Source organism: Bos mutus, chromosome 10 (assembly GCF_027580195.1).
Source record: "Bos mutus isolate GX-2022 chromosome 10, NWIPB_WYAK_1.1, whole genome shotgun sequence".
Taxonomy (NCBI): Eukaryota; Metazoa; Chordata; class Mammalia; order Artiodactyla; family Bovidae; genus Bos; species Bos mutus.
This window is the reverse complement of record NC_091626.1, coordinates 73,206,649-73,278,737: the sequence shown is the minus strand read 5'-3', so window position 1 is coordinate 73,278,737 and position 72,089 is coordinate 73,206,649.

Here is a 72,089-nt window from a genome sequence, read left to right as displayed (position 1 = left end):
GATGTGTGATAGTTTTCGACCTTCAGAGGATACTGTCATAATTAATTTGTGTGTGTGTATGCTCAGGCGCTCAGTTGTGTCAGATTCTGTGACGCCATGGACTGTCCTTCCCCCAGGTTCTTCTGTCCAAGGGATTTCCCAGGCAAGAATACTACAGTGGGTTGCCATTTCCTTCTCCAGGGATCTTCCGGACCAAGGATTTAACCTATGTCTCTGGCGTTGGCAGGTGGATTCTTTACCACTGATCCACTTGGAAAGCCCATATAAAGAGCTCTATTTAACTGACTTAAGGAGAGTAAAGTATTTGCATAAATTAAGTATAGTCTGAGGAATATAGAAATTAAGCCAAATGTTATTCAAGGTCATGTGATCTAGGATAATTTGGGAGAAAACAAACAAGTTTGTTGGCCTGATTAAAACAGGTATTCTTTAGAGTTATCAATGTTAAAAATAATGCAGACATGAAACTTTCATTCTACCTGCTGCTGCTGCTAAGTTGCTTCAGTTGTGTCCGACTCTGTGCAACCCCATAGACAGCAGCCCACCAGGCCCCGCCATCCCTGGGATTCTCCAGGCAAGAACACTGGAGTGGGTTGCCATTTCCTCCTCCAATGCATGAAAGTGAAAAGTGAAAGTGAAGTCGCTCAGTCGTGTCCGACTTAGCGACCCCATGGACTGCAGCCCACCAGGCTTCTCCGTCCATGGGATTTTCCAGGCAAGAGTACTGGAGTGTCATTCTACCTAGGTTTACTAAAAGAGCTGATGTTATCTCTGACACAGATTTGCCAGAAAAAAAGATAGCTTAAGATGATGGTTAGATGTTTGATGTTTCATGACACTTCTAAGAGTAATATAAGCATAATTGTTAAGAACTGTTGGGGCCAGTGTGAGGAAACCAAGAGAGACTCCATCTTGAAGCCTGTCATGCATCTTAAAGACTGGATGTGAACTGGGCCTGAGCCCTGACCTAGAGTGAGGAAACCGTTGCTAGTGAAAACCAGGTCTCCTGGAGACTTCCCTCCCTACAGATGACAGACAGAGATTATAGTTGAGGTCAGGCTGTCCCTGTTAGATTAACCATGGAAACATCCCCCCTTGATGTATAATCATGATTCCCCCCTTTAACCTTAATTGTTTGTTCTCCTAGCACCTACTTGTTGTAAAACTCAATCATATACAACAAAGAGGTTACTAACACATAATCAGTCACGTAGTTGGGAGGTATAAAACTGGGCCTCTCAGAAACATCAGGGTCCTTGTTGGGAACTGATTCCCCTTGGACCCACTGGCATAATAAACTGTACTCCACTGTCTTGAGTGTCCTCTGACGTGTGTTTTGTGACTCCAGATTCCACAGCATTTCTGGTGCATCGGCCAGGAAGCCGTTGGAGAGACAGGCCCATTGAGCCTCTGCCTGCCACTCACTGGGATGAGAGCCTCTGGGAGGAGAAGGTGCCTCCCACTCCAGATCAGCTTTGTTTTAGTGACTTATCCTTCCAGATGGACTTCACAAGACTGTGGGCAACAGAAGGGAAGCGTGCAGGTAGGTCCCACTATAGTAGTGGAAAAAGGGGCCTGATAACCAACCCCTTGAGGCTAGATGAGTCTACGGCAGCTGCGTCCTCATAGGCTCAGTGGGAAATTGTTTATTGAAGTAAGTGATACTCTGTTAACTAAGCCTGTACTGACTGTCAACGTATCTTTTGTTTTCCAAGGGCCTGTCCCCTTTGCCTCGGGACTCAGGGACCTCGAGCTTTGCTTGGGGTTGGATTGGGAACTGTGGTTTTGGACGCATGTTTGCCTGCACCAACCAGTGATAAGACAGTCTTGGATTTCACAAGGATCAGATTTGTGCAGAGAAGAGTAGGTGGAGGCCTTAATTTATTGGATCTGGTTGGCCACCAAGAGAGCAAGAGGGGCACAAGAGGTATTATACAAGGGAAGTGAGAGCAGGATGGGTAGCGGAGAATCCAAGCCTACCATTCTTGGATGCATGACTAAAAACTTCAGAAAGGGCTTTGGAGGAGACTATGGCATAAAGTTCACCCTAGACAAGCTTAACACCTTTTGTGAGATAGACTGGCCAAGCTTTGGGGTAGGATGGCCCTCAGAGGGAACCCTAAAACTGGACAAAGTTCGGGTGTGTACTCCGTGGTAACCAGGCAGCCAGGCCACCCAGGTCAGTTTCTGCACGTTGACTCATGGCTACTAATTGCACAAAACCCACCCCCTTGGGCCCAGGTATGTTATGTTAAAAAAAGAGAAAGCAAGATTTTGCTGGTGTAGGCAGAACCCATGCAAGAAAAGCTGGAAAAAAATATATCATGATCCAGAGGAAGAGGAGGTCCCACTTCCTCCCCCCATACTGGGGAACACGATGGGGAGTCCCAGGGCAGGAGGAGGAAATAAGAAAAGAGGGAGATTTTCCTCCCTCACTTCCTCCGGTGAAGGAGGCTCCTTTCCCTCCTATTGTGCCACCGAGTGTGATGGGAGCGACTGCACCAGCATTATACTCCCCCTCCCCAGTTCAGAAGAAGGAAAAAAGTGAGAGCCCTTGTTCAGAGGCGGCTGAGGTCTACAAAGAAACCTCAAGAGAAAGTGGTTTTGCAGATGCCTCTTAAGGAAGTCCAAGCAGCACCACAGATGGGGTCAGACTGGTACATTCACCCTGGCTCCCCTTCTCTTTACTACCAGCTGTTCTCTGTAGACAAGGAAAGGGGGCTATTAATTGCAACTGACAAAAAGATGAAAAATAAAGAGGAAATTCTGCTGCTATTGGAAGCAGTGTGGGAACCCACTGCAGGGGCCACCAGTGGTCGGACACACCTCAGGCAAAAGGGAACTGGCTGACCGAGCGGCAAAGCAAGCAGCCACCCAGGACAACAGAGCAACAAAACTTACGGTAACGCCTGTGGTGTCTCGCCTACTAACCGCCCAAATGGTCCCAGTCTATGACAAGGAAAAAAAGCCACCTGGGCATGAACTGAGCATGATTTTAGCTTGCTATTTTGTCATACCATGTCTAATAGCCTTGTGTGCAGATGTAAGCCACTGATGCCTAACCTGTGCCAAGAATAACCTGTCTCCCAAGGAGACCGCTCCTTCTGAGATACAAATTAAAGGGGACTGCTCCATTTAAACATCTAGAAGTGGACTTCACTGAGGTAAATCCATGCTGAGGACACAAATATTTGCTGGTGATGGTATGTACTTTACAGGATGGGTAGAAGCTTACCCCACCAAGACTGAGAAAGCTAAGGAAGTGGCCCAATTCTTGCTGAGAGACATTATTCCTAGGTTTGGGTTCCCTCTGAGTATAGAATCAGATAATGGGCCCTCATATGTGGCTGAATTACTCCAACTGATCTGCAAATCAGTAAATATTAAATGGAAACTACATACAGCGTATAGGCCACAAAGCTCAAGAATGATTGAGAGAATGAACCGGATCATCAAGGTGACTTTGGCAAAAGGGGTGCAAGAAACGCACCCCCCTGGATGGATGTGCTGCCATTAGTGTTAATGAGGACCAGAATAACCCCCACACAGGTATTCCCCCTATGAGATAATGTTTGGGAGGCCTTCCCCACTTATTCAGGAAGTAAAGGGAAATTTATTACAAAGAGGAGGGATGGAGGTGTGTCACGGCAACTGGAACAGTTGGGGAAGGTGATCCATGACATCACCCCTTATGTTCAAAAAGAAAGAATTCCCTTTTCTTTACGTACTACTGTACACCCATAATCACCAGGAGATTTAGTATGCATAAAAGATTGAAAATGGCAGACATTATCCCCCACCTGGAAAGGGCCATACACTACTGTACTAACCACTCCCACTGCAGTTAAAGTTGCAGGTATTACTCCCTAGATTCACCACACCCAGCTCAAGATAGCAGCGGAGGAAAAGGGACCTTGGACTGTCCATCCTGACCTGAAGGAACCACTGAAGACCCGACTTGTCTTCCATCAGTGGCCACAGATTCAGGATGTAGCCGCTGCGAATAATTCTGCTGTTCCTGATCAGCAGGATGACCCTACCAGGACTGCAAACTCAGGATAATGTGTTCCTGTCCTGGGCCCACTCATATACAAACTTCCATAATACTTCTAACTGTTAGGCTTGTGGGGCCATGCCTTTGTCAGTGATGGATGGACTTCCTTCATGGGTGTCTCCCCGTGCAGAGCAGACTTTAGCTCCCTCTGCTCATTTTTGAGACAGCAATGAGAGGCGTTTGCTTCCTTGGTAACTACAACCTGTCGCTTCTTACTTGGTGTAACCTGGACTTTAATCAAATTGATCAAGGCCATGAGGTGACATTTGAGGTAAACGCAAGCCTTACAAAAGTGACCAAAGCCTATACTTTTTACTTAAGGAAAAAAAAAAGAATGAGAACTCAATGGCTAGTCAGAAGGGCAATCCATCAGGTAATTTGAACAATTTTACCAGATATGGGATGAGTATTTTTGGATGACTTCAGAAAAAAGCCAACTTATTGTCCCTGCCCCAATCTGTTGGGAACAAAGGGAACAAGAAGTTGGATTTGGTGACCATTCCTTGGATCCAAAACAATTAAAATATGTGGGATACTTGTCCTCTGAGCAACGTGAACAAATATTAGAGGACATTTATCACCCAGATTTACCAGCTCACTGGCCTGGTTCAGACTGGAAGTACAACCCTGGGATCCAATGGGTGGCCCCTAATGGCACCCAATGGCTGTGTGGATCAAATTTATGGCCTTGGCTTCCAGTTGGTGGGGTCAGCTACTGCACATTAGGATTTGCCTTTGCTCATGGAAGTATTAAACCATCTTTACAACAAGCCCCAGTAAATTCACCTTATTTACATGTTGGGCGCAGAGACATTCTTTGTTAACAAAGGTCTGTCTAGTCAAGGCTATGATTTTTCCAGTGGTCATGTATGGATGTGAGAGTTGGACTGTAAGGAAAGTTGAGTGCCCAAGAATCAATGCTTTTGAACTGTGGTGTTGGAGAAGACTCTTGAGAGTCCCTTGGACTGCAAGGAAATTCAACCAATCCATCCTAAAGGAGATCAGTCCTGGGTGTTCATTGGAAGGACTGATGTTGAAGCTGAAACTCCAATACTTTGGCCACCTTATGCGAAGAGTTGACTCATTGGAAAAGACCCTGATGCTGGAAAAGATTGAGGGCAGGAGGAGAAGGGGACGACAGAGGATGAGATGACTGGATGGCATCACCAACTCGATGGACATGAGTTTGAGTGAACTCTGGGAGTTGGTGATGGACAGGGAGGCCTGGTGTGCTGCAGCTCATGGGATTGCAAAGAGTCGGACACGACTGAGGGACTGAACTGAACTGAACATGTTGGGTGGGCAAGGTCTGTGATGATTAAAATAAAAGCTCTAACTAACTTCATGAAACAGGCCCTCCTGGACAATGCAAAGGCAATCCAAGCTTTAAATGAAGAACAATTATAAACGAGAAAGGCAATGTTTCAAAATCGGATGGCTTTAGACATGCTTACAGCTGCCAAGGAGGGACCTGTGCTATAAGTAAAATTGAATGTTGTGTACATTTCCATGATTTATGTGGCAATATATCAGCCACTCTAGACTACATGATAAACCATGTAGAAGTGATGTCTAATGATAATCCTTCTTTTTAGATGTTAGTATTTTCTTGGCTTGGTGATTGGTGGAAAAACTTTTTGTAATTATTTTGTTAATCATATTGTTAATTTTGGGGCCTTGTATTCTCCAGTGTATAACTCGATGTGTAACCTCCAGACTGACAGCCCTGCTGCAGTTACATAGTCCCCGTGTGCAGTACTTACCCATGACTGATGCCCATCATTAAAGATAAGATGAGTATCAAGAGGCAGAAATGTTGGGACCAGTGTGAGAAAAGCAGTAGAGACTCCATCCTGAAGCCCGTCATCCATCTTAAAGACTGGATGTGAACTGGGCCTGAGCCTTGACCTAGAGTGAGGAAACCATTGCTAGTGAAAACCAGGTCTCCTGGAGACTTCCCTCCCTACAGATGACAGACAGAGATTGTAGTTGAGGTCAGGCTGCCCCTGTTAGATTAACCATGGAGACATCCCCCCTTGATGTATAACCTTCATTTCCCCGCCTTTAACCTTAATTGTTTGTTCTCCTAGCACCTAATTGTTGTAAAACTTAATCATATACAACAAAGAGATTGCTAATATATAACCAGTCATGTAGTGGGGGGTATAAAACTGGGCCTCTCAGAAACATCAGGGTCCTTGTTGGGAACTGACTTCCCTTGGACTCGCTGGCATAATAAACTGTATTCTACTGTCTTGAGTGTCCTCTGAGGTGTTTCGTGACTCTGGATTCCACAACAGAATAACTATATTAAATAGGCGTATTGAAGGTAAAAGTTTATAAATGAACTTTTCAATGATAACTTTGCTTCATGATATGTCTACTTAAAAATAGTTTTTGAGAACTTTTTGGTAATTTGAAACCTCAAAGTTATACTGAAATAAGTTAAATGATGGATATTATGAATGAAATATATTGCCTGCTATATCGTAAACAAAGGATGTTGAAGCTATCAAGCCATCACATTATAGATATCCTAATGGTGAGCCCTGAGGGAATTCAGGGTAGAATCATAATGCCTGCCATCAAACCACCCGACTTTGCAGCCGCGCCAGTGCAAACTCAGGGTGAGAAAACACAGAAAATAGGTCATAGAGAGAACTGAGGTGTACATCAAAAGAATGATTTCAGTAAGCCCAGACTCTTGGATTTCCCCATACATAGAAAGTGGTAAATTCCTTAACTTGAGATATCTGATTTTCAATTAACAGTAATCTTTTGATGTTCCAACTATCTGGTCTTTGTTACAAAAACTCCTGTATATCCTGGCTCCTCCCTTAGAGTCCTTTGGACAGGAAGGAGATCAAATCAGTTAATCCTAAAGGAAATTAACCATCAATAGTCATCAGTAGGACTGATGCTGAAGCTGAAACTCCAATACTTTGGCCACTTGATGCAAAGAGCCAACTCACTGGAAAAGACCCTGATACTGGGAAAGACTGAGGGCAGGAGGAGAAGGGGACCACAGAGGAGAGATGGTTGGACTGCATCACTAACTCAACGGACATGAGTTTTAACAAATTCTGGGAGACAATGAAGGACAAGGAAGACTGGTGTGCTGTAGTTCATGGGGTCACAAAGAGTTGGGCATGACAGAGCAACTGAGCAACAACAATCCTTACCTCTTCAGAGCAGTCTCTCAGAGATAGCTGAAAGGCTTCAGATCAGATCAGATCAGATCAGTTGCTCAGTCGTGTCCAACTCTTTGCGACCCCATGAATTGCAGCACGCCAGGCCTCCCTGTCCATCACCAACTCCCGGAGTTCACTCAGACTCACATCCATCGAGTCAGTGATGCCACCCAGCCATCTCATCGTCTGTCGTCCCCTTCTCCGCCTGCCCCCAATCCCTCCAGCATCAGAGTCTTTTCCAATGAGTCAACTCTTTGCATGAGGTGGCCAAAGTACTGGAGTTTCAGCTTTAGCATCATTCCTTCCAAAGAAATCCCAGGGCTGATCTCCTTCAGAATGGACTGGTTGGATCTCCTTGCAGTCCAAGGGACTCTCAAGAGTCTTCTCCAACACCACAGTTCAAAAGCATCAATTCTTTGGCGCTCAGCCTTCTTCACAGTCCAACTCTCACATCCATACATGACCTCAGGAAAAACCATAGCCTTGACTAGACGAGCCTTTGTTGGCAAAGTAATGTCTCTGCTTTTGAATATGCTATCTAGGTTGGTCATAACTTTCCTTCCAAGGAATAAGCGTCTTTTAATTTCATGGCTGCAGTCACCATCTGTAGTGATTTTGGAGCCCAGAAAAGTAAAGTCTGACATTGTTTCCACTGTTTCCCCATCTATTTCCCATGAAGTGATGGGACCGGATGCCATGATCTTCGTTTTCTGAATGTTGAGCTTTAAGCCAACTTTTTCACTCTCCACTTTCACTTTCATCAAGAGGCTTTTGAGTTCCTCTTCACTTTCTGCCATAAGGGTAGTGTCATCTGCACATCTGAGGTTCTTGATATTTCTCCTGGCAATCTTGATTCCAGTTTGTGTTTCTTCCAGTCTAACCTTTCTCATGATGTACTCTGCATATAAGTTAAATAAATAGGGTGACAATATACAGCCTTGACGGTACTCCTTTTCCTATTTGGAACCAGTCTGTTGTTCCATGTCCAGTTCTAACTGTTGCTCCCTGACCTGCATACAAATTTCTCAAGAGGCAAATCAGGTGGTCTGGTATTCCCATCTCTTTCAGAATTTTCCACAGTTTATTGTGATCCACACAGTCAAAGGCTTTGGCATAGTCAATAAAGCAGAAATAGATGTTTCTCTGGAACTCTCTTGCTTTTTCCATGATCCAGCGGATGTTGGCAATTTGATCTCTGGTTCCTCTGACTTTTCTAAAACCAGCTTGAACATCTGGAAGTTCACAGTTCACATATTGCTGAAGCCTGGCTTGGAGAATTTTGAGCATTACTTTACTATCGTGTGAGATGAGTGCAATTGTGCGGTAGTTTGAGCATTCTTTGGCATTGCCTTTCTTTGGTATTGAAATGAAAACTGACCTTTTCCAGTCCTGTGGCCACTGCTGAGTTTTCCAAATTTGCTGGCATATTGAGCGCAGCACTTTCACAGCATCATCTTTCAGGATTTGGAATAGCTCAACTGGAATTCCATCACCTCCACCAGCTTTGTTCATAGTGATGTTTTCTAAGGCCCTCTTGACTTCACATTCCAGGATGTCTGGCTCTAGGTCAGTGATTACACCATCGTGATTATCTGGGTCATGAAGATCTTTTTTGTACAGTTCTTCTGTGTATTCTTGCCATCTCTTCTTAATATCTTCTGCTTCTGTTAGGTCCATACCATTTCTGTCCTTTATTGAACCCATCTTTGCATGAAATGTTCCTTTGGTAGCTCTGATTTTCTTGAAGAGATCCCTAGTCTTTCCCATTCTGTTGTTTTCCTCTATTTCTTTGCATTGATCACTGAAGAAGGCTTTCTTTTCTCTTCTTGCTATTTTTTGGAACTCTGCATTAAGATGTTTATATCTTTCCTTTTCTCCTTTGCTTTTCACTTCTCTTCTTTTCACAGCTATTTGTAAGGCCTCCCCAGACAGCCATTTTGCTTTTTTGCATTTCTTTTCTATGGGAATGGTCTTGATCCCTGTCTCCTGTACAATGGCATGAACCTCATTCCATAGTTCATCAGGCACTCTATCTATCAGATCTAGGCCTTTAAATCTATTTCTCACTTCCACTGTATAATCATAAGGGATTTGATTTAGGTCATACCTGAATGGTCAAGTGGTTTTCCCTACTTTCTTCAATTTCAGTCTGAATTTGGCAATAAGGATTTCATGGTCTGAGCCACAGTCAGCTCCTGGTCTTGTTTTTGCTGACTGTATAGAGCTTCTCCATCTTTGGCTGCAAAGAATATAATCAATCTGATTTTGGTGTTGACCGTCTGGTGATGTCCATGTGTAGAGTCTTCTCTTGTGTTGTTGGAAGAGGGTGTTTGTTATGACCAGTGCATTTTCTTGGCAAAACTCTATTAGTCTTTGCCCTGCTTCATTCCGTATTCCAAGGCCAAATGTGCCTGTTACTCCAGGTGTTTCTTGACTTCCTACTTTTGCATTCCAGTCCCCTACAATGAAAAGGACATCTTTTTTGGGTGTTAGTTCTAAAAGGTCTTGTAGGTCTTCATAGAACCGTTCAACTTCAGCTTCTTCAGCGTTACTGGTTGGGGCATAGACTTGGATTACTGTGATATTGAATGGTTTGCCTTGGAAACGAACAGAGATCATTCCGTCATTTTTGAGATTGCATCCAAGTACTGCATTTCGGACTCTTTTTGTTGACCATGATGGCCACTCCATTTCTTCTGAGGGATTCCTGCCCACGGTAGTAGATATAATGGTCATCTGAGTTAAATTCACCCATTCCAGTCCATTTCAGCTCGCTGATTCCTAGAATGTTGACATTCACTCTTGCCATCTCTTGTTTGACCACTTCCAATTTGCCATGATTCATGGACCAGGTTCCTATGCAATATTGCTCTTTATAGCATTGGACCTTGCTTCTATCACCAGTCACATCCACAGCTGGGTATTCTTTTTGCTTTGGCTCCATCCCTTCATTCTTTCTGGAGTTATTTCTCCACTAATATCCAGTAGCATATTGGGCACCTACTGACCTGGGGAGTTTCTCTTTCAGTATCCTATCATTTTGCCTTTTCATACTGTTCATGGGGTTCTCAAGGCAAGAATACTGAAGTGGTTTGCCATTCCCTTCTCCAGTGGACCACATTCTGTCAAATCTCTCCACCATGACCCGCCCGCTGAGAGGCTTACTTCCGAGGAAATCCTCAGTTTTGTTAACAAAATAAAACATAGCTCTCAGCTTTTACACTGTGAAATTTTTTTCAGTAGACAACATTCGCTGAATATCTACATCATTTCCAAATAACATAAAATATTGAAACATTAATTACTAAATATGGGTTTATTCACATTTGACTTCCTATTGCAAAAGAACTAAAGATATTTGGTTTACTGGCAAATGTTTTGTTTCACATTGAAAAATTTACTATGAAGAAGTATATACTTCTAGAAATTGCAAAATGTATTTACAAATTTGTCAGTTCGCAGAATGTTAAGTGTAACAGTGTACAACTTCTTACTTTTTAGTTTTACTAGGAATTAATTATTTTAAAATTCTAATTAATATATGTAACTAAAACTACTAGAAAAAAATATATTCCCTAGTGGCTCAGATGCAAAGAATCTACATGCAGTGTGGGATACCTGCAGCTTGATCCCTGGGTTGGGAAGATCCCCTGGAGAAGGGAGTGGCTACCCACTCCAGTATTCTTGCCTGGAGAATTCCACAGACAGAGGAGACAGGCAGGCTACAGTCCATGGGGTCACAAAGAGCCAGACACAACTGAGCAACTAACACTTTCACTCCCTAGAAATAATAAGGGAAAAATCTCTTTGTAAGGAAAGTAGCGTGTGGTTTTGGTACAAAAATAGATGAGGTGTGGAATGTGTTTTTGTTAAGGGAAAAAGAGTAATTTTGTCCTTAAAGTAAAACAACTGATTGTTTCAGAATGAGCAATAGGGGGGGAAACATAAGACAAAATCTGAATTAAAAAGTTACAAGAGGTTTGTGGAAAAGGAATCTTAGGAAATTAAATTTTATATATGGTTAATCTAGCTAAGATTAGAATGGCTTGATTTAAGCTTTCTTTAAAAATGCATTTTAATAACAAAAGTATATTGGTGCAAAATTAGATTTTGGTTTTCTCTCTGTTAAAAGGACAAACTTTTCTTTAGATTATTGGTCTGCTTTTAAAAAAAATATTGTAAACAGGATTCACCTTTACCTTTTAAGTAATCTTCCTGGAAAGCAAGGATTTTGTGTCTTACCTAAAAGATGGACTCTGCTCCACACTGTCTTTATTGGGCCTTTGATTACTTAAGAAAACCCAGTCTTTTCAGTACTAAAAGTAGCTATTTCATTCACAAATAGTCAGTCTTCTGTATTTACCTTTAAAATCTTCTATAGTCACTTTAAATAATTAAGTATTATTTCTTCCGTGATGCTGTTTAGTCAAACAATAAAAGCTTTGACATTTGACTAGTTCCAAAAAATGAAATTCTAAATGAAGTTTTTTTGATCTCAAACTAACTTTGGGATTTTCCAGATGGCCACCAGAATATTTCAAAAAGATTATTGTCTCTTCTTATAAAGATAGACATGTTGAGCTAATTGACATGTAAAATCACATTGGAAGTATTATCAATTAAGAAGTGAAGTTTAAACTTCTAAGGTTATATTTGTATGGGTATATGTTATTAATAAATGTTCCAGAAATTATATAAAATTCCTAAAAATATGATATGTCATAGTATGGTGCTATCAGGCATAATCCCACTTATTTTAAAATGTTATTTCACAGAAATAACCAATTTGCTTGTCAATTTCATTGTAATAAGCTCTCATGAGATCTTTAACCATGGGCATTTTTAAGTCTTTTGTTATCTACAGATGGTTCTAGTTTTATTTTGATGCTTTTGCAAAAGTGAGATTTAAGAAAAGGACTCTACCCAAAATGCTTGACCAACTGACATCACTGCCAAATTACCAGGTGTCACAACTTGGGTATGTATTTCACAACTTAGGAAGGCTTGACCTGACATCTGGTCTATGCAAACACTGTGCTAAGTCACTTCAGTCGTGTCTGACTCTGTGTGACCCTATGGACTATAGGCTGCCAGTTTTCTCTGTCCATGAGATTCTCCAGGCAAAAATACTGGAGTGGGCTGCCATTTCCTTCTCCAGGGGGTCATCTCAACCCAGGGATCAAACCCATGTCTTCTATGTCTCCTGCCTTTTCAGGCAGGTTCTTTACCACTAGCGCTTCCTGGGAAGTGAACACTGAAAATGAAAGTTGCTCAGTTGGGTTTGACTCTTTGCGACCTCATGGAGTGTAGCCAGCCAGGCTCCTCTGCCCATGGAACTGTTGAGGCCAGAACACTGGAGTGGGTAGCCATTCCCATCCCCAGGAGATCTTCCCAGTCCAGGGATCGGACCCAGGTCTCCTGCACTGCAGGCAAATCTTCACCATCTGAGCTACCAGGGAAGCCCCAGACACTGTAGACCTGGATATCAAATTGACTGGGAACAAAAGTAGCAAACATCAAGGCAGACTGCTTCTTCCCAAGACACTGGCTCAGGAGGATCAGGAACATTCCTTTCACTCCTCCTCTTCGCTCTGACCTACTTTTCCTAACTCGTATAGCAGGAGAGTCTTTATGATTCTTTTGTCCACTTATTGTCTCTCCCTGGCCTGGAAACATTTTTCACATATCTCAGGCCATTAAAAAGGAGGGTAATCCAAACTCCAACCAATTGTTGGATTTCCTATGATGCTGGTAATCATGTAGTTCTTTCTGTCCATCATAAGCTTCTCCCTAATTTACAACCCTCAATTTCTCTGCAATAAGCTTTCTGGATACATATTTCTAGGGAAGTGGAAACAGTTACACAAAACGCATAAACAAGTCAACTGGCTTAAAGAAGTAACCACACATACACACAGACATCCACCCCTATCTCCATAGGATCATTTCTTGACTTTCATGATTCTAGCTGGTTTGGGTCTCAGAAGCATTCTCCAAACTGTGGACATTATTTTGTTGCTAATAATTAGTATTATCTCCTTTACATGCTATATTCTCTAATATTGACCAGCCAACTGATGGTCTCTAACTAGAACAACAAAAGAGAACAGAATAATGTAACCAGCTCAAAGAACAGGAGCATGATAGGTCACTGTGAATACTGCACGGAGACCTAAGAGGCCATGGTAGCCGAGTCATGCTAAGATGGATGTTTTTGATCAAACCATTTGAATTGAAAAGTGAATGATCAGACTGTTGAAAATAACTTTCCAGGCCCAAGATGGAGGTGGTCCTGCCCAGGGTACCGTATCAGCAAATCAAAACTTAGATAACATTTCTGTCCCTATAAAGTGCTCTGCTTAATCAGAAGCACAGTATATCTAGTCAGCCCATCTCTGAACAGCAAACCAACTCTGGGCCTTTTCACCCCAAACAAAGTTGGCTAAGTAGCCCCAGCCAATCAGATATTTTTCTATTTTTCTCTTCCTTGTTTTCTTATTCTTTATTCTATAAAAGCTCCCTGCCTTCCATTTCACTTTTTAGTTCTCTGAAAGGAGACTGACTGTTCACTTCACGAAGTATTAAAATTTGTCCATATCATCTGAATTGTTCTCTTTAATATTTTTAATGGTATATAAGGTACTTGCATAATTTTTCAATAAATGATAACTACCATTATAGTGTCCTTTTACAATTCTCAGAAACAAAAGTAATTTGGGGATAAAATTTTATCAATGTCCAGTTTTTATTGTAAAGAATTTTCTTAAATGATTATGCTTTGTGCTTCCCTGGTGGCTCAGCTGGTAAAGATTCTGCTTGCAATCCAGGAGACCTGGGTTCAATCCCTGGGTTAGGAAGATCCCCTGGAGAAGAGAAAGGTTACCCACTCCAGTGTTCTGGCCTGGATAATTCCATGGACTGCATAGTCTATGGGGTCACGAAGAGTCAACATGAATGAGAGACTTTCACTTTCACTTTGTATATCACATGTATACAGTTGTCATATGTTTGAGAAAATGATTCTTAGACCATATGATAAAATAATTAATTACTGATCTATAGCTAGTAATAAGAGAAGGTTTTCTGACTCCTCCTCAGAATCTGGTGACCAAAATGCCCCCCGTTTAAAGGAACTGGTAACAAGAGTGAAATGACACATATCACTGCTATACCTGGTGGGTCAGCTTGCATCTCAGCTCTGTGGGCAGACTGGAGATAGAGTTGGTGTCTTTCACAACATGGAAAGTTCTAAGAATTCTTTGTGAGAAGCTTCTGATTTTATTCCCTGGAATATGGGAGAATAGCTGTGGCAATCATCCAGGGGCTTTTTATCCCAGCAAGTCCTAACATATTTTAACTATTTCAGAAGACTCTGTGGTAGGTCAAGTTCCCCAGGGAAAAGACTCTGAAGCTCTGAAATTGCATGCAAGAGTCTTTAGGGATAGCTTTTAGGACTGGGTCAAGACAGAGACTAGCTGTAATACGTGCACAGAGGACTAGCTCGAACCCTGCTAGTCCTATGGGGAGCTCTGGGGCTCGTCCTGCCTTGAAGCTTGAGGACAAGGCATTGGGTGCAGGCTGTCCCTGGGGAAGGTTCATGGCCTTGAGCATGGTAGCACTGATGGCCAAGGGCAATTCCTATAGGAGAATCAATGATTCGGCTGCCACCCTTCCAGCTGCTGGAAGAATGAGTCCCTCATTGTTGAAGGGGGTTCTGAGCAGAGCATCACCAGCTCTTTCCTACAGCCACAGAGATTCTGAACCTCTCCCTAAGAGGGACCAATGACTACATGGCCAAAATTAAACTAAAGCATCTTTTACCGCTGTTCTTGTTGCTGCTGTTTATAGCATATCTGTGATTTTGTGAAAGATATGAATTTCCACTGCCTAAACAAAATTATCTTTTATACGGAGGCTTTCTGATACTTAGAATAGACCAGAAGGGAAATCCCACGTCTGGGGGGAAATGCATTTCTCTATCCAGAGAGATCCCCACATGCCACTCTGAGCATCTCAGACTTGATATGGCTCACTTTAGGGGAAGACTTCCTGCAGTTAAGAAACTATGATCTCAGAGTTTGGATTTTAAATTAAAGCTCTGTTTGTTGATACAGCTGACAGTGATTTGGGGGAGGGAGGTTGGTAATGCCCACATGGGCAAAATATACTGGTTTCTGCTCCTGATCTGAAATTTAACAAATATATCTTACATATTACAGAAGCCACAAGCTGATGTGTGGCCTGTGGAATGAAGCCTATGAAGGTGGTGAACTAGATTCAGAGGCAGAGAGATGAGAACAGCCTGTCCATCCCTGGTATGTAAGGGTGGTGCCCAAGCAGGGAGACAGATGGCTTTTCTGTCCAAAAAAACAGCTGCTTTGGAATTTCTGTGGTTAGGATCTTGGGGGAGAGCTAATACAATGAGGAAGATGTAAAGAGTAAAGTGAACAATAAAATAAAAGAGAAGAGTCTTACAGAGACAGAGAAAGAAGGAATAAAGGAAAGAATTATATTTTTCCCTCCTTTGGTCAATAATAACAAGATAAATTTCAGCACAAATAGAGAGAGAGGTAGCATAAAATTATTCCTATTTTGTCATCACAGCCTCTGCCTCGTTTGCAAGCTGAGTTTGATGATGAAATATGACGATGATGATGATGATGAAGCCAATGGAGGAAATGAAAAACGGTGAAGAGGAAGAGTAGGTAAAAACAGAGAAGGGGGAGATTTAGAACCAAAAATCCCAGCTGAAACAGGAAATAAAGGATGGCTCCCTCAGAGCCCATGAACTTGCCTCAAGATCTTCTATTGGAAAGCTTTTTAAAAATTTGCAAATTTCTGCTGAAAATTTTTGAAGAAATGAAGGGTCAAGGTTAAAACATCTGGTTTAGCAGAAAAGGGATGGCATCTGCAGTGAGAATATTTGTTTCAGAGTCCATCTTGTCATTTAATAGCCACCTAATTGTGGTTCCATTATTAATCTCCCCAAGTCTTATCTACGAAATGGAGCCCAGAGAGTTGACATAAAATTCAATCAATAAAAATGAATAGCAAAATTTTGTACTCTGTGCTACACAAACTTAATACCAGATTCTTTTAGAGATAAGGAATTTTTGTGATTGATTCTCTGAATCAATAAGAATTCAAATACTTTTTTTTAAAATTTAGGTTTATTGCAAAACACTTGAAAAAGGATTTTAAATTTCTTTCATCTCTGAGTTGACGAGATAATACTTCCTCTCTTAAGCACTAACCAATGATGGACATTCATTCAAGTAAATTGAGAGAGAGAGTTGGAGAAGGAAATGGCAACCCACTCCAGTATTCTTGCCTGGAAAATCCCATGGACAGAGGAGACTGATAGGCTACAGTCCATGGTGTCACAGAGTTGGACACGACTGAGAAACTTCACTTTCTTTCATTCTTTGGTAAATTTTAAACTTGATATAGATTAGCATTTACCAAATTCAAGTTGTCCTTGAATTTTGTCCAACCTTTTGAAGGAGGTCACCATTATCTTCATTACTCCCACCATAGTTTGGCCTCAGGTCAAACAACAGGGACCGAACACAGCCCTGCCAATCAACAGAACTGGATTAAAGATTTTCTGAGCATGGCCCCGCCCATCAGAACAAGACCCAGTTTTCCCCTCAGTCAGTCTTTCCCATTAGGAAACTTCCATAAGCCTCTTATCCTTCTCCATCAGAGGGCAGAGGGAATGAAAACCACAATCACAGAAAACTAACCAATCTGATCACATGGACCACAGCCTTGTACAACTCAATGAAACTCTGATCCATGCCCTGTAGGGCCACCCAAGACAGATGAGTCATGGTGGAGAGTTCTGACAAAACTTTGTCCACTGGAGAAGGGAATGGTAAACCACTTCAGTATTCCTGCCTTGAGAACCCCACGAACAATATGAAAAGGCAAAAAGATAGGACACTGAAAGATGAATTCCCCAGGTTGATAGGTGCATAATATGCTACTGGAGAAGAGTGGAGAAATAACTTCAGAAAGAATGAAGAGACAGAGCCAAAGCAAAAACAACACCCAGCTGTGGATGTGACTGGTGATAGAGTAAAGTCCAATGCTGCAAAGAGCAATATTGCATAGGAACCTGGAATGTCAGGTCCATGAATCAAGGCAAATTGGAAGTGGTCAAACAGGAGATGGCAAGAGTGAACGTCAACATTTTAGGAATCAGTGAACTAAAATGGACTAGAATGGGTGAATTTAATTCAGATGACCATTATATCTACTACTGTGGGCAAGAATCCCTTAGAAGAAATGGAGCAGTCATCATAGTCAGCAAAAGAGTCTGAAATGCAGTACTTGGATGCAATCTTAAAAATGACAGAATGACCTCTGTTCATTTCCAGGGCAAACCATTCAATATCACAGTAATCCAAGTCTACGCCCCAACCAGTAATGCTGAAGAAACAAAAGTTGAATGGTTCTATGAAGACCTACAAGACTTTCTAAACCGAACACCCCAAAACGATGTCCTTTTCATTATAGGAACTGGAATGCAAAAGTACAAGAGATACGTGGAGTAACAGGCAAATTTGGCCTTGGAGTACAGAATGAAGCAGGTCAAAGGCTAATTGAGTTTTGCCAAGAGAATACATTGCTAATAGCAAACACCCTCTTCCAATAACACAAGAGATGACTCTACACGTGGATATCATGAGATGGTCAATACTGAAGTCAGATAATATTCTTTGCAGTCAAAAATGGAGAAGCTCTATGCAGTCAGCAAAAAAAGACTGGGAGTTGACTGTGGCTCATACAATGAACTCCTTATTGCCAAATTCAGACTTCAATTGAAGAAAGTAGGGGAAAACACTAGACCATTCAGGTATGACCTAAATCACATCCCTTATGATTAAACAGCAGAAGTGACAAATAGATGCAAGGGATTAGATCTGATAGACAGAGTGTCTGAAGAACTACAGATAGAGGGTCATGACAGTACAGGAGGCATTGATCAAGACCATCACCAAGAAAAAGAAATGAAAAAAGGCAAAATGGTTGTCTGAGGAGACCTTACAAATAGCTGAGAAAAAAAAAAAGATGTGAAAGGCAAAGGAGAAAAGGAAAGATATACCCATTTGAATGCAGAGTTCCAAACAATAGCAAGGAGAGATAAGAAAACCTTCCTCAGTGATCAATGCAAAGAAATAGAGGAAAACAATAGAATGGGAAAGACTAGAGATCTCTTTAAGAAAATTAGAGATACCAAGGGAACATTTCATGCAAAGATGGGCTCATAAAGGACAGAAATGGTATGGGCCTAACAAAAGCAGAAGATATTAAAAAGAGGTAGCAAGAATACACAGAAGAACTATACAAAAAAAGGTCTTAATGACCCAGATAACCTTGATGGTGTGATCACTCACCTAGAGCCAGACATCTTGGAATGTGAAGTCAAGTGGGCCTTAGGAGGCATCACTACGAACAAAGCTAGTGAAGGTGATGAAATTCCAGTTGAGCTATTTCAAATCCTAAAAGATGATGCTGTGAAATTGCTGCACTCAATATGCCAGAAAATTTGAAAAACTCAGCAATGGCCACAGGACTGGAAAAGGTGTTTTCATTCCAATCCCAAAGAAAGGCAATGCCAAAGAATGTTCAAACTACCACCAATTGCATTCATCTCACATGCTAGCAAAGTAATGCTCAAAATTCTCCAAGCCAGGATTCAACAGTCCATGAACCATGAACTTCCAGATGTTCAAGCTGTATTTAGAAAAGGCAGAGGAACCAGAGATCAAGTTGCCAACATCCGTTGGATCATCAAAAAAGCAAGAGAATTCCAGGAAAACATCTACCTCTGCTTTATTGACTACATTAAAGCCTTTGACTATGTGGATCACAACAAACTGTGGAAAATTCTTCAAGAGATAGGAATGCCAGACCACCTGACCTGCCTCCTGAGAAATCTGTATGAAGTCCAAGAAGCAAGAGTTAGAACTGGACATGGAACAATAGACTGGTTCCAAATTGGGAAAGGAGTACATCAAGGCTATATATTGTCACCCTGCTTATTTAACTTATATGTAGAGTACATCATGTGAAATGCTGGGCCGGATGAAGCACAAGCTGGAATCAAGATTGCTGGGAGAAATATCAATAACCTCAGATATGCAGAAAACACCACCCTTATGGCAGAAAGTGAAGAAGAACTAAAGAGCCTTGTGACAAAAGTGAAAGAGGAAAGTGAAAAAGTTGGGTTAAAACTCAACTTTCAGAAAACTAAAATCATGGTATCTGATTCCATCACTTCATGGCAAATGGATAGGGAAACAATGGAAACAGTGACAGACTTTATCTTTGGGGGCTCCAAAATCACTGCAGATGGTGATTGCAGCCATGAAGTTAAAAGATGTTTACTCCTTGGAAGAAAAGTTATGACCACTCTAGACAGCATATTAAAAAGCAGATACATTGCTTTGCCAACAACGGTCCATTTAGTCAAAGTCATGGTTTCTCCAGTAGTCATGTATGGATGTGATAGTTGGACTATAAAGAAAGCTGAGCACCAAAGAATCGATGCTTTGAACTTTGGTGTTGGAGAAGACTCTTGAGAGTCCCTTGGACTGCAAGGAGATCCAACCAGTATATCATAAAGGAAATCAACCCTGAATATTCACTGGAAGGACTGATGCTGAAGCTGAAACTCCAGTACTTTGGCCACCTAATGTGAAGAACTGACTCATTAGGAAAGACTCTGATGCTGGGAAAGATGAAGGCAGGAGCAAGAGGGGAGACAGAGGGTGAGATTGTTGGACGGCATCACCAACTAGATGGACATGAGCTTAAGTAGGCTTGGGAGTTGGTGATGGACAGGGAAGCCTGCCGTTCTGTAGCTTATGGGGCAGCAAAGAGTCGGACATGACTGAGCGACTGAACTAACTAAGTTGTCTTATGGCTTATGTCAATAAAATTAAACCTCCTTTGGGAATCTCCATCAAAAAGTATGTGTTCATTTTTCAAGTATAACTGTTGTAATGTTCCCAATAATGGCTCTATAGCAATGCAAGATCATCAGCTTAAACTACTTTTGAATCAACCAGGGAAGTTTCATTAGGAACAGCTTTGTTATTGTGACAAATACATTTGGATTTTTTCAGCTCTTTCAGAAGTGATCACCAGTAGAAATGGTGTCTTCAGTTAACCTATTCCTTACTACATGAGAGAAGTAGGATTTTCTTTTAGCCACTGATTTCTGGAGAAATTTGGAGATGAACACATTTTCATTTGCCTTTCAGCTGAACTTCTGCTCCTCAGATTTTGACCATCACCTGGGGAAGGTAAGTAGTCACTTCTTTGCACTCACAGAAGTGAGCACTCATTGTCCGTATTCTCCCATCTTGCTTCTTTACTTCTGCATTCAATATTTCTCCCTGACCCAGAATGCATTAGTACTTAAATGCTGACACAATTAAGTGATTAACACAAAACACTTCTCAACTCTTCTTTTCCCCAATTCATTTGCTATTTTTGGAAGACCTTCAAGAAAGATGTTGTGCCTCCACAAAGATAACAGCTAAATAATGAATATACCCAAAAAAAAAAAAAAAAAAAAAATTTTTACATACAGATCCTTGTAAAATAAGAATGACATCTGGATGCCATAAGGTAGATTTTTCATTTGCTGGTAAAATGTCTCTCGGTTCTTCTATTATAGAACCATAAAGCAAGGGATGCTGTTACAACTCACCTGTTCTCCAGAGCAACTCTGTCTAGTCTGGGTCTATGCTTAACCTGCTTTAAGTAAAATGTTAACCAGTAGAGAAGGTTTGGTATTCCCAGTGCAGAAAATTCACATCAGTGACAAGTCATGGTCACTATTAACCACCAAAAGGTGCTTCTTTCCATATGGAATAGATTCTAAGAAATTTTATTTTTCATTTAAAGCTCTGTGAATTATATTCAGAATAAAATAAAAAGACTCTTCTAAGATTCCAAGTGGTCTGAAAAACCCATTTATATGACAGCATAAAGACTGATTGAAGCGTTTTTCCCCTCCCAGGTTTCTGTTCATTTTCAGTCAATGCCTATTTCTTATGATGTCCTGGGACTCCAAGGTGTCATCCTCAGATAGTAATCTGAACCTGATTTTGCACTTAAGAAGCTACTTCGCTGTACATCAGCATATTTTGCTCTTAAGTCAGGTCTGACAAGGGCACTCCCTGTGATATTCCCCCTGCAGTCAATGCCTCTGGAAACTGCACATTCTCAAGCAGGAAGCTTTTTCATGCTTCTGGGCTGGTGTTTATGTGACTCCCTCAGTTTAAAATGTTCCCACTTCCTCCAATTCTCAAAGAATTTAAATACTTTAAGTCTGACTCAAATGCCATCTCCTTTCTAGAATTCTCCCTCATTCCCCACAATAAGAATGAATTGTTCCTACTTCTGCACTCTCTGCAGCATATTATTTGTCCCTCTATTTTGTACCTATCCATCTTCCCTTTTCTTATACTTAGTTAATTTCACATCTGTTTCCTTTTTCCAGCAGAAACACATAAATACTTCTGGGGATCCCAGATAAAATAGGACAGATGGAAATAAGACTTGGTTGAAACCAAATTCATATTATCTTTTGTTCAAGAAGGCTTTTTGTTTAAACCAATAGTCTAGGTGTTCTTTTGTTTTGTTCTTTGATTTCACATCTAGAATTTTCCAAAGAAACACATTTTTCTTTTCTTTTTTTTTGGGGGGGGTGTAAAATTTCTTTTTTTAATATAAATTTATTTATTTTAATTGGAGGCTAATTTCTTTACAATATTGTATTGGTTTTGCCATACATCAACATGAATCCACCACGGGTGTACACGTGTTCCCCATCCTGAACACCCCTCCCACATCCCTCCCCATACCATCCCTCTGGGTCATCCCAGTGCACCAGCCCCGAGCACCCTGTATCATGCATCGAACCTGGACTGGCCATTCGAGAAACACATTTTTCATGTCTCCTGACATTATTTTGCCTCATGCTGTACTGGAGACATTGCAGAGATCAAAAATACAAAGTCCTGTTTTTGAGAGTTGCTCATAACTCGGGAAATCAAGCAAAAATTCCTCTATCCATCTCAGAAAGCCAAAAGCAGGACTCTAACCCAGAAGGACAGCAATTCAAGGATGCTTATTTTATTCTCACCCGCTGACTCTATGACAGAGAAAAGTGTCCTTCCTACAGCCTGTATCCCTCATGATCAACTCCTCTTACAAGTATTGAACACTCTTGACCCCAAATAAACTCTTTACAAAAGCAGATTCCAATCCAAAGAGAAAAAAAACAGCACCTAGAGGCTAAACATACTAAAGACAATATTTGTGTTTTATGCCATATCATGAACATCGAAAATGCAAGGTTATATAAAACCTAGAGTGGACAAAGGAACAGGGCCCAACCCGCCACCCGCCTCCTCACTCATTTCTGTAGGGTTTTACTTTTTCCTAGAACCTTCCTCAAATAAACAGCTAATCTGTTTGTATTCCTCAAAGTGAAAGTTGAGACAAAATTTTTCATGGAATTTGTTCATGAGAGATGTTGTTCTTACCTGTGTTCTTACTCTGTAATCACCCCAAGAGCAAATGGTGAGTGTAGAATAGAGTATCAGAGCAGAACACCAAATCTGAGGTGCACAGATACATGCATCTTCCCTATTGACAAAGCACATTATTTTTCTTATAATTGTTTTAGCAACAAAAGCAATCTTTGCACAGTTCTCCTAAACTGGGAAATTCACCTTCTACTCTGTGGTAATTGATCTCTCCATCAACTAAAGAAGGGGCCAAAAAAATCACCTGCTCTCCTGTCACTGATCATGCTACTCCTCCTTCCTTGCCTAATCAAATTCAAGTTCCTTACTTAAAAGAAAAGCAGTGTGAGCTTAGCCTGCGTGCTTCGCCTTTGCTAACTGGCCAGACCACAGGGTAATGCTAATGTTTAGGCAGCCTCTAGGTCAAATTATGAGGTACATTTGGAACATTTGATGTCTACACCCTGTGGAGAATTAGAAGTATCTGCTATGACCTCAGGAAATGTCTGTAGAGGATGTACACTCCCAAATAAAGAGCAAGTCTGAATAAGAGCAAATACTGGAAAGGTATCAAATCATCCAGGTTAACACATTAAATGTAATTGCAATTTCAGTCAAAATACCAATGGAACATTCTTTTTTTTTTTTTTTTTACAATTATTCTAAAATTTTCCTGAAAGAATGATCTTTTAAAATATCCAAGAAAAGAGTTTTAAATAATAAGATAAAGATGAAAACAATAAGAGGGAATTCATTCAAGTTATTAAACCATATTATGAAACAATAATAATTTAAACAGTGGTGGAAAGCTTGCAATAAATAGATAAAGTGAACAGAATTTAAAGTTCAGAAACAAAGGCAAGTTCATATAAAATATGGTATATGAAAGGAATCATGGCAAATCACTAGAGAAATAATGGCTTATTTAGATACTTAGCTAGATGTAAACAAGAATGTTTTCTTTCCTCATAACACATGAAGTTAAATCCCAAACAAACTCAAGAACTAAACAACAGCACTGTTTTAAAAATCTGGTAGAAAATATGAACATTTTTTAGATCTTGGGACACAGAAGTTCTCAAATATTTAAATATAGAATCAATAAAATATATTAATAACAGTGACAGATCTGGCAGAAAAAGCAAACCACTGAATGTCAACAATGCCATCCACAAAAATTAAAAGCAAATGGAAAATTCACATACACACACAGATTGTAAAAGAAAATTCATGACAGAAAAAAAGATTTTTTTTAACTATAAAGCACTTCAAAATCAGCAACAGAAATAACAAAAGACCTAAAAATATGTTCAATCTAATTAACAGACAATTCAGAAAAAAAATAAAAAGACTAGATAACAAGATGAATTCTTATCCTTTCTAGGAGTAGATATAAACTTAGACAAGAAAACACTTTTTTTTTGCTAACCAAACTGCAATGACTGAAACAAAATAGGCTCACTGAGGTGCAGGAAAATGGGGGCTTCAAACTACTACTGGAGAAAAGTACAAATGTTTCCTACTTTCTAGGAAGATGGCACGACAAGATGTATCCAGAGCCCCAATACACGTATACTCCTTTACTCATAAAGTCCTCTAAGAAAGTTAATCATAAATTTTTCAAGATTTATATAGTAAATATTAATCACATTATTTATACTTCAAAAGTAAAAATCAATAATAAGAATTAAGTAAATATTATAAAGCCACTTAAAAGGATGCCATAGAATAAAGGTATGGAAAAAAATGTTCATAATACATGGCTAAGTGTAAAAAAGCATATTTTAAAATAGTGGATTTGATTTTGTAAAATCATACACACCCACGAGCATGTGCTTTCATATATGCACACACATACAAAAACTCACTAGAGGGCTATACCTCAAAATGCTATCATTGAATGGTGGGGTTACAAGTAATTTATATTCTCTCCTCTTAGGCTTTTCTGTGTTCATATACACCAAAGAATTTTACGCAGATTTAAGATAATTTTTAATTGAAGAAAATGATATTAAAATCATAAAGACAAAGAGTAAGGTAATTATAACAGAATAAAGTATTTTATCTATGTTTCTCAAGAGACACTTCTCTTTTAAAAATATTCTTACAGTTCTTTAACCACATCCTCCTTAAATTCAAGCACCAAGACACAGTTGGTTGGAAATAGTTGCTGGCAATCGTCAATTTTAATTTAGTTCCTGGAAATCTGCACTTTAACAGCTGGGAAAATGGACAACTGTATATTAGTGGATTCACTTTGTCTTATGAACCCAGGTCTAAATTGCTCATATTTAGCTATTGGAAAGTTCCTGGTATGAGCAGAGGGAGGTTTAGAATTTAACGATGTCAACAGCATTAAAAAAAAAAAAAAAATAGTTTAATCTGCCCCAGAGGAGACGGAGGGAAAAAGAAAAAAAAACTCAACCTTGGCAACTCCAGGGCATTTTCTATAACTAGACACATATAACTCTCCTGGAATGAAATGGATGTTTAATCCATTTTCCTTCCCTGTGCTTTTAGTCTACTGTTGCATCCAAGTCTTAAAGCATTTCTACGGCTAGTTGTCAGCAATAGCACCAGACTTAGACTGGCCTGGAATGGCCTGCAGAGTGGTGAAGCAGAGACTCAACTCCCAAATATCCTCCACTTAGGAGAAGATCATGAAATATCCCGAGACCCTTGGGTTCTTTGAGAACCACATGTTCTAGGACAAGCTACTCAACATCCCTGTGTCTCAATTCTTCCTCCAAAAGATAGGGACAGTAATGCCAATGCTAGGAAGATCCAACAAGGAATAATCTTTACAAGGAGACAAAATGGTTTAGGGAGAAAAAAGCTGTACAAATGTCCTGCCATTGCAATAATGCTACACTGAGAAAGCCATTGGTTTTAGCATACTGAGACTGGAGAGTCTTCACTGGGCATCCTCAAAGGTTAGCAACTTCAGGAATGACCTTTCTGTTAGACGTTTGCAGCCACTGGATTGTGCTGACAAAGGGGGTTGGAAAAGAAGACTTCTTACAAAACCAAAACCTAACGAGAACTGAAAAAAAGAACAATCCACGCTTCTACCCTATGTCCTCTAATATCTACTCTTTTAACCATGATGGCAGAAAAAGTACAAATCAACTAACTTATTCAAATGTGCACCGCCAGAGTCATGTATTTTTCCTTCAGTGATTTTCCTGGTAATTCTTTTTCCTCACATCTGTCCTCTTGTCCTGGGTAATATCTCTTTCCTGTCCAAGCTCACTCACCCTTACCTTTCTTCACTTCTTGACATTTCTGCAGAGTAAACCACAAGCACAATTAAAATGAAAAGCTTATAAATGAAGATAATCATGTCTACTGAAGAAAAGAAAAGAACTGAGGAGGGATGCTCCTCGACAGTTTTTCTGTGTTGAGACTGACTTAGTGGGTGACCTGGGCTAGGAGACTTGAAGATATATTCATTAAATACATGCCCTTATCACTTTAGGAGAATCTTAGCAGTATGTCCAATCAAAGAATCTAAAATACTACATCTCTGGTCTTACAATGACTTGCTATTATGGCACCCCACTCCACTACTCTTGCCTGGAAAAATCCCATGGACGGAGGAGCCTGGTAGGCTGCAGTGCGTGGGGTCGCTAAGAGTCGAGCACGACTGAGCGACTTCACTTTGACTTTTCATTTTCATGCATTGAAGAAGGAAATGGCAACCCACTCCAGTGTTCTTGCCTGGAGAATCCCAGGGACGGCGGGGCCTGGTGGGCTGCCGTCTATGGGGTCGCACAGAGTCGGACATGACTGAAGCAACTTAGCAGCAGCAAGGGAAATGTTATAGGAGCATGCTCACAGTTTTTCCCAAAAGCTGTCCACCAACAGCACAACCATTCCTATCACACATGTATTCTTTCACTAACATTTTTCCAAAGAGATGAAAGAAAAACAAAAAATTCATCCATTTGCTTTTTTCAAATAACTATAAACCCACAATGATATTTACATTCAATATGGGAGAGGTATAAAGAATAGGGCTCTAAATATGGGCTTTGGTGTTTGGTTTTAAGTGTTGATTCCATCACTTGCTAGCTGTATTTGTTTCCAAGGGTTGCTGTAACAGATTACCACAAATGGGGTGGTTTATATAACAAATTATTTTCTCACAACTCTAGAAGCCAGAAGTCTAAGATCAAGGTGTTGCCAGAGGTGCTTTCTTCAGGAGATTCTGAGGGCGAATCCATTTCGTGCCTCTTAGCTTCTGCTGATGGCCAATAATCTTGGATGTTTCTTGTCTTGTAGATGCAGCACGCCAGTCTCTGCTGCCATCTTCATATGGCCTCCTCTGTGTGAGACACAAATATCTTTCTCCTTTCTTCTATAAGGAGGATGGTTGTTGGATTCAGGGTCCACCCTAAATCAAGGGGGGTTCCTAAGTAGCTCAGATGGTAAAGAATCTGCCTGCAATGCAGAAGACCCGGGCTCAATCCCTGGGTCGGGAAGATCCCCTGAAGAAGGGCATGGCAACCCATTCCACTATTCTTGCCAGGAGAATCCCATGGACAGAGGAGCTTGGCAGGCTACAGTCTATGGGATCGCAAAGAGCTGGACACAACTGAAGCGACTTAGCACATATACTAAATCTAGGATAATAATCATGTCAAGATCCTTGATTTAATTACATCTACAAAGACCTTATTTCTAAATAAAGTCACATTCACAAGTACTGGGCATTAGGACTTGGACATATCTTTTTGAAACTACCATCTTTCCCACTCCACCAGCTGTGTGACCTGCTGTGTCACCTTTAAGTCTCAATTTCCTTATCTATAGGGTAGGGATACTAATTACAATATTGTAGAATCATGTGGAAGTCGCTCAGTCGTGTCCAACTCTTTGCAACCCCATGGACTAGAGCCCACCAGGCTCTGTCCATGGGGTTTTCCGGCAAGAGTACTGGAGTGGGTTACCATTCCTTTCTCCAGGGGATCAAACCTGGGTCTCCTGTACTGCAAGCAGATTCTTTACCATCTGAGCCACCAGAGAAGCCCAATCGTAATCAAGTTTAAGTAAGATAATAGTTATAAAGTGCTTCATTATAAAGTGTATATTGCTTGATTTCTAGTAAACACTCAATGATTGTCAGCTGCTGGTATTATTAGTATTATCATTATTTCACTATTAAGCTTCTTGCAAGATTTAGAGATAACAAAGCACAAATATTTTCCCAACAGTCTTATCTCCAGGAAAGGATGGATGCACACTGACTATAGACCTGGCTTTAACTTTTGTAACTCACCAAGTCCTTAATATTATTAAGTACATGGTTGCTGAGACCCTGAGATTATAGGGTACAGACTACAGCTGATACCTGCTGTGCTGATATAGATGTAGAGATGGGCTTTCTACTCTGGAAAATAGTAGGAGGTTCCTCAAAAGGAGTTGCCATATCATCCAGCAGTCGCATGCCTGAGCACGTATCTGGGACAAAACTGTAATTCAAAAGAACACATGCCCCTCTATGTTCATAGCAGCACTACTCACAATAGCCAAAACTGGAAACAACCTAACTGCCCACTGACAGATGAATGGATAAAGAAGATATTACATATATGCAAAGGAATACCGTAAAAAAAGAGTGAAATAATGCTATCTGTAAAAACCTGGACGGACTTAGAGATGATCACACTAAGTCAGTCAGAAAGATAAATACCACATGATAACATTTATATGTGGAATCTAAAATATAACACAGATGAACCTATCTGAAACAGAAACAGACTCACAAAAACAGGACAAACTATGGTTGCCAAGGGGGATGAGGTGCAGGAGAGCGATGAATCGGAATTTGGGGATTAGCAGATGCAAACTATTATATATAGAATGGATAAGAACAAGGTCCTACTGTATAGCACAGGGAATTCTATTCAATAGCCTGTGATAAACAATAATGGAAAAGAATATAAAAATGTATATTTATGTCTAACTGAATCATGCTGCTCTACAGCAGAAATGAACGCAACTATACTTCAATAAAATAATTTTTTTAAAAAGACTGGCTTTCTTTTTCCTTTTCAAAACCAGCCTTCTCTCCTATCCTCTCTTCTGGAACTTCCCAAGAAAATAACAAGTAAAGAGATGCTATTGTTCTAGGATTTCTGAGAGGATGCTTATGCTAAAGTTTTCCACTCTGACAAGTGAAGCATCACTTAAAATCCCTGGCCACCAATGTGACATTAGACAGAGGCAGCAGCAGGAAACTTTCTACTAATATTTCCCACTCCCTCTAGTTTCCCATCACTCTTCTACATGAAAGTGAAAGTCAATCAGTCACGTCCAACTCCTTGCGACCCCATGGGCTATACAGTCCATGGAATTCTCCAGGCCAGAATACTGGAGTGGGTGGCCTTTCCCTTCTCCAGGGGATCTTCCCAACCCAGGGATCAAACCCAAGTCTCCCACATTGCAGGCAGAATCTGTATCAGCTGAGCCACAGGGAAGCCCAAGAATACTGGAGTGGGTAGTCTATCCCTTCTCCAATAGATCTTCTTGATCCAGGAATCGAACTGGGATCTCCTGCATTGCAGGTGAATTCTTTACCAACTGAGCTATGAAGGAAGCCCCTTACTCTTCTATACTTTGACTCATTAGAGTACATGAAGGTATAAATTATAGATTAGATGCAAAATTCATTCTTCCCACAGTGTCAGCCACCACCAGCAGAAGTCAGTATTGTCACAAAATGGGAATGAATTCCAAAGGAATCAATTAAAACACCAAGGGCAGTATTGTAACATGGAAGCAGCTTTATATTTTCTATAAGTTAATCATTAAAGTGATGTTGCCTATAAGCTTAAAATACACATAATGACCTATCTCTGAGAACCCTGCCTCCCAGGCAATGAGAATTAAGCTAATTGTTTAGCTTACAGGAAAGTTCCTGACCAGGACCATATGTGAATGACTGCAGAAAGGAAGAAATTAACACATCCCCTCTGGAGGCTGATGGGGACCAGGATATGTTTGAAGAAGCCTGAATCCTAACTCAGGCAAGATGGCTCTTTGGGACATGAGCTCACCATCTCTTCGGTTTGCCAGCTTTCTGAACAGAGTCACTGCTCCTTCCCCTAACAACTCGATTTATTGGCCTGTTGGGTGGCAAGCAGTAGGAGCTTGGGCTCTATAACAAACAAAATAAGAATGAATTTCAAAGAAATTGATTAGAACACCAAGTGCAATATTAATGAATAGAATATCTATCAGAGTAATGTGGTAGGCATTACAAAGAAAAAGAAACACAAATAAGAACTGAGTACAGCAAAAATTTGTCACCATACCGTGTTTTGTAGTCATTTAAAGTATGTAAAACTTTTCTCAGAATTTTCTCCTAAGTCCTTACTTTTGTTTACTTATCTACAGGACAGAATACCTAGCAGGTAGAGGTTTTGTTCACAAGATTGAACAAGATACACATCCACAAATAACTGGTTGTTGAGTTCCAAACTTCCATTCCATTTACTGAGTAGTTTCATATATTTGGTCAAAACAGCTTCCCCAAATTTTATATAAACGTGATCTTCAACATATATACATGTATTAATTAATTTTACTCCAAACCTTTAAGGATTCATTTAAATAAAGCCTAGTGAAAAGGTTAATAACAAAAGCTTAACACAATAAAAAGTCAGAATTGGGTAGGAAGAGAATTTTTTATTTTTTAAATTCTTAAATAAACAAACAAACAAAAAACATATAAGGAGGCTCTCTGCTGCCACACTGCAAGCTTTGAAAGGGTTTAAAGTGAAAAGCTCTTAGGAGGTTTCTGACTTAAAAAAGAAAAGATATATTTTTAGTGCCTAAGATCCAAAGATGTGAAGATAAGGGAAAACATAAGCCGTTTCTTTGTTTGGATTTAGCTGCAATTTTTTTTTTTTTTTTTTTTCTGAAATCTGCTCTATTTGGAGTTGACAGGGTGAATGAGTGGTCCTGCTGGTCTGGTGGTTACATGATCCTATGCAAAATGCAGATGGCAGGAGAAGTCATTCCCCATATGCCCTGGCTTGGACCATCCCCCGTGCTCTCTACAGAAAGGGATCATTCCATCCAACTCTGTGGTCAGTGGCAAAACGATTTGTTGAACTGCCCCAAAGCACAGAGCTTGGCCTACTGATGAACTGACAATTCAAGGGGTCAAACAAACGATTTTGTGTTTTCTTCCCAGGAAAAAAGAATTTTAATTCTGGAATTCTGATGAACCCATTATGGAAACTGAAATCTAAGATAGTAATACATTGAGTGACTACAACTCTGGAGTGACAGAATCGTGAAATACAAAGGGAAATGATGTCCCGGATCCAAATATGCAGCCAGAAATTGAATTGTCACAACTCGTCTTGTATGAGGGCAGCTTTGCCTCAATATTTAAGCAGAAGCAAAACCTTGGCTGTATGTTCCCTTTTGGAAAGTCACCCCAGCTCCACACGGTTATCTAATACTAAATCTTCTTCTAGAAAATAAAGTGAGAATCACTGTACTGATTTCCAACTAAATGCTAAATGCACATCCAGAACCAAAGTTGTGTCTAGCACTTAAAACATTCAAAAAACAAATACTAAGCTGTTTGACATACTTCTTCAAGATGTTGGCCTTTTGGAAATCTTGGGGAATGCTATGACAAGAATCAAAGTCAGAAACACATGTAGCGTCCATCTTTTTTAACAGACTTAGAAAATTCACAGAATCTTCGAAGGACAGAAACAGAGGGGAAAATAGAGCTGTGGAAGTCAAAATGAAGTGGGTCGACTTATTCAAAGAGAAGGACAAAAATTCATAGATGATCAAGGAACAGATTTTTTTTTTTCTCTCCATCTTATCACGTTCAAGCTCCTTGCTAGGTTTTGAGTTTGGAGAACAAACATCAGTCACACTCTCCAAGAATATTGCCATCAAGAGAAGTCTATGCCTTCATTTGGAACTTCAGAAGATTACAGGTTTGCCAGAAGTCCCTGTACTATCTTGAATACGCTGACACAAGTAAGTGATTAATATCTCAGCAGATACAAAGTCTAGGCCAGTAGTGTATTTAGTCCATTTCTCACGCTCCGTCTCACCAGAGAGTCCTTTTGGACCTTTCCCTCACTGCCTCCAAGAGGGGTATAAAGATATAGACAATTATCCCTTTGGGGACTCTGGAAAATCAGAGAAAAAATAATTAGAAGTTAAATGAAATTAGAGGATATCCTTAGTCATGGTAAAGGACATGAAATACTTCACTACCAGGGATTTCAATCTTCTAGGGATCAATGAACCCCAAATGGAGTCTAAAAAGACTAGTTGACAGTTCTGTTTTTTTAAATGTGATGATAGCTTGTGTCTGTTCACACAGAGTGTATGCCTTTCCATTTTGAAGATTTGGGGATGAGAAGAATGACACAAAATGCAGCATGGACCACGAATGAAAATTGCTTTGGACGTGCAAACCCAGGAGATGCCAGGCTCTGACACTCCTATTTCTTTCTTTGATCTGACTCTTCAAACATGATCCATGTACTGGCAAGTTTCTCTCATGTCCCTGGTAAGCTTCAAAGTAAACCTCTGGTTTACTTGGCCCCAAGATCTCTACATTGGCTTTCCAACCCATTGTTTTTATGTATGAATAAGAAAAGACTATTTAGTGGTCATGCTACATATGGTTTTCATATTGTCCCTTAATCACTCAGTTTGAAAATAAATCGAAGAGGAATGGAGTTAAAGTTCTTGGGATTGGGGTGAGAGCTTCAGACTCCTATAAGGCAACATTAATGTGTAGAGCATTTAATGCAATTCTGGAACATCTGCAGGGCAGCTGTCTTGTGTAGCCTAAGTTCACACTAACCTTTCATTACATGTCCCCACAGAATGAAAAACATATATGTGGGGGTGGGGCTGGGAGGGGAAGTGTGTTCATGTGTGTGTGTATGTGTATAATTGATGTTGCTTAAATTAAAAACAATGACAAATGACTTGAGCCTGTTTTAAAAATCTGACTATGAATACTCACCAGGGATACACTGAGTAATTATTAATGACTCAAGAAGTTTGTTCTCCATGTATGCTGGAAAAGAGAAATTATCAACTGTCTTCAAGGCAAGATAAAACAGCTATATGATTCAAATATCCAGCTAAGCTGGAAAAGCCTGACTAACCTGAAGGATGAGCCTGTCTGAATATCTGCTCAGGGTCTATGGTAATCTCAGCTCCCTTTCTCCCTCTTAGTCTTGGCCTCTCTGTGGGTAGAGGCCCACCACTCAAGACCACATCTTGGTTTCTCCTCCCAAGGTTTCAGTCTGTGGCCATGTAACTCTGCTGCTGCTTTTGATTCTGTCTCTCCAGCTAATCATTCAGCAGAGTTGTTGCCCCCAAAACACCCACCCTCTACCTTTAGAATGATCAGAACCTTTCTATAACCTGTTGATTCTTATTTTTTTCATGCTCTCCCCAATTCAGGAAATACCAAATTAAATAGGATTCCTTACTAGAGGATTCCTCAAAGCCTTCACCTTGCCAAAGTGTATTATGGATCCAGGAGGGATAAAGCAGGTTTGGTCCAGTTGGCTCTTTCCCTGGGGCTTAAACAATTTTTTAACTCATAAAATAAAATTGACTTGTGTTTATTTTTTTCCTACCACTCAAAATATTTGAATGTTTGAGTCAGCCCTCCATAATAATAGAGCAATAGTAGAGCATTCATAGAGTACTTAAAGGATGCTATGGAAAAAAATTCAGAAAAAAATAGTTCATCTAATTTTGAGGAATGTGAAATATTAATACTCAAGCCATTTCTGAAAATTTGCTATTTTGTTCATGCAGATCCTTTATGAAGAATAAAAATAAAAATAAAGGTAAAAATTATTTTTGTATTTTATTCTTTTTAATTTTATTCAATTGCTGTCACTTGCTGTCACTAACAAGTAAGAAAAATGTCTTTCAAAGGCTTCCCAATATCAGCTATGTCAAGAATGGCAGGGCATACCTAGGCAGTGTCACCAAAATAAAAAGGAAAGATACAAATCTACTAAATACCTAGACAATGAGTCAATCAGGATTGAGTGCCTTGAGCTGAAACAAGCAGGGGTGGAAATGACTAAAATAAAGGACAGCCAGGCTACTGAAGTAAATTATAGCTGGTAATGAAATTAAACTCTTAAATTCAAGGTTTTTAAAATTTGTTTTGGGGTGAGTGTGTATGTGGGTTATGTAAAGGGCATAGGTTTGGAGGTAAGGTTTTCAATGGTACAGAAACAAACAGGCTGGAAATTTTTAGTCAAATAAGTGCGGAGTGGAGAGCGCATCCAGATGGAAAATTAAAATTAAGTTTAAAAACAACCTAAGGGATCCAAAGGCCTGCAAAAGGAATATTCTATGACTGGAGAACATGGCTAAGACATACATAACTTCATCACTATGCAGATCGTACAATATTTCTTGTGCAGCCTAATAAAATGTGCCCAAAGATAGCATTCTAAGCTACACAGAAAATACCAAAGCCCAGACATACTTCACTGCCAGTCTCTGGGCAGGCTGGCTTAAGGCAAGATGTTCTGGAACACCTGGTTGGCTGGCAGACTGTCCCTGACTGCAGCATTTGAGGACCAAAAAGGCATTTATTTCAGCTTCTCTGATCCTTTCATATGGTAAAGAAGCAATCAAAGAATACTGGCTTTATTTTTTTTAAAGCACTGGTTTTGATCCACTTGAAAGGAAATGGTGGGGGTGCTAGGAGAGAAGAGGAGTAATGTGTTTCACAGCTTCAAATCAAGCGCTGTTGGAAAAAATGTCCAGAAAGCAATTCAGAGTGAAAATATTTGCTTTCTGGCTAAATAGCCAGTAGCTTTTTATTGCAAAATGGAAATAAACAGTCCTCCTCATTTATACCAAAAAAGGGCAATCTACAAATAGCCCAAATCCCAAAATAAAGGTATTGCCCAACAGACTACAACATGATTCACTGAGGTCTTGACTTCAATTTCCTCAATGGTTACAGTACATAGATTGGAGTGGGCTGGAGTTGTGATTAATAAAAGTCTCAAGTATTCTCAGTTTTACCCCATAGGGTCATGGCCAGTGGATCTGTGCCTTTCACTTTGTTAATTGGACAGATGCCCTCTCTCCTTTACAGTGCCCTGGGATGTTAAAACCCATGTCCAGACAATATGCAATGACAGTAATAACAAATTAAATGAGAGATATTTCTACTAAAACTGTTCTATTTAATGGCAAGTAGCTTACAAAAGAGAGGATGAAAAATAGACACAAAGTCAATGATGTTTACCATGAGAAAATAAAAGATAATGAGGAAAATGGCAGGTATAGTAATTCCTTTCTATATTTCTAAAATAGCATTCACTCATTTGACAATGTATTGAATACCTACCACAATGGCACTGGAGATATGGAGAAGAGTAAAAAGCAACTGGAGGTGATGGAATTCCAGTTGAGCTATTTCAAATCCTGGAAGATGATGCTATGGAAGTGCTGCACTCAATATGCCAGCAAATTTGGAAAACTCAACAGTGGCCACAACACTGGAAAAGGTCCATTTTCATTCCAATCCCAAAGAAAGGCAATGCCAAAGAATGCTCAAACTACTGCACAATTGTACTCATCTCACATGCTGGTAAAGTAATGCTCAAAATTCTCCAAGCCAGGCTTCAGCAATACATGAACCGTGAATTTCCAGATGTTCACGTTGGTTTTAGAAAAGGCAGAGGAACCAGAGATCAAATTGCCAACATCTGCTGGATCATGGAAAAAGGAAGAGAGCTCCAGAAAAACATCTATTTCTGCTTTATTGACTATGCCAAAGCCTTTGACTGTGTGGATCACAACAAACTGTGGAAAATTTTGAAAAAGATGGGAATACCAGACCACCTGACCTGCCTCTTGAGAAACCTATATGCAGGTCAGGAAGCAACAGTTAGAACTGGACATGGAACAACAGACTCGTTCCAAATAGGAAAAGGAGTATGTCAAGGCTATATATTGTCACCCTGCTTATTTAACTTATATGCAGAGTAAATCATGAGAAACGCTGGGCTGGAAGAAGCACAAGGTGGAATCAAGATTGCCGGGAGAAATATCAATAACCTCAGACATGCAGATGACACCACCCTTATGGCAGAAAGTGAAGAGCAACTAAAAAGCCTCTTGATGAAAGTGAAAGTGGAGAGTAGAAAAGTTGGCTTAAAGCTCAACATTAAGAAAACGAAGATCATGGCATCCAGTCCCATAATGGGAAATAGATGGGGAAACAGTGGAAACAGTGTCAGACTTTATTTTTCTGGGCTCCAAAATCACTGCAGATGGTGGTTGCAGCCAGGAAATTAAAAGACGCTTACTCCTTGGAAGGAAAGTTATGACCAACCTAGATAGCATATTCAAAAGCAGAGACATTACTTTGCCAACAAAGGTCCATCTAGTCAAGGCTATGGTTTTTCCAGTGGTCATGTATGGATGTGAAGTTGGACTGTGAAGAAAGCTGAGTGCCAAAGAATTGATGCTTCTGAACTGTGGTGTTGGAAAAGATTCTTGAGAGTCCCTTGGACTGCAAGGAAATCCAACCAGTCCATTCTAAAGATCAGTCCTGGGTGTTCTTTGGAAGGACTGATGCTACAGCTGAAACTCCAATACTTTGGCCACCTCATGTGAAGAGTTGACTCATTGGAAAAGACTCTGATGCTGGGAGGGATTAGGGGGCAGAAGGAGAAGGGGACAACAGAGGATGAGATGGCTGGATGGCATCACTGACTCGATGGACATGAGTTTGGGTGATCTCCGGGAATTGGTGATGGACAGGGAGGCCTGGCGTGCTGCGATTCATGGGGTCACAAAGAGTTGGACACGACTGAGCGACTGAACTGAACTGAAAATGTCATCACTTTGTCAGGAAGACAGAAGTCAAGATGCTCATGTGTAAACACTGATGTTTTATATCTAAATAGCAGTTGAAAGGTCCCAGAGCCTTTTCAGCCACAGTATCTCACTTGGTCCTGATAAGAACCACTAGTTATAAGAATAGTCAAGGCAATATATGAGAATACAGAGTCAGAACGATGGAGTTTCTTTCCAACCTTCTGCACATAAGAATGAGATCTGAAATTTGATCTCAGATCTCCTGTTCCATCCTCTATCTAGAAAACTAAAAATAAGCTAGGTAATAAGAAGTCTTTTCGCGTTCAATCACTCCAAATATAGCTGTTTCTCTCGATCCCATACTATGCAAGTTCCCTCTTGCCCTGGAAGCCAAGTCATGATAAAAAGAATGATCTCAGACTATCTCAACTACACATGAGACAAAAATCTTCATCAGAGCAAGCATAACACCCTGAGGAATTATTCACAGTGACTAATATGACAAATAAAGAATTTGGAAATCTAAATTGTGAATGTTGCCCATGAATTCATCCCCTGAAGTCATATTTAGTAAGAATCTACTATGTCCCATGTGCTTCCCAGGCACAAGGGCTTTAAGACTGATGAAGACTGTCAAGCTCTCTATTTTCATGAGAAGGAAACAATAAGCAAGAGACAAATGAGTACAATAATTGCAGTTGGTGTTAGTGCTTTTAAAAATAGTCTGATGAGGTGATAAGATGAAGAAACATTGGAAGGGGAGGGTAGGATGTTAGATCAGATGGTCCTGGAAGGTGTCTTTGCAAAAGTAACACTTGAGCTGAGAATGTGAAACTTCCAGGATATGGAAACCTGGGACAGAGCACTTTCACCTGAAGGAGCAGCAAGGGCAGGTCAGGGAGTAAATGAGCCTGAAGCACATCATAGTGAATAAGACAGTTGGTCCAAGAGGAGGTTGGAGGCCAGCGTGGACAGGTCCTTGGAAGCAGTGGTAAAAAGATGGGATCTCTTTTCTAAGGGTAATGTGAATTCACTAGAGGATTTAAGGGAATAAAGTTATCTGATTTCAGCAAATTATTCATGAAATGAATCCTAGAACCTCCAAATACTGGGAAAGATGCTCTTGAGTAATCATCTGGCATATTATTTGCCTGATGATGGAAATGTATCTGAATAACTAGCACAAGCATGGTGGGGCAGTCACAGGCGCCACTCTGATTCAGAGCCTTGCTATCTACTTATGGAACCCACAGATTTGCAATGTGGTCCTTGTACAAAAGATCTCAGGCAACCATGAAGAGTGAGTCCAGGGGGAGCCCTCGTGGACTCAGTCTGGCATTTATCACAGCCACGGTTGCAGAGGCAAGTTTGTGAAGCTGAGTTGACACACAGCAGGAACATGCAGGCATTGTTTTCTGGGGTTTCTTCTTCCATATTGTCTCCCAGGAAACAGACTCAGTGACACAATCCTCTTCTCCATTTCTAATTTCCGCCATCAATGGCCAGTGATTATCTAAATGGGATTTCTCAAGTATGTCTTCAGTGTATTGAGGCTGAAGTAGTAGGCGTAAAGCATGTTTTTAAGCAAGAACTACCTTCCGTATAATGATCAATTCTTTCACTTATCCAGCCTGTCATCTGTTACCCGTAAGCAGTTCCACATGCATTGGTTTATATTTGAGATACGAGACTATTCAGCCGTGGCATCCATTTGGTAACATCAGGCACATGTTTTAAACATGTTTAACATTATTGCCCTATTACATCTTGCCACAGAGCACTCCTTCCTAAGAATACAATGCTTTTTGTGAATACCACCTCATTAATCCTGGGAGAGGCAGTGACTATCATTCTCTCTGTATTCTACCAATAAGGAAAAACCACTGAGAGATTCAGAGTGAGCCAAGATGATGAGCAGCTACTTAATGGCAGAATGGTGAATGAATTCCTGGTTCTACTTGAGCTGATGCCATTACATTCTGCCCCACCTACCCTGGACCAATACGTGAAGCACTAGCAAATAAACTACCTAACATCCATCCATAAACTTCACATGCTGGAGTCTTTACAATCCTAAAGAATCTGTTTGAGTCCCTACCATTCTGGAAGCTGCTTTCTTTATCAGGCAGGTTTCATTCCTTTCAGGTTCGTGCTCTAGTTTCCAACCACATTTACAAACAATAGGCACAGTCATTCAGGCTCTGAATTCAAGATCATAGGCTCCCTTCAACATTTTTACGGCTGTGTTGGACACTCACAGGGTTCTGGATGGACCAGGCACTTCAACTTAGCATAAGTCTCTGTTTTTAAACTAATCAAAACAACCCTGTAAAACTTTGAAGCAGTTCATGACTTGGATTGTTTTAATTAATGCTGGGTTTTCAGTAAACTCTGTTTGTTAGAAATTTGAAATTCTAGAATTTTGCTATCTTATGTCTTAAAATGAAGTTAAGAGATTCTTTCCAGTCTTGAATATCCTAAAAGTTACTGTTGATGTCTATGGTGCCAAGCTTTGAGTACGAATTTTTTCAGCTTTTGATAAAACTCATGATGACAGCTACCCTTTGTGGCTTGTGGAAAAGCAAAGAAAATACACAAAGAAGACCTCAGATCTAAAATTATTTGGTGGGTAACTGTGAATTTGATAACTGTGAGAAGCAAGTCACTTCCATGCATACACCAATTAACTGTAGTTGCTTTTTTCTGTCATTTTGTACCATTACCACATTTCTAAAATTACTATTCACTTTTTTTTTCAGTGAGAAAAAATGAACAATTAGAAATTCCTATGTTGGACAAAAGTAATTGGAGAACAAAGAGTCAGTCAAAGCCATCTCCCTCTTGTTCTTCTCTTATCCTCAAGTAATTAATATCTATGGCATTTTTCAGTGTACCCAACCATTTGGGCCCATGAACTGACAAAAATATTCATTAGTCTCTTATCATAGAAGTCCTATTCACCTTGTTCCAAAGCCACAAGCACATTCTCATGTGAGTTTTCCATTTTCTTGGATTTCATCGAGTTGCAAAAGACCCACTTGATGCTAGTGCCTGAATTCTAGTACTTTACTACTGTACACAGATGCTCACTCCAAGTCTTTACATGCGCATTATGCTTTGAATATACACTTAGCAGCTAATTGCCTTCAGGGAAAGGATTCAGGTGAGGATGCATGGGGCCTCTCTCTCTCTCAACATTTTCCTCTTCCCATTCTCCTTTCTACACAATACTGAGCAATGTTCAGAGGCTTGTGTTAAAGGTAGCCATGCTCATGTCTGGATTTTTTCCTAGACAGGAGTTTCCTAAAAAGATTATCCCACCAAATTACTAATACTTAAAATTCATAAAAGTGGAACAAAATGTTACAGCCACAGTGTAAATGTGAGTTCTTAGGAAAAGATAACCCATAACTGAAAGTCAAACGAAAATGTAAATATAATATCTGACAGGAGAGATAATGGGATTTAGGATCAGGAAACTAGGTTCAAGCCTCAATTCTGCCACTTTCTATCTGTGTGAATCTGCACAGATGATGTATCCTGAATCTCAGGTTGTTTGCAAAAAATGCAAAATAGTTACCTTTATAGAGATTTTACAATTTAGGAGAGAAGGAAATTCATCCATAAATCTAATCTAATCAACATTGCCAAATACAATAATCAATTTTTAGTTTTCATCTACTTCATCCACTAATCGTATTTGATATTAAGGGCCCCTCCCACATCCTTGATATATTTTTTCACTTGGCCTCCTGGAAACCACACCCTCATTGGTTACCATCATCCTACATCAGTTGGTTGATCCTTCTCTGTCCTCTTTGCTGCTTCCTCCTTAGCTTTCTGGCATCTTAACATTTGAGTGCTCCAGGGCTCATGTTTTAAGAGGCTGAAGCCAAGCTCCTCAAACATTCAGAACCAGCAAGAGATCAAAGTCAACTCTGGGGCAGGGAGAAGAGCTGGTTGGCCTGTGTGAGGATGAAGCTCTGCTCATTGATGGATGCATGCAGAGCTTCACTGGTGAAAAGAGTGGGATGTGACCATACGGTCTAAATTATCCAGAATAACTTTTACTTTAAATAGTCTGACCTGCATGAACAAATATATATTGCAGGCTTGACCTTTGTTCAATGAGGAGGCCTTAGACACATGTCAGTGCCCCAGCTTACAACTAACAAATGAAACATCTCAAAACTTCTCTCTTACCAAAAGGATTTATGTCAGATTTACAGACTAAGAATTGAGGGGCTGAGTTTAGAATTGAAGTGGTGGCCTGGGCAAGAGGGTGATGGCAATTCAACCCAAGGCCTCCAAAATGTGGATATTCCTTGAGGTGGAGCAAGAAATCTTGGATACACATGGAATGTGTGTTGGGTAGTAGCCAATTTACATACTAGATTTCTAATCAAGATGTATTAATTCTTCAGAAATGCTGTTCTTTTACTCTGTCTTCCAGGGACAACTCAGCTCTACAGGTTTTAAAATATTCCTTGGGAGCATTATTTCTGTATTAAATTCCAGATAACTCAGCCATTAAAAAAATAAAATGAAATCCTGTTATTTACAGCAACATAGACAGAACTTGAAGGTATTATGTTAAGGGACATAAGTCAGAAGGAGAAAGACAACTACTGCATGATTTCACTCATATGTGGAATCTAAGAAAAATGAAAAATAAGACAAAAACAAACTCAGACACTAAGAACAGGTTAGTGGCTGACAGAAGGGAATAGAACTGTGCAGTGATGGATGGTAACTAGACTTGTAGTGGTGATCACTTTGTAGTGTATATACATGTTGAATTATAATGCTATATATATGAAAATTATAGAATGAAAATAAAAAAAAAAAAATCCAGATAGAGTGCAAGAGAGTAACAGGTCCAACAACAATAAATAAACTAATATTCTACCTACTTTATGCCTAACTTATGTAATTTACAAATGGCTCTCTCCAATGATCCCCATTGTAACAAGAACATACCAGTATGATCCAATTTTATAATGAATCAATCGACATTCAGAGAATAGTTAAATCAATTGCCCAAGGTTGTTCAACCAGTGGTGAAAACAAGATGCCAACAGACAACCTGACTCATTACCCACAGGCCCACTTACACCATGGAGCCTGGGTCATCGTCTAAGGCAGAGCTGTCACATGACTTTGAGCTAGTCTTGCCACTGCCCTGATGAGTATTCTGCATTAATATATATGAAAACAACAAAGGGACAGATATATCATTATATTAAAGGTTTGTCCATCTTCATGCAGTAATTGGCCCTTTTAGTATTTCAGTGCCATAAGTCACCCATTACATGGCTATTACTAAGTCAGTCCCACCAAAGACCATTAATGTCAGAAAGACCTGATATTTCATCACTAAACCATCTCCAAGAATGTTTAACACCTTGTCTGGGGCTGCATTTAATGACTACAATTATAGGGCAAGGATGACATGCAAACTGTCCTTAAATCTTATTCTAACATAACCAAACAAAACATCAACTTGATTAAGGGCTCCAGGACATTGGGTAAAAGCTACTGCCATGTGTTTTTAGGCTTCAAAGACTAATAGTTAAAGTGCTCACCATCACAAGAGGACAAAAATACATACCAGCTGCTCAGCTTTGCCTAAGCCTGTGAACTCAAGATGAAAAGAATCAAAGTAATCAGGCCTCAATAAACAAAAGCCTGGCTCAACATTAAGAAGCCCCCACTAAGGGGGCAGCACACCTCTAGCCTTTAGGTGCTTTGGGGCTTCTGGTATGGAAACATTTACTAAGAGAGTAGTATTATTTCACCAGCTGTGAGATGCTGTTAACCTCTGCTGTGTTTGAACTCCACTTGTTTGTTCTTGCCTCTGAATTTGCTTTCCTTTCCACTAAGCATATCTGGTTCCTCCTCTCCATACTGGAAAAAAAAAAAAAAATGGACCTGATTGATCCTCCTTTAAAGCCTCTTTGGGCTTCCCTTGTGGCTCAGCAGGTAAAGAATCCATCTGCAATGCAAGAGACCTGCGTTCAATCCCTGGGTTGGAAAGATCCCCTGGAGAAAGGAAAGGCTACCCACTCCAATATTCGGGCCTGGAGAATTTCATGAGCTGTATAGTCCATGGGGTTGCAAAGAGTCAGACACGACTGAGCAACTTTCACTTTCAATCAAAGGATGAAGAATATTGCCTTTGATTCTTTTATATGACTGTCATCTTTCCTTTGCAAGACGTAAGAAGTGTCCAGCACAAAACTAATATCTCTAACTGCTTCTGTTGAGAAGTGAAGAGAGGGATGATCAGCTAAATTCTGCTTAGTCTCTGTGTCCCATTTCCCTATGCCCAAGGAAGCATCTTCCAGTTCTTCTTCTCAACTTTGAGTCCTGTTTCTCAGCATCACAGCTTTAAGTCCACCTCTAGGGAGGTTGGCATTAAAACATCCTCCATCCAGGTGACACTAGACCACGCTCTTCCATGTTGGCACAGACCCTGAAAGAGGCAGTAGGGGACACTGTGGATTCATGCCTATGACACCCCCTAATGAACACACACAGGAAAGAAGAAGTTAAGTTTCTTAGGTTTCTACTTTGTAGTGGACATCTTGTCCCTTCCTATTGCTGGCAGTGCTTCCCTCTTTAAATACTCTTTTCTGGGCTTTTGTTTCTCTCGACCACACCAAAGTTTTCCCAAAGTCAATATTAAGTTATTGTGACTGGTGTGAAGGATTCAATGAATCAGATAGTGTTTTAAAACAATAGTCACCAAAGCCAGAAGCGAAAGTGAAACTCGCTCAGTCATATTGGACTCTTTGCCACCCCATGGACTATACGAATTCTCCAGGCCAGAATACTGGAGTGGGTAGCTGTTCCCTTCTCCAGGGGTTCTTCCCAACCCAGGGATCGAACCCAGGTCTCCCACATTGCAGGCGGATTCTTTACCAACCAAAGCCAGAAGTGGGGAGCAATACTTGATCCCCAGATTTAATTGGCTACCAGGTCTCAAAGATTATATGGACACATTATCTCTCAAGTTCATTCTCTTTCACTCAGGGCAGGAGCATTCCTCTGAACAAGAGTGCCCAGTAGAGGGGACATGTGAGGCTAAAGTTCAGCCAGTCACTGCCCCAAAACAGGAAGTATCAGCCCAGAGAATAGGGCATCTTTGTGTCAACCAGCACAAATTTGCTTTAACCATCATGATTGCACCTGCCTTGTTCCTGGCTCTTCCCATTTTCATACTGATCACAGGAATAGCCTAATACCTTTAGGATTGATCTATATTGAACATACACATACATACATATTCATAACAGGACAAGTTACATACAAATTTACAAATATATCATCACCAAAATTCAAATATTCAAATTAACAGCAGTAACTGAATGTGACTGAAATACTACAGGGTTGAAATTGAACCTCTTCTGCTCCAACAAGGATATGGAACATTTTTGTCATAGGACTGTCCTAGTTTGGTACTATATACCACGTGTTATGTGATGATCCTATATCCAACTATTTTTCCTCTATTAAAGGACTTCAGAACTGTGACATCACTTGGCCTTTACTAAATTTACCTTGTTTTAGTCTCATTACGTGGCAACAGTTAGGCAGCACTGCTAATAACCAAAATAATCTTATGCTCAAACGTCTACTTGGACTTAAATCTCATGGTATTACTCAGACAGTGAAATAATCATCTACTTAATTCATAATATGCATATATTTTTAAAATATAATGAACCAAAATCATATGAGTTAATTTTAAAAATTAGAGCCTAAAGGGGACAGATCATCAAGTCTGAATTTTTATGTCAAGTGAAACCCAGTTAAAATTCAACTCTTCCCTTACAGATTTTAATGTTAGGTGGCTATAGGGGGACTTATTGTAGAAAACTGTTTCTCATACATTATGGCTTTAGGCTCTCCTATCAGTATACAATGGAGGGGTTATATTCTCAATGGGGAACAGATAACTGCAAACTTTTTCCATTGACTATACTTACTATCAGAAAATATCAAATGCCCTGTAAAAACAAAATAATCTTATTTTATCACTGAGACAATCTAGTGGAGGGTCAGCAAACAACAGTCTGGGAGCCAAATCCAGTCCATGCCTTGTTTTTGTACTGCCAGAGAGCCAAGAATAGTGCTCACATTATTAGGGGATTGTGAAAAGGAAAAAATGATGCACATACAACAGAGACTGTATTGTAGTTCACAAAGCCTAAAACATTTTACTATCTGGCACTGCAGATAAAACATTTTCCAACTCCCGAACTAAACAATACCCTAACAAAGAAGATTGCTAATGAAAAAGACATACAAAGAGTTATTCTTGATTTCTGCCTAAATTCGTTTTTAAGAAACAGTCATCAGAAAGAAGATGAGGGACGAATTTTACCACCCACAGGGTTTTTATTTCTTGAACCTCTGTTAGGAAGCATTCATCAGCAAATGTCCACAGGGAATATTTTGTGCCCAGTCAAATCTAGTGGGAAGTTTAAGCTGGTCAGGATGTGATAAGACCAACAACTTCATTTTGTTCACAGCCTCCATCCTGAACTGCTTGCTCCATCCCACTCAAATGTTGTTACCGAGTGTCAGTCCTGCTGAGACCTTGCTTTACCTTCTGTTGACAGAATTGCCTTATTGCCTTGCTCAGAGATCTGCTGATCACCACTTCTCTGGCTCTGATCTCAACTTTCAGTTGTAACCACTCTTTTGATGTTGTGCTTCAGAGTAAACCCAGAATGGTCTCACCAAGGCCAGCCCAATCTTATGTGAGAGTTCTTGTACTGTACCCTGCAGCTGGTAAGTTCCCATACTTGTATGAAGCCAGGCATCCTGTCACCTAGGGACTTGGAAACTGAATATACAACTGGTTGATGCCCGACTAGGAAGCCAGCCAAAGTGGCTCAGTCAGGACAAAAATCTACTTTGTGTTTGGGTTTTGCTCCAGTGTGGCTAATTCATTTGACGGGGACTTGGGTTCTCTTTTTCAGATTGAATTTGAGAAAGATGATATTAATTTGGGGAATGTATTTGGGAACACTGGAATTCTAAGACAGTCTGACACAGTGTCTCTTAACTAAGAGCCAGGGACCCCTGTGACAATGTTTCTTAATATTGAGTCCTGTTGGCTTGAATCAGAGTTCTCTTGCTGGCTTTTAAAAATTCAGGATACGAGGACCAGCTCCTTAATATCTAATGAATCAGAATTTTTGAGAATGTTGTCCTAGTGTTATTCCTTTGTGTACTAAATTTTCAGGACCAATGACCTAAGAGACCTATTGTATGGCTACCAGGGGATTTTTTTTTTTTTTTTGGACCCACTGAGATTATTTACAGAAACTCTCTGTTGGTTCAAAATGCATTTTTGTAAAATAGTTTTATTACCCATCATGAAATTCTCAAAGCAGTTTGTAGATCAAAATGATAAGAACCATTAGTTTTAAAAGGAAATAAACTCATAAACCCACTTTCTGAACAATTAACAAGTCTTAGAAAGATAATCCCCCTTGCCCATGAACCATGCAACTCTTCACAGGTGCTAGCAGCTCAGAACTCCAACATTTCCATTATACCCAAGGAAGTTGTTTTGCTAGTTTTTCTCAGCAAAAAAAAGCTAAGCTCCTCTGGGACACAGCTGAGGTCTGACCTGCTGCTTTCTATCCTAAAATCATTTGCATTCAGTGAAAGGTTGTCCAAGTATGAGGGTCACACAAAGCTCCTTCTGCCAGCATCTGAGACACCAGAGGAAAACACTGCTGAGTGGGCAAAGTGTTTGATTGCTCATCTCTTATCTCCAGTCAGTCAGGCCACTCACTTTGCCTCTTTATTCCAGTTCTTCTTTTGTGAAAGGATTTTTTTTTTTTTAATACCATCTTGGGATTCTGCACCCAGTCCCAGTGGATGGGTTTTTTCCACACCTCCAAGCAATTCTCAGATACCACCAGGTGGGTGTCCTACAATTTAACTCACTTGTCTGATACTATCTACCTGAAGATACCATTAGATCCCACAGGTTAGAGCTCAATCCTACAAGAACACCCACTTCATCACACTTCAGATGCCCATCCCAGCTCCTGATCATAACCTGTGCTTCTGAGCCACCAGCTAATAGACGTGAAAACCTCTATAGAACCTCCTAGGGTTTGATGAATTTTCACCAAATCCGGAGAAACAATTCACTTACTAGACTGTTGGTTTATTATAAAAGGATATAACTCCAGAACAGCCAGGCGGAAGAGATGCACAGGGCAAGGTATGTGGGAAGGCGCTTGGAGCGTCCTTGCCCTCTGTATGTTGCCACCTCCCCAGTACCTCCAGGTGTTCACCAGCTTGGAAGTTCTCTGAACCCTATCTTACGGGGTTTTAATGGAGGCTTCATCACATAACTTCCCTGGTGGCTCAGACGGTAAAGAGTCTGCCAGCAGTGCGGGAGTCCAGGGTTCTATCCCTGGGTGGGGAAGATCCCCTGCAGAAGGGAATGGCAACCCACTCCAGCATTCTTGCCTGGAGAATCCCCTGGATGGAGGAGCCTGGTGGGCTACAGGTCCATGGGGTCGCAAAGAGTTGGACACGACTGAGCGACTTCACTTTCACTTTCATCACAGAAGCATGATTAACTAAATCATAAGCAATTGGTTGTGACTGAACTCAATCTCCAGCCTGCCTCCCCTCCCTGAAGTTGGGTGTGGAGGGAATGAAAGTTCCAACCCCTAATTCTCTTTGTTGGTTTCCTTGGCAACTGGATCAGGCCTTAGGAAGTCATCTCATTAACATAACAAAAGACACCTTTATTACTCTCAGTGCTGGGAACTCCAAGGGTTTTAGGAGCTCTGTGCCATAAACTTGAATGAAGACCAAATACACACTTCTTACTATAAATCTCAATATCACATCTGACTCTACTTACCTCTTCCAGTTTAAAAAAAAAAAAACAATGTGAGAGTGAGAAAGCCAGAGATTGCTCAGTTGTTACCCTACCCTTCTGTTTTATGGAGAAAGATATCAAGGCTTAAAGGGATCTGTGAAATTTCTAGCTTGATAAAAACTACAAGTACATGCAATTACAATATCTCATTGTCTCCTCAAGAGCCATATTTTCAGGGAAAAATACATCAGCTGATTTTTGTAGATTATTTGGCTCTAAGTCCAATGTTCTTTCCACTTCACCAAACTGGTTCATAAATGAATGACAAAAATAAAATATCTTAGAAAATAGTATGAGAAAAGTAAACAGAATTCCATATTATGACTATTTCACCTCTGACTCAATAAAATTTTTTCTTTGGAACTGGAAACAAAGATTCCTTAACTATATGGCGTAATAAACAAAACAACAGCCTAGTAATTAGGAAAATTTCCCAAGAAGTACCCTTTCCTATGGCTAAGGACCCTTTCTTAAGTTGGTTTCCTAAATGGAAATTGATCCAATCTTTTATATATTCCTTTCCAAGAAACTACCTGATCTTCTAAAGCTTGAGTTTTAATAACCAGTTTTCCAATCCACAAATCTTGCCTCAGAGAGCCGTTTACGATATTTGCTTAAGGTAATGTCAGACTTCCTCTCTACAGTCTATACTGGGCAATGTAGAAGGTTGTTGCTGAGTCTATCAATCGGAGAAGAATTGAGGCTGAGGTAGAATATAAAATAATCAAAAACAAATGAAATGGAGACAAACAAAATCTGACCTCAAACACATTCAACAAAATCATTCATTGAGAAGCTGAGAAGCTTATAGTCTGACAAAAGGGCCATCTCTTCAAAGTCAAACAAGTCTATTTTGAAGTTAAGCAAGACTGAAAAGGGAAGAAAAACCTTGGCAAAACTCAAAATTGCAGCTACTCAAAATAGGCTATTAACTTATTAGTCATGTGAGAAGCATTGAATATATTTACTGCTGTCATATTTTCCCATAAGTGTTTTCCACAAGTGGAGACTGGGGAATGTACACAGAAAAGAATAAAGTAAAATAAGCATAGAGACTATTAATAGTATAAACTCCATAAAGTTCTCAAACAGAATTTGCAAGAGTATACTTTCTAAGCCAGTGTGTTTCGTTGCAGAAAGTGAATAATAAAATCAGGCTGAATATTTGAGTTGTTGAAAAGGACCCACTGTATATACTCTCCACTAATACCTTTTCAATGTACAATGTCAAGGTTGTCCTTAGTTATTTTGAGGATGTTTTAAAGAATCTGCCTGTCAATGCAGGAGACACAGGGGATGTGGATTCAGTCCCTGGGTCGAGAAGATCCCCTGGAGCTTCAGATGGCAACCCACTCCAATATTCTTGCCTGGGAAATCCCATGGTCAGAGGAGCTTGGCGGGCTGCAGTCCATAGAATTACAAAGAGTCAGAGCGAGCGCACACACACACACACGCACACACACCAGAAAGCAGTTCCATTCTCCATCCTCTTCCTTCTCTTCACCTTTCTCCAACCACAAATCTTATTAAATATGCTTCAGAAAATGAGAAAATAAGAAAGATATTTGATAGACGAGCATTCTCTCCTATTCTTTCCCTGGCATAAACAAGTTGCATACACCATTATGAAAAATCAAAGTTGGTCATGAATTTTAAATTTCTAAGTTGAATACAGGAATCCCTTACTATCCAAATTGAATCTATCCCTAAAAACCTCCTAGTGAATTTTTATAGTAGGAGCCTATGCTTCTTTACTTTAAATATGAATAAAACAGTACCCTGTGTTCCTAACCACTTTCCCCCAGTATTACTAAAATATTTTGTGACATCTATATAACAATTTCAGTTAGTCAATTCAGTTGCTCAGTTGTGTCTGACTCTTTGCGACCCCACATAACCATTTACCCACTGTCTAATTACCTAATATTTATTGCACACCTCAATGGGTATTGTTATATGCCCAACCCAACAGTAGTGTATAGTTTCAGATTTTTACTGCATTTTCCTTCTATAATGCAACGAGTATGTCCCCTAATATAAAGAAATTATTAAGCAACGATTTGAAGATAGACCATGAATACAAATAACAATTGCAAGAGGAATTTAAAGAGCAAGGCAGATTTTACAAATAGTTGTTTACCGACTACAGAATTGCCTGAGTGGTGTCTGATGGCAAGAGGAGGCTGCTTGAAGAGAGCTGAAGGTGACAAATACCAGCTGGTAAAGAGAGAAAGTCAATGTGTGAGGTTCACCCACAGCCATATGAAAGGAACAGATAGGCAGCCTTCTCCTGGCACTTGAGATCCCAGGAGTGGTGGCTGTGGACCCTGTGTCCAAAACTTCCGTTGTGGGACCGTGTGATCTCTTCTAACCTCTTACTAACGCATGGTCTTCTCTAAGGCTATCAGGCTCACTACTTTTTTTACAAGTTTGTCCATCTCCTTAGAATGACATTATATTTCATAATGTGGGGAAGATATAAAGGGACTCAGAAGTATAGTATTCTATGTGCTCATAAGCAGAGAAGAAATGAATATGTGTAAAATCTAGCAACATAGGTTAAAATAAAATAGGAGAATGGATAACATGCATGTGTGCATAATCAAAAGTAGGTGGGTTTATACCTGAAGGAAAAATTAACCCCAGAGACCTCCACCAGCTTTCTAGGATAGTAAAGAAAATAGGTCATTAGGCCAAAAGGAGGACTCAGTCAACTGTAGAGCTATAACCAAAGGCAACCATAATCACAAATATTCTGGATTCACAATAAGATTTATGCTTACCCAAATGACATCATCTTACTGGTCCCTTAAAAACAACCACCAGAATGTAAGCAGGTGTTATGGGCTAAATTGTGTCCTCCCCCTAAAATTCACGTGTTATCCTCATACCCAGTACCTCAGAATGTGACTATATTTGGAGACAGCGTCCTTAAAGGAGTAATGTTAAATGAGGTCATTGGGGTGGACTTCAATTCAATATGACTAGTGTCCTTATAAGAAGAGAAGATTAGGACAGAGACACAGACAGAGGGATGTGACCAAATGAGGATACAATGATAAAGTGACCATCTGCAAACCTGTCAACACTTTGATCTTGGACTTCTAGCCTCCAGAAGTGAGAAAAACTAAAATTTTGCTGTTTAAACCACCTAGCTTATGTTGTTTTGTTATGGTAGCCCTGGCAAACTTATATAGTAGAGCAGTTAGTGTTCCATGCAATTTAAATACAAGAACATCATAGATTCTAAAAAATCAAAAGACTTGTCCAAGTTTATACACTTCAATGTGAAAAACTGTATTAGGACACCAGCCTCAACTCCAGGCCTTGAGCTCCTTCCCTTGCACCAGGCAAGGACACATGGTGGGCCTTCTGGACCCTCTTTAGATCAAAGGTCTTAGGGAAACAATTTTGTCTGCATTTTCCCGGGGAGGGGGAAATGTTGAGCCCTGTTTTGCATTTCCGTTCTGTCTCCACCTACAGCAGTTTTACCTCTGGCATCAAGTGGCCTCTCAACTTCTTTTTATAGTTCAGTGGTGAAGTTGGAAGAAACCAAAAAATGAGAAGATAGAGGTCACCTGCTGCCTGTACACTCTAGTGTTGTCAATGTCAATTTTGGTTAGTGCCTCAGTATTATCAAATGAAGTAAAGTTGGCTTATATTTTTTAGGGATAGGAAAATAAGTGAGTAGGAAATCATATTAGAAAGGCTGTTTTTATATTTTCTTGTGATGAGTTCCCACAGTTTCTACATCCCATTCAGATGTGAGAAAAGTGAAAGGTGGGACCAGATGCATGCTCTAGTCTTTTTTTACCTTAAAATTGATGATGGCAAGTCAGCAATAGAAATTGCAGCTGGTGTCACAAAATTTTCCTTCCTAAAATCCAAAGTTGAAGTTCAAAATTCCAAGTACTGGGAACTTTCCTGGTGGTCCAATGGTTAAGAATCTGCCTTGCAAGGCAAGGGACATGGGTTCCATTCCTGGTTGGGGAACTAAGATCCCACATACCACAGAGCAACTAAGCCTACTAACCATAACTACTGAGCCTGCACACTCTGGAGTCCAAGGGCCACAACTAGAGTCTCTGCACTGATACAAAAGATCCTGAATGCACAACGAAGACCCTGAGCATCACAACTAAGACCAAACACAATCAAAGAAATAAATATATGTTTTTAAAAATTCCAAGTACTGGTATAGAAACCCTGCCAGAATCTTGTTCTCACTGACGTTTTTGGTCCCATCTCCATCTGTCACACCTCATGTTCTTAGTAAATCTTCAATGCTCATAGTTCTCTAAAGGTTTTATGCATGTTCTATGTGCTTATGTTCATATTCTTTCCTTTCACTTCATCACCTTATGTGATGGGACCCCATTTATTATTTAAAATTCAGTCTCTTGGTCACCTCTCAGTCATCTTCAAAATCTTTCTCCGTCCAGTCTAATCAACCCCCAGCTTGGTTATCCATTATCTAGTTTGTGGCTTCTTCCTTTGTTCTAGGGTTAACTATTTTTATGTCTCAACCCACAAATTCAACTCACATGATACCACCTGATGTAGACTATGATTTTTATGAAAGTGGGGACAAAGCTGATTTATTTTTAATATCCTCAACCCCAGCACAACCTACGCCATTTTTCCCCCTAAATGCAATGGATCTAATGTTACTGTTATCTGAGGTTCAATTTCTTCCATAATTGTTTTGGAAAGGAACACCAGTAGGATTCAAAAGTGTGAACATTTACATATTCGTCAACAAAATCATTCATTAACTGTCAATACATCAAAACAATGGAAAACCAAGGTCAATCTGCGTGTCTTCAACTCATGCCTCATGGGGTACCACTGCTCTGAGTGAAGCACCAGCTAACGTTGATCAAGTGGATCGAGTAAGGAAAAGAAGAAGCTTTTCTAGCTACTTTGAGTATTGAGAAGGATGGTTAAGACTAAACCCTAGTCCAAGGACAATACTCTTAAATGGACTTTATAGCAGATCACTGAGAAAGAATAGATGGGAAATCCAAAATACACAGTTTTGTTTTCTACTTTGACAGACTATACAGTGTAAGCAAATGCAGAACCCCTCATTGCTAAGATAACTTCTAATGATCTCTCTCTCCTGTAATCAAGCCAGAGACACTAAAACCTTGAAGCAAGGAATTCAGCTGGGGTTAAAGCTAAGCCAGAGATTGGGTTCTAATTCAACTTATGAACAAAAAATGCAAATGCTTTCTCTGAAGCATTTTTCACATAGTTTGTGATATGGTTCCTCAGCTTATTTTTGGCTTGTGTGACAGGAACTTAGGGCAGAGTCCTCTGTGGGGCTCAGTCATCGATGGACACTTAGGAACGTGTCTGCGTGACAACCAACTTCCTGACAGATCAGGACTCCAGCAGCAGAAATAGGCTCCCAGTGACTCATTCACCTCCAGCAGGGCTCCTGGGATTTCCCACGGCATAGCAGAGCCCCTGCACTGTGATGTGAGGTTACACTCTGACAGCTCCACAGCTCTGACCCCAGGCCCTTCCCTGTGAAAAGCACTAGTCCAGCTGGTGTCTCTCTCAATGGGATCTGGTTCCCTCTGTTCTTTTGTCTAATCTTCTAGAAGATAACAGAAGGGTAGCTGCCTTTGCCCTGTGAGGAAGACATTTAGGTACATGTCAACTGAACAGTTGATTGAAGAGCTGATGGAAGGAGTATTGGGCTATATATGAAAAGGCAACTGGAATGGAAAAGATGCAATCAGCTGAGAAATTTGAAAAGCTGATCTACATAAGTTACAACACACTACAGCAGCCTAATGTGCAGAGAAACATAATCTTGCCTAAACGGATAAGAGATAAAGAAATATTCACTAGATCCCTTTTCCTCACCACAGACAAAACCTAAACTTGTTTTTATCTCATATAACTCAGTTCAGTTCAGTTGCTCAGTCGTGTCCAACTCTTTGTGACCCCAAGGACTGCAGCATGACAGGCCGCCCTGTCCATCACCAACTTCCGAAGTTTACTCAAACTTATGTCCATTGAGCCAGTGATGCCATCCAACCATCTCATCCTCTGTCATCCCCTTGTCCTCCTGCTCCCAGTCCCTCCCAGCATCAGAGTCTTTTTCAATGAGTCAGTTCTTCACATCAGGTGGCCAAAGTATTAGAGTTTTAGCTTCAACATCAGTCCTTCCAATGAATATTCAGGACTAATTTCCCTTAGGATGGACTGGTTGGATCTCCTTGCAGTCCAAGGGACTCTCAAGAGTCTTCAACACCACAGTTCAAAAGCATCAATTCTTCTGTGCTCAGCTTTCTTTATAGTCCAACTCTCACATCCAAACATGACCACTGGAAAAACCATAGCTTTGACTAAATGGACCTTTGTTGGCAAAGTAATGTCTCTGCTTTTGAACATGCTGTCTAGGTTGGTCATAACTTTCCTTCCAAGGAGTAAGTGTCTTTTAATTTCATGGCTGCAGGCACCATCTGCAGTGATCCTGGGGCCCAAAAAAATAAAGTCTAACACTGTTTCCACTGTTTCCCCATCTATTTGCCATGGAGTGATGGGACCAGATGCCATGATCTTCGTTTTCTGAATGTTGAGCTTTAAGCCAACTTTTTTCACTCTCCTCTTGTACTTTCATCAAGAGGCTCTTTAGTTCTTCTTTGCTTTCTGCCGTAAGGGTGGTGTCATCTACATATCTAAGGTTATTGATATTTCTCCCAGCAATCTTGATTCCAGCTTGTGTTTCATCCAGCCCAGCATTTCTCATGATGTACTCTGCATATAAGTTAAGTAAGCAGGGTGATAATATACAGCCTTGATGTACTCTTTTCCCTATTTGGAACCAGTCTGTTGTCCCATGTCCAGTTCTAACTGTTGCTTCCTGACCTGCATATAGGTTTCTCAAGAGGCAGGTCAGGTGGTCTGGTATTCCCATCTCCTTAAGAATGTTTCACAGTTTGTTGTGATCCACACAGTCAAAGGCTTTGACATAGTCAATAAAGCAGAAATAGATTTTTTCTGGAACTCTCTTGCTTTTTTGATGATTCAGTGGATGTTGGCAATTTGATCTCTGGTTCCTCTGCCTTTTCTAAATCCAGCTTGAACATCCGGAAATTCACGGTTCATGTACTGTTGGAGTCTGGTTTGGAGAACTTTGAGCTTTACTTTACTAGCATGTGAGATGAGTGGAATTGTGCAGTAGCTTGAGCATTCTTTGGCATTGCCTTTCTTTGGGATTGGAATGAAAACTGACCTTTTCCAGTCCTGTGGCCACTGCTGAGTTTCCAAATTTGTTGGCATATTGAGTGCAGCACTTCACAGCATCATCTTTTAGGATTTGAAATAGCTCCACTGGAATTCCATCACCTCCACTAGCTTTATTTGTAGTGGGCTTTGTTCAAGTGGGCTTCTTAAGGCCCACTTGACTTCACATTCCAGGATGTCTGGCTCTAGGTCAGTGATCATACCATCATGATTATCTGGGTCATGAAGATCTTCTTTGTACAGTTCTGTATATTCTTGCCACCTCTTCTTAATATCTTCTGCTTTTGTTAGGTCCATACCATTTCTATCCTTTATTGAGCCCATCTTTGCATGAAATGTTCCCTTGGTATCTCTTAATTTTCTTGAAGAGATCTCTAGTCTTTCCCATTCTATTGTTGTCCTCTATTTCTTTGCACTGATCACTGAGGAAGGCTTTCTTATGTCTCTTTGCTATTCTTTTGAACTCTGTATTCAAATGGGTATATCTTTCCTTTTCTTATTTGCTTTTTGCTTCTCTTCTTTTCACAGCTATTTGTAAGGCCTCTTCAGACAGCCATTTTGCTTTTTTGCATTTCTTTTTCTCCAGGATGGTCTTGATCCCTGTCTCCTGTACAATGTCACGAACCTCAATCCATAGTTCTTCAGGTACTCTGTCTATCAGATCTAATCCCTTGAATCTATTTTTCATATAACTCAAGAGTACACACAGTGGCCACTCTGTACTTCCTGGATTGGTATTAATAACAGAGGATGTATCTTTGCTCCTTTAAGCAGCCTGGTTTTACTCATAGTGATATACCTTTGCAACCTGAGTAGAGTAAATAACTGACTATCTCAGAGAGAAAAAGAGAACGCTTTGGATGCTTCTGATGGTACACCCTGCTTTTTCGCACTGAGTTTGATCAGCTCCTTTACAACCATGAGATGACTAGGTACTGTGCAATGTTTTCTATTCCAATCCAGTGGGCTTGCTTCTGCTCTTTGCTCTTAACAGGGAGTTTCTGCATCCTGATCTCTACATACAAACAGTACTTCTCCACCCAGATTATAGTGGTGTCACACTAGAACTTACCTGGTATAATAGGAATATGTGACATGTGCCATAGTTATCATGTTGGGAACATGCTGTTAAACTCAAGAGAGACTGTGTGTGTGCGTGTCCAAATGACTATTTTCAATGAATAGCAGGTCTGTGGTTACAAGCAATATCCTCAGACTAGGAAAAGGCTCTGCAGGCAGACTAGCTATGGTCTTAGACAACTTACCTAACTAACTTTAAGAAGATTTTGCCTCCTTATCCATGAAATCATAATAACACCAACTACCTTACAGAAATTGTTACGTTGAGAGAGAATGTACATAAAATATGGGAAAGTTAGGAGGACCTCCATAAATTAGATTGATTTTATTTTTATTACAATAATTAAGTTGGAAAGCTATTATTTCACACACTGGCTTTTTTGCTGTTGTTTTACCCTTTCCAGAAACATTGCAAGGAAACCATTCCAGGCCTCAAGCTGTCTCCTTCCTTGAAAAATTCTCCAATCAAGGGCTCAGGGCAATCTGAGGGTAAAAAGTAGAGGTGAACCTTTAAGAGTTGCATGTCCTGGGCCCATTTATTGATCAGTAAGAGATGGCTCAGACGGTAAAGCATCTGCCTGCAATGCAGGAGACCTGGGTTCAATCCCTGGGTCGGGAAGATCCTCTGGAGAAGGAAATGGCACCCCACTCCAGTACTCTTGCCTGGAAAATCCCATGGACAGAGGAGCCTGGTAGGCTACAGTCTATGGGGTCGCAAAGAGTTGGACACGACTGAGCAACTTCACTTTCACTTTCAAGTGATATAATAACAGAAAACTTTTCTCATAAAATGACAATCAAAGGCTGAATCTTTTAGACCTCTCCTTAAAAGGCAAGAGTAAACTCTGACTGATATTCAATTTACAAAAAACTCAGATATAATGGCTACTTTCAGGAGATGGTATTGCTCATAAATAGTGCTCAAATTTTATTCCAAACAAGCTCATTAATAACTAAAGAAGGTTCTAGAATTCATTCACTTGATTGTGATGAGTAAACAGAAGCACAGGATGGAAAATCCATATCACATATCATGTCTACACAAATTTCTTTAACAATTCCTCCTGGCATTGAGTTTTCTCCCTTATATGATCATGATCACAATATAAAAAGAACCATCCTTGTCAGTTCTTGTACTTGTTAATACATCCCCCCTTGAATTTAGCACAATTTAGCACACTGTACCTGTACAAGTCTGCTTCGCTAGCAACTGGGTCTGAATTCAGAATCCATTCTCCTTGACACACAGAACTCACCATCCAAATGATACCTTATCACAACCCACAGAGGCTTCAACAACAACAAAAAAAAGTCAAATGCCTTCATAACAGCCCCTGCAGACTGACACTGATTCCAAAATGAAGGGTGGGTTCTATTTCTGATAAATTCAATCGAAGAAATTTAGGGACTGTATATTTAAACAGGCAGATGATGATCTAAAGTGAAAGCCACTCAGTTGTGTCAGACTCTTTGTGAGCCCATGGACTATACAGTCCATGGAATTCTCCAGGCCAGAATACTGGAGTGGGTAGCCTTTCTTTTCTCCAGGGGATCTTCTCAACCCAGGAATTGAACCCAGATCTCCCACATCACAGGCAGATTCTTTACCAGCTGAGCCACAAGGGAAGCCCAAGAATACTGGAGTGGGTAGCCTATCCCTCCTCCAGCAGATCTTCCCAAACCAGGAACTGAACCAGTGTCTCCTGCATTGCAGGTGGATTCTTTACCAACTGAGCTATCAGGGAAGCCCTATGATCTAAAGGATAATCCAGAAACATTTCAAGTGTCACTTCACAAAGTGTGGTTTGTTAATAAGGTTTTTTGTTTGTTTGTTTTTTTAAATCAAGAGTAAAAGTTTAAGCTTTAAAAAATCTTCATCAAATGTTATTTTAATATAGGCAGCAGAAACAAATATGTTCTATAAATTCCAGTGGTTATACTTCTTTCTTGGAAGGTTCAAAACCCTTAGCCCTTTGTTAATTTATCTGATTCAATGGAGCCATTCAGCGATGTCCTTAAACTAACCTAACAGTTATCCTTTTGAGGGCTCATATTTACTGAGTAACAAGTAAGAGGCTCAGAGAATGGTTCAGCTAGTTCCCTCTAGGGTGAACTCAGTGGTGGTATATGTTCAGACCAGCCAAAATGGCTGTTCTCTTGCTCCCTTTTTGACCAGTACCTGCTTCATTTACACCCCACTCATAAGACTGACCTTCCTACATACTTTTCCCAGGCCCAGATAGTGATTGTTCTTATCCAAAGGGCAGTGACCAACATGCTTCTCTGCTAGTTTCCCTGGTAGCTGATGAGCCACCCTGACATCAGTTCTACCCCTTCCATTTCACCTCAACCTAAGGAGTCAAGACTGCCACCATGTCCTACCCCACCATCCAATATACACTGTGGGGTGTCACTCCAGTACTTTGCTTCAGACATGTAAGAGCCTCCTATCCATTAAACCATTAATGTCTCTGTCACCAACTCCAGGCTCTTTCTTCAGTCTTGAAGGCTCATAGGCCTGTGACGTGCAGACCAACAGGTGGGCAAAAGCAACTATTCAAGCCAGATATTTAAAAAATATCCCTTTATCAGATCACCCAGAAACCAAAGAAACTCCTTCTGTGGGACATTTTAACACAAAATTGTTTGGGGAGCTAAGTGAATTATATTGTTTATTTTGACTCAAATGTGATCTCCTATATTTACCTGTTTCAAGCATGTATTGCTTTTATTAACTTGCTTTCGTTAACACTATTACTGAATTACTTATCATAGTATTGGACTGGAGACTTATTTCTTTAATTAATATTTGTAGAAGTAAATTAAACTGAGGCACATTCTTAGGAGAAACAAAGGTGAAGCTGTCAACTGGGACTCATTCTGGTGCCAGTATTTTATTTGATTCTCACTTGCCTTTAGAGTTTCTTCAAGAAGGGGTTATGTCAGTAGTTTAACACTCTATAACCTGATTAACTGAACTTTGACACAGAACTCAATCTCCAGTTTAGAGGATATATCTGAATATGTCTTATGGGCAAATGGTGTCTTCTAAATCAGTCATCATAAAAGTAGAAGTAATTTCACACACCAGAGTCCAGTTTAAGTTCTAAAGTGAGACAGAGGATTCTAATCCCAGCCCTGCTACTTGTCAACAGTATATCTACATGCAAATTGCCAAGCCCTTTAGGGCTCACTTTTCCCATATGTAAACTAGAAATAATAATGGTTCTATCTATGGAGCCGCTTTGAGGATTAATAGAGAGAGTACATATGTATTCCCGGAGGAACAGAAGTAATAGCATATACAGACATGTATGAAGGGGATTTACTATGGGAATTGGCTCATGTGATTATGCAAACCAAGATGTGCCACAACACATGTCTGCAAGCTGGTAAACTAGGAAAGCAGGTGGTATAATTCAGTCCCAGCCTGAAGGCCTGAGAACCAGCTTTTAACAGTCAAAAGCTCAAGAACCAGGAACTCCCATGTCCAAGGGCAGGAGGAGATGGACTACCCAGCTCGAGAAGAGAGAATTTGTCCCTCCTCCACTTTTTTGTTCTGTTTGCATCCTCAATGGATGGAATGATACCCACCCACACTGGTGAGGGTGAATCACATTTACTCAATCCACTGACTCAAATACTAATCATTTCCAGAAACACCATCAGTGAAAAACCCAGGAATGATGTTTTATCAGCTATACGAATATCCCTTAGCCCAGTCAAGCTGGCACATAAAACTATCACAATAGGTAACACACTTAACACTAATCACATAATAAATACCCAATTAATACTGACTCTCATTCTTACAGCCATGTTTAGCCTCAAGTTCCAAACTTAGGTTCAGTTTGTTGGTTACAAGAGTCCCAGGTGCCAGCCTGCAGACAAGGATCTCTTCTTACTAAAGTGAGTTGCTCTTAGTAAGCATAATAAATGCAAGGAGCAGTAAAGCAAAAATGTCCAGATTATGAAGGGAACATTCAAAGAAGACTTGAAAGACTTGACTAGATTATTAAAAAGCAGAAAGTGGTATTCAAAGCTGAAATCTAAATTTCTCTAGCCCACTGGCTGCCTAGTCTCTAAACATTACTAGGTTAGTAAATATTGTGGACTGACTAATAGGTGAAAATAATAGCCCTTACTTTCACTGTTTAAAATGTTTAATTATCTGGTTAATGCATCAGAATGTGGCTTTGATCCATAAAATTCCGGTTTGATATTTGAATATCACCCATGTTATAACCCCAAATCCAAAAAGATACATCCGCTTTGCTCCTGAGGTACAATCCCACATGAAAATACTCTCTTCACTTCTGACCTCAGTCTTCCTGAAATTCCCTCTTTGGGTACAGCTGCCATTATAGATGCCCAAACAAGACTCTTTTTTTCCCCCTCTCTTTCAAAAGGGCAGCCTGGGTTTTCTTATTCCTCTGACTGCCTGCTTTGCATCTGTCTCCTCTCAGGTGTGTCCTTCCAGGAGAGTGGCTTCGAAAACCAGGGAGAATAAATGCCTTTGGTTGAATTACCTGCCAAGACAATCTGAATTTTACATCTGGAATATATCTTTTAGATTCACCTTCCCCAGATACCACAAGGACTGATCATTATTTTTAAGTTGGGCAAGGAGAACAACAATATGAGAATTGGTTTCAATTTCATAAACAAAGAAATGTTTAATGGATGAATGTGATCACAGTTTTCCTCTCCTTCCCAAGGTTTTATTTTTTCCTGTTATACCTTTTTTAAACCTACCTTTTTTTTTTAAATGCTACCTACCATAAGTTAATTGGCCTCAGACCACTGACAGTAAGCAACAAAATAAGAATTAAAAAAAAAAAAAACTTTCACAAGTCATTTTTAAAAGTAGGTTGAGTCTAGATTTTCTTTTGGAGGCTTCACACCTCTCCCCTTCTCCTTCCCTGCACTACATCCAAGGCTGTCTTCCTATTCACCTCCTTCCGCAACAGAAAGGACACCCTCCTTCCAGAACTCAGACTGAATTTCTTCTCAGATCTTTGAGAAAGAATTAGATTGGATTCAGTTACAAATGTTTCCCAAACTCTTAAAAGAAGAAAACTGTTGAATTAATTTACAATGAGCCAGAAATTATCCTTTTTAATCCTTCTCAAGGTTTGTCTGCACACTGATGGATTTCTCTCAAATGATGTCTTATCATCCTCTCTTCCCACATCCCATGTTATTTAGAGAGAACTCATTTCGAAAAGAGAAAAGTGTAGACAGGAGGATTAGATTTGAGCAAAGCACAACTGTACATTTATCATCCTCATCCCAACCCCTAAATCACTGATCTATTCTCCTCTGTTAGACTTAGTTCATCCATAATTGCTAAGTGTCAGGGCACTTTTATCTTCAGTCCCAGGCTGCAGTGTGTAATGGAAGTACCTTTGCCAAGAAATATTGATACACAGAAGAGTCAGGACCAGGCAGGCAAAGCCCATATCTGATGAGACAAAGTACATTTTTGGCTCTGGTCTTACAAAGTGGGTTAAGAAAATGATGTGAACTTTCAAGACAGAAAAACAAATAAGTTTGCACACATTTATGACAATAGCTACCAAGTGTAGCTTGTTGCTTCGGAGGGGAGGAGCAGCCTTTTTTAGTGTAAATGCCTAACTGGTCCTCTGAGAAGCTATAAGATGACCAGGGAACTAGGAGAATGCCCTGAGCAAAGATTCATCCATTAGGCAGAAGGAAGAGAAAGAAGAATTCTGGGTACTTGCTCCAGATCTAGAAACAAGCATTTAGTTCTGAGGGAAAAAGCCATTCCAGTTTGCAATATCCATTGTCTCTCTTCCTCCCCACTTCTTTATACCCACAGGAGCTGGAGACAGTTTCCCTGCCCTCGAGCTAAGAACTCCCTCAAAGTTAAGTCCTTGCCTCTGATTTTATGGTTACCTGGACAACTGAGGTATGGAAAACAGAGTTGCAGTTCAGATAAAGCTCCAACAGAGGTTCACATTGTTTCCCGGTGGAGTGTCCACCAGGAGGCATGCAGCAGTTCAGATTACATGCAGATTTCCATCCTCAATCAGCCCCTAATTAAAAATAAAGCCTCTCTCCATCTGCTCATAACTCTCACAAACCCTTTTTTTTTCCCCCTTTGGGCTCAATATTTTTAAGCTTGGTCTGTGCCCAACTGTAGATTACTCTGACAAGTCTGAAGTGTTTTGGCATGAAGTAATGGTGGGAATAGGTACTTTTTTTTTTTTTTTTTAACTTGATTCTTAAAAACAGCAACAAAAAACAGTCTCTAAAAGTAATTCAAGTGAAAATAACTTCAGATGCTCATTTGTACACTTTAAATGTTACTAGTTGAAAAGAACATCTAAAGAGCTGTTTGAAGCTCAACCAAACAGGAAGGCTCCCAGCAGACCCTGACACAGATGCTCTCTATTACACTGTAATTGTGCAATGCTGAGCAGGACTTGAAAGGGTGACAAGGTCACTGCCCAACCTTGCAGCTCTGCAACTTGTGTGTAATGATGGGGGTGCATAAAAACTATGGGGCAACTCAAAAAGGCACAGAGGAAGCAGTTTTTGTCCCCCAGTTAGAAGGGTTTTGTCGACACCCGCTTGAGATTGCAGAAATACAAATTTGCTCAACACCACAATGACACAGCTCGGACAAGAGGGGTTTCCCCTTTCCTTCTACACAATCTGCTCACTTTCTATGCAATTTATTAAAAATCAGATATGACTTTAAAACTCTCTCTGATAGGTGGCTTCTAAGATCCTCTACTCCTCTGGCCTCCTACCTCACCTCACCTTCCCAGTAAAACAAGTCAAGACAAACATCCCCAGGGCAGGTAACGTTCCTTGTGGGCACGTGACCCCAATACAGATAAGCACAGAGCAACTGGCTGGAAATACTTCCACAACATTGAATAGATCTGCTTTTCTTTTTGTATTTCTTGCCCCAGTTTCACCACATTTACCTCTTCAGGTGCTTCTCCTAGGAAAGTCCTACATATTCTGAGGATCTGGCAAGCTACTTTTTAATGCACTTAATTCAACAACATTATCCTTTGGGTGATCTATGACAGCAATCCTCCAAGGAAGGGGACAGAAAGGGTTCCCTTAACTCAGATGCTCAATGTGGGGCCCAGCACTGATTTAGTCTTGGGACTAAAGCAACCATGTATGATTGCTTGCATGGCACCAGTCCCTCCCCTCTTCTCCCCTTCCCTTTTTTTCATTCCTGAAGCATTGCCTGAGCACCTCTGCTGTGTCTGCCTCTATGTGCAGGTTCTAGGAATCCAGTTAAGAAAAGATAAACAGAGCAGTCTCTTTAAATCTATACTGTTTGTAATCTAGCAGACATCTGAGAGTCACTAAAACACCCCCAAACAGATAATGTCCCCCTACACAGATCATGACTCAAATGCAGGAGCAGCTAATTTCTCACTCATCTGAAGTAGAAAACAGAAGTTCTTGAGCACCAGGAAGCCTCCCTCCCACCACCCAAGTATTGGTACAAGGATCCAAGATTCTTCTATTTTGTGGCCCTGCTATATTCAACACTTGGCTTTTACAGTTGTCATGGTTATCTGCATCGAGCCTCTGGATGAAGAAAGGGAGGGGCAGGGGGTGGAATGGGGAGAAAGCTGGACACAGGACATATCTGGGGTCAGTCCATAAAAACTCCACTGGTCAGTCACAAGAAAGGCTGGGAAATGCAATCTCACCAAGTGCCCAGGAAGAAGAAGAAATAGTTTTCATAAACAACTGACCAGCCTCTGCCAGGAGGTCAGAAGAGAGAAGAAATGAGAAAAAGGAGATGCTACAGCAGAATTCACTGAAGGCAGAATTCAACATAAGGAACAGAAGAGAAAATGGAAACCAAAGCAACAAAGGGTGTGCAAAACAACAACAGGCCTCCGAATGATGTTAGGAGGCATCCTCTGAGGCCTCCATCATGTGAATAGTAACATGTCAGATGGATCTTCCAGAGGATAATGGATCATCAGAGCATAGACAGTGACATGTGACAGCTAAGGACCAAAGGCCATCAGGATCACAGGAGATGAACTGACATGTGGTGGCTGAAAGCCCATAACAACAGCCCATGTGGTTTCCAGTTGAGCTAAAACTGTTCATAAAGAAGTCTGCATGCCTGGGACAAATCAGTTTTATGAATTGGTGACTATATTCATTCAGATGTGGCAGGGGTGTGGTTTGGATGAGCCACTAGCATGATATAAATTTTGGGAAATGTCACATGAGAAATCTGACTTTCCATGGTCTCTTGAACAAGCAAAAGATCCAGTAAGAGTGATTCCTCATTCCTGAGTAGCAATAATCCAGTCACTCAGAATTGCCACTGACCTCCTTCACCTGGGCCTGCTCTCCCCAACACACCAAAGCCCTATAACATATTTCATTTACATATTCTACCTGAGTTGTGTAGACAATTTGTAAGCCCTAATGTAAATATTTAAATTCCTACAAGTCAGGGACTTCCCCAGAGGTCCAGCAGCTAAGACTCCATACTCCCAATCCAAGTGGCCCAGGTTTGAACCCTGGTCGGGGAACTAGATCCCACATGCCGCAACAAAGCTACCACAAGCCACAACTAAGACCCAGTGTAGCCAAATAAAAAACATTTTTTTTTACCAGTTAGAAATATAATAGAAAGAACCATGTAACTCAAGATTTTGGGCATTTTCCGGGTCTGACAGCAGCCCCCATAGATCACTGTTGTATGTACATATACACACATATATACATACATGAAAAGCAGCAACAATGAGACTTTGCTCTATATTTACTTATTTAAGCATCTGTCTTCTTCAATTCAGTACGAATAATTTTGAAGGCAAGGCTCAGAGTATCTGGCCCATACAAGGTATCAGTTAAGTCTTTTGAAAGAAATCATAGTAAACTTATAACAAATAATCCCTTGAAAATGAACTGAAATAAAGAAAATATGAGTATGGCACTGAGGCAGCATCACTGACTTGGGACAGATTCCACCAGGAAACCCAAAGGCCATGTGGGGACTGATAATCCTGAATGTGCAGATGTGCACCCTTACAAAGAAGGCAGAGAAGAAAAAAGAAAAACTGAACTGGAGACAAGAGTTGAGAGAAGTGAGGAAGAAAGGTATATTAAAAAGTTTCAGCAGGGAAGGAATGGAGATGCAGATGTAGAGAATGGGCCTGTGGACACAGTGTGGGAAGGAAAGAGTGGGATGAACTGAGAAAGTAGCATTGACATAATACATTATCATGTGTAAAACAGATCTGATAGAGTGCCTGAAGAACTATGGACAGAGGTTTGTGACATTGTACAGGGGGTGGTGATCAAGACCATCTGCAAGAAAAAGAAATGCCAAAAGGCAAATGGTTGTCTGAGGATACCTTACAAATAGCTGAGAAAAAAGAGAGAGAGACAAGCTAAAAGCAAAGGAGAAAAAGAAAGATATACCTGAGTGCAGAGTTCCAAAGAATAGCAAGGAGAGATAAGAAAGCCTTCCTCAGTGATCAGTGCAAGAAATATAGGAAAACAATAGAATGGGAAAGATGAGAGATCTCTTCAAGAAAATTAGAGATACCAAGGAAATATTTCATGCAAAGATGGGCACAATAAAAGACAGAAATGGTATGGACCTAGTAGATGCAGAAGATATTAAGAAGAGGTGGCAAGAATACACAGAAGAACTATGAAAAAAATATCTTAATGACTGAGATAACCATGATGGTCTTATCACTCACCTAGAGCCAGATACCCCAGAGTGCAAAGTCAAGAGGGCCTTAGGAAGCATCACTATGAACAAAGCTAGTGGAGGTGATGGAATTCCAGCTGAGCTATTTCAAGTACTGAAAGATGATGCTGTTAAGGTGATGCACTCAATAGGCCAGCAAATTTGGGAAACTTGGCAGTGGTCACAGGACTGGAAAAGGTCAGTTTTCATTCCAATCCCAAAGAAAGGCAGTGCCAAAGAATGCTCAAACTACCGCACAATTGCACTCATCTCACACACTAGCAAAGTAATGTTCAAAATTCTCCAAGCCAGGCTTCAGCAATACGTGAACCATGAACTTCTAAATGTTCAAGCTGGATTTAGAAAAGGCAGAGGAACCAGAGATCAAATTGCCAACAACTGTTGGATCATAGAAAAAGCAAGAGAGTTCCTGAAAAACATCCACTTCTGCTTTACTGGCTATGCCAAAGCTTTTGACTCTGTGGATCACAACTCTATGGAAAATTCTTGATGTGATAGAAATACCAGACCACCTTACCGCCTCCTGAGAAGTCCATACACAGGTCAAGAAGCAACAGTTAGAAGTGGACATGGAACAACACTGATTCCAAATTCAGAAAGGAGTATGTCAAGGCTGTATACTGTCACTCTGCTTATTTAACTTATTTGTATAGTACATCATGTGAAATGCTGGGCTGGAAAAAGCACAAGCTGGAATCAAGATTCCCAGGAGAAACATCAATAATGTCAGATATGCAGATGACACCACCCTTATGGCAGAAAGTGAAGAAGAACTAAAGAGCCTCTTGATGAATGTGAAATAGGAGAGTGAAAAATCTGGCTTAAAACTCAACATTCATAAAACTAAAATCACAGCATCAGTCCCATCACTTCATGGCAAATAGATGGAGAAAAAATGGAAATAGTGACTGATTATTTTCTTGGGCTCCAAAATCACTGAAGATGATGCCTGCAGCCATGAAATTAAAAGACGCTTGATCCATGGATAAAAGCTATGACCAACTTAGATAGCATATTAAAAAGCAAAGACATTACTTTGCCAACAAAGGTCCATATATTCAAAGCTATGGTTTTTCCAGTAGTCATGTTTGGATGTGAGAGTTGGACCATAAAGGAAGCTGAGCACGAAGAACTGATGCTTTTGAACTGTGGTGATGGAGAAGACTCTTGAGAGTCCCTTGGACTGCAAGGAGATCCAAACAGTCAATCTTAAAGGAAATCAGTCCTGAATATTCATTGAAAGGACTGATGCTGAAGCTGAAGCTCCAATACTTTGGCCACCTGATGTGAAGAACTGACTCATTGGTAAAGACCTTGATGCTGGGAAAGACTGAAGGCAGGAGAAGGGGACAACAGAGGATGAGATGGTTGGATGGCATCAACGATTCCATGGACATGATTTTGAGCAAGCTCCAGAATATGGTGATGGACAGGGAGGCCTGGCATGCTGCAGTCTGTGGGGTCACAAAGAGTTGGACCCAACTGAGCAACTGAACTGAACTAACCGAGAAGTTGCTATGCAACACAGGGAGCCCAACATGGTGCTGTGTGATAACCTAGAGAGGTGGGATAGCAGGAGGAGAGGGAGAGTCAAGAAGGAGGTGATATATGTATTCAATTCAGTTCAGTTCAGTCGCTCAGTCGTGTCCGACTCTTTGTGATGATGGCCTCCCTGTCCATCATCAACTCCCGGAGTTCACCCAAACTCATGTCCATCAAGTCAGTGATGCCATCCAGCCATCTAATCCTCTGTTGTCCCCTTCTCCTCTTGCCCCCAATCCCTCCCAGCTTCACGGTCTTTTCCAATGAGTCAACTCTTCGCATGAGGTGGCCAAAGTATTAGAGTTTCAGCTTTAGCATCAGTCCTTCCAAAGAACACCCAGGACTGATCTCCTTTAGAATGGACTGGTTGGGTCTCCTTGCAGTCCAAGGGACTCTCAAGAGTCTTCGCCAACACCACAGTTCAAAAGCATCAATTCTTCAGCGCTCAGCTTTCTTCACAGTCCAACTCTCACATCCATACATGACCACAGGAAAAACCATAGCCTTGACTAGACGGTCCTTTGTTGGCAAAGTAATGTCTCTGCTTTTGAATATGCTATCTAGGTTGGTCATAACTTTCCTTCCAAGGAGTAAGCGTCTTTTAATTTCATGACTGCAATCACCATCTGCAGTGATTTTGGAGCCCAGAAAATAAAGTCTGACACTGTTTCCACTATTTCCCCATCTAATTTCCATGAAGTGATGGGACCAGATGCCATGATCTTAGTTTTCTGAATGTTGAGTTTTAAGCCAACTTTTTCACTCTCCTCTTTCACTTTCATCAAGGGGCTCTTTAGTTCCTCTTCACTTTCTGCCATAAGGGTGGTGTCATCTGCATACCTGAGGTTATTGATATTTCTCCCAGCAATCTTGATTTTGGCTTGTGCTTCTTCCAGCCCATTGTTTCTCATGATGTACTCTGCATATAAGTTAAATAAGCAGGGTGACAATGTACAGCCTTGACATACTCCTTTTCCTATTTGGAACCAGTCTGTTGTTCCATGTCCAGTTCTAACTGTTGCTTCCTGACCTGCAGACAAATTTCTCAAGAGGCAGATCAGGTGGTCTGGTATGCCCATTTCTTGAAGAATTTTCCACAGTTTGTTGTGATCCACACAGTCAAAGGCTTTGGCATAGTCAATAAAGCAGAAGTAGATGTTTTCTGGAACTCTCTTCCTTTTTCGATGATCCAGCTGATGTTGGCAATTTGATCTCTGGTTCCTCTGCCTTTTCTAAAACCATCTTGAACATCTGGAAGTTCACGGTTCACGTATTGCTGAAGCCTGGCTTGGAGAATTTTGAGCATTACTTTACTAGCATGTGAGATGGGTGCAATTGTGTGGTAGTTTGAGCATTCTTTGGCATTGCCTTTCTTTGGGATTGGGATGAAAACTGATCTTTTCCAGTCCTGTAGCCACTGCTGAGTTTTCCAAATTTGCTGGCATATTGAGTGCAGCACTTTCACAGCATCATCTTCCAGGATTTGAAATAGTTCAACTGGAATTCCATCATCTCCACTAGCTTTGTTCATAGTGATGCTTTCTAAGGCCCACTTGACTTCACATTCCAGGATGTCTGGCTCTAGGTGATATATGTATGCTGCTACTGCTAAATCACTTCAGTCGTGTCTGACTCTGTGTGACCCCATAGACGGCAGCCCACCAGGCTCCCCTGTCCCTGGGATTCTCCAGGTAAGAACACTGGAGTGGGTTGCCATTTCCTTCTCTAACGCATGAAAGTGAAAAGTGAAAGTGAAGTCACTCAGTCATGTCCGACTCTTAGCGACCCCATGGACTGCAGCCTCCAGGCTCCTCCACCCATGGGATTTTCCAGGCAAGAGCACTGGAGTGGGGTGCCATTGCCTTCTCCAGATATATGTATAATTATGTCTTATTTGTGTTACTCTACTGCAGAAACCAACACAACATTGTAAAGCAATTTTCTTCCGATTAAAAAATAAATTTAAAAATACAGAAAAAAAATTCATGAGTCTATTTGGCTCAGATGATTACTTGGGTGGTGTCCTAATTGGCCCCTCTGGAAGTTGCAGGTGAACAAGCTATCTGAGCACCACTCTCCCTGCCTGGAACACCCTGGGATCTACAGAACTGTGCAGTAGCAACCAGAGGTTCCCAGGGAGACCAGCCAAGCTCACTGCCACCTGTTGGAAGATACCCTTAACATGGCTCAGGGAACCACCACCATCAACCACCATTTATCTCCACAGTAGGAGCTCAGAAAAGATTGGATTGGGCTGAATGGAACTTAAAGGACCTGAATTGATGTTACTGAGAACAACTTAGGTTACATGACAGGAAAGCAACTTGGCCCTCCATGAGCTCTGTGCAAAGGGCCTGCCCTGCTGAAGGCACCAAGAATTATCAAAACCAATCAAGCACAGAAACAAGTCTCTCAGGAATGATTAATCCTTGCTGTGAAGAGGCCAGGGGGAAAGTGAGGTGCCAACAATTCTCTAGTCAACTCTGAGTTACCCATACAGGGAGACAGGGGCTCTGGCACCAGCACAGCCAGGCAGAGTGAGAAATGTTGGCAAGGTAACTGGTGGGGGCAGGCATGTCTGGGCACAAAAGTGTTAGCTTAGCCTCCTAATATTTTTCTTGGACAACAATGAAAGTCTTGATGGAAGTATCTTTCTATTCCCTCTTTTGCTAACTCTACTCTCTACTCTCCTAGTCTGCCAAGGGGAAAAAAAGCAAAGCTCTTTCCTAAACTTTTCCAGGAAAACTAAAGTAGGGTTCTCTCCATCTTCTCGGACCAACACTAGCCCATCCAATCAACATTTTTTTTATTGACAGCCTACCATATGCTAAGTGCTAGATGGAAAGCAATGAGTAAATAGAGATTTGGTAGTATATTTTCTATCTGGAAAGAAAGGCAGTGAACCAGTAAACACATGCATCATAACTAACCATGATAAAAGTTCCAAAGAAAATGAGCCTAGAGCCCTGATAGGAAAATTACCAACACTGTGGTGGCGGCTTTGAAGAGAAAGCCTTTCAGAAGAAACTGAGACCTGAAGGAAAAGAAGGATCCAACCAAGAGAAAAGTAGCTAGCAAAGACTGTTTCAGGTAGAGGAAACAGCATGAGAAACCCTCAGGTCTCTGAGAGGCCAACAGGAGGTTACTGGGATTCTGGATCAGAAGTGTGGCCTGGAGAGGCACACAGACTGGTCTGAAAGAAATATATAGAAAGATAATGCATGAGCAGCCTTTTTGTAGCTCCCATGTGTTAGGGTCCACATGGGCTTCTCTGACTCTCACAACACAGGAAACCCATCCAGTGAACAGCACAGAGTAAACCAGGATCCATGACCAGCTCGGGTCATGCTCACATGGAAAGGCTCTGCTGGACTCATGAAGCATCCTTCCTCCATGAGCCAAAGATTAAACATGAGTCACAACCAGCCCTGCTGGAAGCAGCTGAGAGGAGGGTTTTCTCTGTTCTTCACCATCCACATGCCAGACAGCCACACAGGTTCGGAAATGGCATCAGAAGTGTGCTTGCAGTGCTCTAGAACAGGTGCTCATGGCCAGGGTAGGAGCAGGCTTAGCCACTGGCAGAGGTATGCCTCCTCACAGCTGGCCTAGGCCAAAGGTTCAGGACAGAAATGATTTAATAACCAGATCACAGTTCACAGAAGAAAATCTATGATTCCTAATCAAAACAGACATCCAGACAGGGAGGATGCTCTTTTCACAATGAACAAGACTCATCCTTTTGGTCTGGCAGCCTTCAGAGGCATTGTTCTTGCCATTTCCTTTATAGTCCAAGGTTGCTAAAGGTAGAGATTAATTTTCATTGCAGTGGTTACCTGCTAAGTGGATGCCTCCAGGCACTGGATGTATGTTTCATTTTATTCTGTTAGAAGTAAATAAATTTCCTGAAGGACAATATAATCTTGCCATAATACCTATGTGATAACTTCAGGCCAACAAGATGGGACCTATTTCAAACAAGTACCTAGGAAGACCTTTCTGAAGAGGTAGAGCAGGGCAGGGGCACTTTGACCAACCCTAAATTGTGAGCTGGTTTTGTTTGGCAATTACTGAAAAAGCATTGAATTTCTCTGGCAAAATGTAGACACAAATCCAGCGTTATTCATAGATTGAGCCTGAGCCCAAGCATTAAACTTTGGCCCTGAACTTTCAATTCTTCCTGTTCAGTTTTTGATGCAGAAGATAAGGTTCCTACCTTGAGCCAAGCTACACACTTACATCTACCCCATGTCATCACAAAGATGAGTTAAATCCAGCCAGGATTAAATGGAAGCCCTTGATAAATAGGTCAGAACTGACTTGTTCAAGGTTATATCTCCAACTGGCTTGAAGCTACATATTTCTTTCTTTCATTATTTTTAGGAGTTATATCTGCATGTTGTTGTTCAGTCGGGTAAGTAATGTATGAATCCTTGCGACCCCATGAACTGCAGCACACCAGGCTTCTCTGTTCTTCACTATCTCTCAGAGTGTGCTCAAATTCATGTTCATTGAGTCAGTGTGGCCATCCAACCATCTCATCCTCTGCCACCCCTTTCCCAGTGTCACAGCCTTTTCCAATGAGTCAGCTCTTTGCATCAGGTGGCCAAAGTATTGGAGTTCCAGCTTCAGCACCAGTCCTTCCAATGCATACCCAGGGCTGATTTATTTTAGGATTGACTGCTTTGATCTCCTTGCAGTCCAAGGGACTCTCAAGAGTCTTCTCTAGCATTACAGTTAGAAAGCATCACTTTCTCAATAAGAAAACCTATTTTGACCATATTTTTATATCTCAGTCAGGGGTTCCCCCAACTTTCCTCACATGTATGTGTCCATCTGTCTGCCTGTATTTAAGCTAAGGAAAACC